The sequence below is a fragment of the Balaenoptera ricei genome, chromosome 6 (assembly GCF_028023285.1).
Source record: "Balaenoptera ricei isolate mBalRic1 chromosome 6, mBalRic1.hap2, whole genome shotgun sequence".
Classification (NCBI taxonomy): Eukaryota; Metazoa; Chordata; class Mammalia; order Artiodactyla; family Balaenopteridae; genus Balaenoptera; species Balaenoptera ricei.
This window is the reverse complement of record NC_082644.1, coordinates 40,178,565-40,239,512: the sequence shown is the minus strand read 5'-3', so window position 1 is coordinate 40,239,512 and position 60,948 is coordinate 40,178,565. Positions and strand designations below refer to the sequence as shown.

Sequence of the window (60,948 nt, the reverse complement as noted above, 5' to 3'; positions counted from 1 at the left end):
TTGAAACTACATTTAAACTTTTAAAACTTCAATAAATCAGCCTAGTATTTACTTTTTACGAAATAGGTTCAAAATTCCATTTGTTCAGTGAATTTTAAGCTTACTTCAGAGAATTTTCTCAAATTGCCAGCCTATGTTCAGACACCATTTACCAGATAAGAGTGGAAATGAAAAAGGCCCCTCCCTCCAAAGTTGTATCCCCAATTTACCAACGTCAGATAGTTTTTTTTTTTAGTACGTTGCTTCAAGGTCTGATTTTTAAAAGGCAAAAATAAAAACTTTCAGCCAAGAGTCTATTTACGTAACTAATTTTTTAAAGATTTTTTTTGATGTGGACCATTTTAAAGTCTTTATTGAACTTGTTACAATAATGCTTTTGCTTTTTGGTTCTCTGGCTGCAGGGCATGTGGGATCCCAGCTCCCCCTGACCAGGGATGGAACCCGCACCTCCTGCATTGGAATGGGGAGTCTTAACCACTGGACCCCCAGGGAAGTCCCTACACAACTAATTTTTGAATGACAAACGAAAACTTTGAAAGCCAGTGTTCTCTCCAGGGATACTTTCCTCCAACAGAAGTTAACAATTTGACTAAAATGTCATTACCAACAGTTTTTCTCTAGGGGAGGGGCACATTTCAGCATGAGTACACTATACTGATACTATGCAACCCAAACTTACCCATACTTAAAATACCCAAGAGGGAAACTAACACCCAAGTGGCAATTCAGACTAATTTCACCTTTGGGGAAACCTTATCACAGATAGCATTTTAAGTGATGCTGTGATATCACTGTCACTTATCAAGAGAACACCCCAGCTCCCTCCCTAAACTAAAAGGGGTATCACTGAAATGTTAAACACCTTTGCGTGCACTAGTCATACATAGTTCAGAAAATTCTGTTCACTTCACGTTCTTCTATCATACACAAGTCTCTTTTCTAAACTTAAACAAAACTGCATCCATGAATTCTCTTCCATGTAATTGCTGAGTTGTTCTCAGGCTTTCTGGACAGTTGGAAGTTAACAGGTAGCATTTTAAGGATTTACGAGCCAAGAACCAGAAAAAAATAGTTTACATTTATCTATAAACACTCTCACAACAAACTGGAACTATTTTAAAATTAAACTCAAAGCAGCTCACAGGTAATGTGAGAATACGAGGAATGACTCAGCTCTCATTATGGACTTCCCTTTAAAACTAAGAGCCCAACTACTGTAATTTTTAACTTAACACCCCTATCATATCTGATTTATAAATGCTAGAAAAACACTTCACACGAAAAATACATAATTTAAGATTATTGTATTTCCTTACAAGAGGAATGTTTTAACAAATTTTACAGGTGTCAATCAACCTTTGTTCGAATTGGGCACACATCAAATCTAGCATTTTGGGAGTTTTATTTGGAAGTGAACTTTTAACTATCAATACAAATGCCAAGATACTACACAAAACATCCACAGGAACTTTTTTCATCTTTTTTGAATTGTTCACAAACATTTCCTACATAATCCAACATACAACAGAGAAATGGTACATCTTTTTCTTTCAATTTGCATACAATGGAAAAACAAGAATATATATATATATATTTTACAAAGTTTAACTAATAGATACTACCAAGCTGACAGTTTAGTTTATAGGTGAGAAATTATCTAATAAAAAATAATCAATTTATTTAGCATCAGTCACTTCCATAACCAAGTATTATTCTGATTAATAAAACTTGCTGCCATTAAGCTTCTGGTATATACTTATACCAACTACTCCATCTGTTGTATTGCTCCCCACCTTGGTTCTTCACAATTACAAACAGAAAATCGTTGCAAAGTAGGGGCAAGCATTTGCAAAAACAAACAAAAATCCCCAGCTTATTATAAGCATGAATGTGTGGTGGAATTTCCTCCCAAGCAATGGACTTTCAAATCACTTAAGAAATCACCAGAACTGAATGTGTTAAGATATTTCGCCTAAGTCCAAGAAGAGATGCATTTATTTATATCCAACAGAGGACTGAAAATTAAACTTAGTGTTTAGTTTGGGGGCAGGTTGGGGGGAATTCAGCCATTTGAAAAATGACCGTCTTAAAAAAAAAAATGACCACCAAAAATAGGTTCACTAAATTTATTTTAAAAATCATAAAACGTTTCTTACAAAAGAGCATTACATTCTGCACACTGCTCTGAATAGATGCCAGGGACATATGGACTATTGTTACTTTTCCTCCCTGTCCCACCCCCCCAAATGTTACAGTGATCACAAAGTGTTCACAATAATTACATGGGGGGATTTTTTTTTTAAACCACCAACGATGAACAAAAATTAAAATTCACTCACTCTGCTGCTGTTTCAAAATTTCAATGTTAGTTTTTGCACACCCTCCCCCACCCCCCACCCCTGTTTGTAAGGAACTAAAACATTACATCTGGTGAACAGCAAAGATTTCACTACACCTCAAATGCAGAACACCTATGAAGCAGAGGAATGTTGGCTTTTTAAACAGAAGCAGATAAAAAAAAAAAGATGCAGGACTCCTTCAGTTCTTCACTAGTCTTAGAAAAACTTTCCAGAATACTGCTTCACACTATAAAAAAGAAAAAATATCTTGCATTAGAATCCTTCAACATCTGCATACTGCTTCACACTATAAAAGAAAAGAAAAAAAAGTACGAATTAGAATTTTTGTTCGTAACATCTTAATCAACATTAAGACAATTTCAATGCTAAATTAAAATGATAAACATGTCCATTACACAGAGATAAGAATTAAAACATTAGCAATTACAAATTAGAGCAATGTAAAACCCAAGAAAAAAGATTAACAGTAAATCAGACAGTGGAGCAGAATTAAGAAAATCAAAAGTTGTTAATATTTGGTAGAAAAGACAAAGAAATGTCAGTTAAGGTGTGAAATGCTGCATTTTACAGCACCAATCATTTGTCCTGTAGAGGCATGGCCTGTGCCATATGGCAGACTGTGATTTGTTGTCGATTTAGTTATCTAAAAACAACAAAATCACTAGTCTTCCACACAGAACTAGACCAACATCCATTGAATCTTCTATATTTTCTACAGGCTCTGTATAATTTATAACAAGTGGTTTTGGCAGCAGTTTTCACCAGAGAAATGAGAAGTTTGCTTGGTTAAGGCTTCTTCCAGCAAGATTAGTATTGAATGTCTTCTTTTTTTAGTAAGAAAGCAGAAGAAAATTAAAGCAAAGCTATTAGAATGTTTAGAAGTTAGGTCCCCAAAAGGTTGAGACACCATGGCTTCTAAAAAGAAAAATCAGTTGAGAAGAGAAGCTTTTTAAGGTTTTAGTATGTTTAGGCTAACATAAAGCTAAACAAACTGACCTGTTCTGCAGCAAGTACTGTGCATTCTGTATCTGGTCCTGTGTTCCTGTAATGGTAATGATCCGGTCTTCGGACCCTTCTAAAGGCTCATCAATTTTGATCGACGCTCCTGACTCATGACGGATTTGTTTAATCCGCTGACCACCTTTGCCAATAATAGATCCAGCCAGCTGAAAAGAATTTTAAAAACAAGTGTTTATTATATACTTTCAAAGTATTATCCTGTATGTTCAGTGACCATCAAGAGTATTTACTTTGTACAACTTATTGACTATGCTGTGCTAATTTAATGCCCCCCACTAGTCAAGGTTTGAATTACAATGTAGTTACATCACCCATTGACATTTCCTTTAATAAATCAACCAGGGGCTCAGAACCCTCCTAACTGCTTTTTAATGGTACTGAACATCTTTTGACAAGGCTTAAACTGGAGAATGACACCTCAGCTGAAGTCCTTGAAACACAATTTTAATCCTAAAATGGAATATTTTTGTTAAAACCTTTTATTAAAAGCCAGGGAACTTATAATGACTCATTAAATGTCCCTTATAATATTAAAGATACTTACATCTTTGGGAATAGTTACTTGTGTAGTAATAATAGGTCCACCAAGATCACCATATGAGCCACGACCCCCTGCGTAGGAATAATCTGATTTAAATAATGAGTATTAAGTTCATTTACAAAGCATGAAATAATATTTGATTTCACAAAGAAGAAAACTTACCATATCCAGAGCCACCCTAAAAACAGAACAGAAAAAAATAGAAAATTACTTCGCCTTCAAAACTTCAGGTATTTTAACATTAAATCCCCCAGAGTTTAGGAAACCAAAGTCCTCCCATATCTTCCCTAGTAAGTAAATTTCAAAGACAATCCTCAGGGGAAGAAACCATTCAGGTACACAGCATCCCAAGAAACAAAAATGTTATATGGGGGGAAATAAAACACTTATCGATGAGTAAACGAGAATCTTAAAATTATCAGTGACATGAATAATAAACACCCATGATACTCAACCTGTGGTTCATAAGCCATCTGCCACTCTGATGGGCTCCATGTATCTATGGCAGAGTCCCAGGTTTCATCAGCACTGAAACCAACCTGTGTTAGAGATAAAACTATTAACATGAACCTGCACTATATTTGTCTGAGCCATCATTTTTATATGACCAATTACTATTTCACATCTCTATATAAACTGGCAGTAATCATGTATTTTGGGGAAAAAAAAGATGCAACAAGTCTTAAATATCCCAGCAAACACCCGAAACAATGATTTAAGTGGCTATCTACAAAAGCCCGTTTGTAAGACAAAACTCCTGTTAATAATCTTGAACAAAATGTTAGCTATCTGAAGACCCCTTTTAGCACTCATAAATACACTGAAGAAATATCAAAGTTCTTACCATGCCATCATAACGGTCTCCAGGTCTTCCTCTTCTGTCATAGGCCATTAGATCTCTGCAAGCATAGTACTTGTTGTAATCTCAGCTGGTCACACTATCAAATAAAAACCTACCCCCTCTACCCATAAAGTGTAGCTTCTTGTACATTAATGTGTGGATGAAAGAAACTTACCCCCCTCTAGGTGGTGGTGGTGGAGGAAGAGGAAGATTCCGAGCTCTGCTACCACCCCGGCCACCTCGTCCAGGAGGAGGTGGAGGAGGTCCTCGACGAGGGCTCATATCATCATAATCTCTTCTGGATGGAGGCATGGGACGCCCACCCCGACCAGGAGGCATTCTGTCAAAACCACCTCTTCCCCGCATGGGAAATCCCACAGGACGTCCACGGCGGTCATCAAACATCATTGTAAAACCACCATAATCATAGGTTTCATCGTAAAAATTGGGATCATAAGGCTGAGCACGTCCTTTGATGGGAGACTGAAACAAAAACATAGCAACTTTATAGACTAAGGAAAAAGCCTTAGTTCACACCAACCATTCTTTTAACAAACAGAACATTTCAAGCCCTTTATATTTATCCTGGGAGGTACTCGAGATAGGGATAGGGATATATGCAAAGATAGGAAGGATTTAAAAAACGCATTTCTGGTGAGTTTCAAACAAAAAAAAAAATTGAGTTTTACTGCCTGCCAGGTAAGGATTAACAGCTTAATTTTACCCTTAGAGCTTAAGTAACAGACTACAAACTCCTTTCACATTTCACAATGGGGATTATGAAGAAGTGACCACCCCAAGGGCTGAGGGGATCAGTATCCTGGGTATGCAGTGTAGTACTATAGAGGAACCATAGGAACTTCTTTTGAAAAGACCAAAAGCTATTAAAAACCTCACCAACAATGTAAAGACAACTCTCCAGATTCTCCCAAAGTATTTCTAAGTTAAAGTGATAGCTAAAAGCAGGGTGACAGAAAATTGTTAGGTGAAGGAAAAGGAAAAGTAAAAGCCATTTATCTAAACATTCTCAAAGTACTTTTGAACAAGACATCTGTTTTACAAAATTAAACGCAAGTAAAATAAAGAGTTCTGAAGGTACCTCTGATATAAGATCAAGGATGATCTTTATGCACTCTACAACCCTATCAGGTTTTCCTCCAATAAGAACGACTCTGTCAGTGGATTGAGGACAACACTCCTGGAAAAGCTTGATTGTTGTCTGAGTGTTCTGTAATAGGTTTACAAAAAAAGCATTAATCAATCAGAAAAAAGGAAATACAGTACAAAAACATTTCCAGGTTTAGACATATTTAATTTGTATTTCAGTAAAATTTTCCCCCATATAAAAAGCTTGTTAGTAACACTAGGACTTTGCATGATAAATTTTTGGCAAAATAACTTGTCTAGCATGGCCAGGCCTTTCTGTTTTATTTTCATTAGCAAACTAGATAAACTTAAGGGAGGAAACTCAAAAAGGGGAATGAGAGAAGCCCACGGAACCAAGTCCACATAAAAAGCTATTTTCTAAAGCTATTTTCTAGTAATACGGCAGGAGAAAACAGAACTATCACTTTACCTCTCGAAGTTCTTTGATTTTAGCACCTTTGACCCCAATAATTCCTCCTGCCAGACTCTGATGAATCAACAGTCTCAACTCGCAGTCAAAGTCGCTTCCTTTATAGTGTTGGTACTGCGGAAGGAGAGTTATAAAATTTTAGTCCCAAATCAAGGATTCCCCAAGAATACACACTTATCTGCTATAAGCATACCAATATACTGTTGCAGTCAGCAACCTGAATTTATATTTCAATAACTTTACCAGTTATGTGCTTATTATCCTCAATAGCCAGGCCCAAAAAGGACATTCTGCACCACCTTAAAAAACTATTTTATTTTCAGGTCCTGCAACACCATACCCACACTGCAGCCATTTAGCATGTCGCTGTTACCACAAAATTATTATTAACATTCAAATAACACCATAATAAAAATGACTGCAAAGCACTTTGCAAATGTAGTTAATTCCCACTGCAGCATGGAGCAGGGTCAACAGTGAGTTGTAAGACCATTCATTTATCATGTTTTTAAGCCTTTTTTCTATAGAGACGGGAAAAGTACGCTATGTTGAAAATAAAATTGATCCTATGGGCCAGGCTCCATACTTCAGTGGGGTTCAATGGCACTATGACATACATTTAAGCATTCCACAGCATCAGATTCGAGCGGGAGCTGGCTGGTTGCAGTGGGTGATGGCAACTGCAGGCCCTGAAAGTAGAAAAATAAGAGTAATAGGTTAAGTGTCTAGTGTGATCAGGCTATTGTCGCATATATTGGTAAAGCTACTACAACATATTTCACATCTATATCGTTAAATAACAAGAAACTGCTTATCTACATTAAGAATCAACATACATTGCTTTTCTCTGTACACCTAATAAGTGATTACATAAAATTTAAAAATCCTTGAACTAGATCAAACACAGTCCTTTATGACACAGTCCCACAATCAATATTCTAACTCAAAACCTCCTCTAAAACTAAAGCCCATAAAATATACGCTAAACCTCATGACAGTGCATGGCCACAGGTAGTTCCTATCTACTCCAGTGGCTAGACTACATTTTCAAACAAGTAATGTCGGTTAATAACCCTGCACATTAAGTGGCAGAGTGTAACAACACATTGCTGCTACAAAACTGTTATACCCAATGTCTCTCCGCCTCCCAAATTTTGCCTCATTAAAACATCCTTTAAGCACCCCCCAACTGCCAAATACATTTTAAAAATGAGCCTACCTCTTCCAAGGTAGGGATGATTTTCTTCAGAATTTCTCCAATTGTTTCAATGTCAGCACTGATACTCAATATGCTGTCAAACATCACAAATATCAGATAGTACAAAAAAAGGTGGAAAAGAAAAATGAGTTTTGTGGTCATCACCAGTAGTCAAACAACTTTTACAGAGAAGAACATACAATTATTTAATCCTCCCCATTTAAAGTAGCCTATTTATACATTTTCACATGCATTTTGTTTTATGCCCAATACAAACATGGTAACATTATTAGGAGACTTGCAGAGAGACAGAGAATGGGCTCTTGGAAGGGCTCAGATTAAGTGGGCAATAAACTGACCAGAACTGAAGCAGAGTTGAATACTTATGTTCCCCGCCACCACTAAGTTAATTAAGGATACCCTCGCTGTTACATTGGTAAAACTGGCACACCTTCTCTTAGGCAAAGTGGGGGAATATGCAAGTGGTGAACATTATATTTGGAGTAAGGTTATGGATACCAGTTAGAAATTAGATCACTAATGGGCTCTGCAAGAAAACAAATACAAATGCGAGACAAAAACAAAGACAACACAAATGAGAAGTGAAGGAAAGTGAACCAGAGTTAGCATTTCATCAGAAAAAATTATGAACAGGCAATGTTGGGAAGCAAGGTGGGCCACAAAGACAGAGCGAGAGACTATTTCGGTAACAATTTGATTTACAATGCAGCAAATATGCAACACTTGAAGCTGTGCTCCTTCCATTGAAATAAAATTAGTGGATCGTTTGGGTGGGCAACTCACGGTAAAAGTTCAGTGACAAAAAGACTTAATGGGGAAAATAAGACAGAAACTTGAAAAACAATACACCGTCTAAAGGGGATACTATTTAATTATATAAAAGGCAGGTAATAAAATACATTTCTCTCTTTCTAATCAGGCAGTGAGGCATAAACTGTTGGGACATACCGCTCGGGGCCACTGCTGTCTGGGACTGAAACACTGGCATTGTACTGCATTGGTCATTGGCGTTCGTGGATGTTGGCATTGGGCATGGGCATTCAATCAGAAGTTGTCAAGTATGGTACCCGTTTGGCAACGAGCACATTTTTGGGCATAGCCAACCAGGGTTTTCACATGGGCGTTCAGGGGCGGATGGGCCAACGTCATGGTGGGCAACGCAGGGGTAAGTCGATCCAGTACATGGGCAACGGAGATATATGGCCAAAAAAACAAGGAGAGGGAAAAGGGGGAAAAGCAATAAATTTTAATTTAATACAAACTATACTCATACTCTCAATTAATGAAACAAGCTTAAGTTGTTCTGAAGACTAACACAATAATGGACTTCTCTATATCTGACTGTGGCTTAACATTTAAGGACCTTTAATGATGGTACTTTTTTTTTTTTTTTTAAAACAAACAATGTTTCAGTAGCAGGCTGGCTCATGAGGGTAGACACAAAACCTGTCATGACTCGAATTCTTGAGGAAATGGGGAAATTATTAACCCAGATAATTATACAGAACATCTGGATTAAAAGGAAAGAGGTTTATAAAAGACAAAACAAAAATTCCCACACCATCAAAAACCCTAACTCTTAAAAGACTGTTTGGTTTCCCGGAGATTTAAAAACGCACTCCTAGATCCTAACAGGCAAGTTTGTAAAATTTAAACAAATTTTCAAGTTCAGTTTACAGTAATCAAGAGGAACATACAAAGATCTGTGACCAAGAGAGAAATGAAAAAATACCAAATAAGTATTCAACACAGTTATTATTTGCCTCAACTTTAGCAAGGAAACATCAAGAGTGTGTACATGAGAAAAAAAATTTAGGAAATTTGGTGTACCCAAGTCCTATAAATAAATAAATAAATAAATCTGGTGATACCAACATTTAATGTGTCTAATCACAAGAGTCAACCCACTATAAAATATGAAGACTCAAACAAATCATTGGCATTGACAGCTTCCCAGTTGTAAGATTAAGTGCCTACTCTATTCTTTACCCGTATCTTAATCATGCAACCTTAATTTCTTTGTGCTCCATGTGCAAGCTGTTAAAGAACAGATGGGCAAATTGAAAAAAAAAAAGGAATAAAAATTTTGGAGTTTAATCAGCCACCTGCAATGGTTTTCAGTAATACTGTACTTGATTCATACACAGGAAATGGTACAATTAAGGAATTTTATATTGTTATTTCTAATTAAGATGTTATCTTGCTTGAAGTGAATAATTTGGTGTAAAGTTATTAGAAAGTGAGGTGGTTTAATATAGAACCCCCCCCAACTCAATATGGGCTTTGTTAAATCAGGAATGTCAAACCTTGAAAATCATCTATGTAACCAATTATTATAAAAGGCTTGAATCTAGACTATTAAATGATTTCTATGATGCAATTCTTTAATCCTACAAACACATAAACTGAAGTTTCCTGTGTAGTAGTTTAAACTCTTTAATACTTACGTCTGTACGGAGAGCCTTAATATTCTTGCCTCCTTTTCCAATCACTGCCCCAGCATTCTGGAGAAAATAAAAAGAAACTTATTTTGTCTTTTCCTAGAATTAATGTGTCTTCCTACGCTCTTAAGCTTTTAGCCAAAAACAAACACCACACATGTCTAACCTCTTTTTTGGTTATAGAGATGAAAATCTATTTGGGGATATCAAGACCATCAGGTTACCAAAAATTAAAGAGTCTATGTGCTTTGGGGACTAAACACCAAGGCAGAGCTTTGAAATACTGAGAATGCCAAAAATATACTGAGTCTAAAACTTAAGCAATAGCACTAACTTTACAATACCTTTCTGCAAGCCGATTAAATAATTTAAACGCTAGTAGATACTTTCACATTGTGAGGTGTATTATCAGTCGGGTAAGCTGCCAACCAGGATGTTTCCTAATGAACTCACAATGTAATCAGACACAATCTTTAATACGTTAATGCTTTAAGGATCATCCACACCCATCTCCTAGTTCAGCCCTGTAGTAGGCTCACTATGTTCAGGGTTTTCTTTTTAATTGCTGGCAAAATAACACAATTACCATAGCCTAAAAAGTCTGTTTAGGAAAAGCCACACAAATCTTTTATATTCTGCAGCCTGTAAGGTTTTGCAAGCTTCCCAGAAGGCTCAATCAGAACTTTTCTTAATTCCTACTTAAGAACCACTTTCAAAGTTTCAAGAATAAAATTTATACCTTGCTCTGAAGCAGAATGCGTAATTCAACCATCTCATCAGTGTTTCTAGATCTTTTAAAAGCTTGTTCCTCTTCCATATCTTCAGCAGGGCGCTTACCTAAAAATTAACAGTTCAGATTTCAGAAAGCACCAGCATCTTCAAGAAGTTATGTTTAATTACATTTCAGTTTTAACCTACAGATTAGAGAAACTTTAACTCCACTGTTTAAAGGGATTTGTTGCTAATCTTAAGTATGTTTTAAAAAGGCCAAAGGCACTGGTTCTTGGACTTTTAAGCATGAATTTAAGCACTCCATTCCAAATGGTTTTCCAAACAAGATATTGTGACAACACTTCAAAGGATAAGAAACTTCAAAATGCAAGAAAAAAATTAGTTTTACATTTACTGGCTTTCTTTTAATCACTTTACAGTTACCTATGCAAATGACAATTACTTCTGGTTCATAAATAAACGTTCAAATGTAACTGACAGGGATCTCAAATTAAACAAAGTAATAATGAAATTAACAGAACAAAAAAAATGAAATTGTTAAAATGTCTTCTCACCAAATTCGCCATTGGTTTCGGTGTTGGGAAAGGTTTCTTCTGGCTGTTCAGTTTCCATTTTCTTGTATTAAAGGGACACACCAATCTGTTGAAAAATAAAGAGGCTAGTACAATGGTTTATTGGAAAGTAAGCTGTGCATCTTGCTAAATGTTAAGAACAAGGGAAAGTAATGACTGTTTCTAGAACGTACCAGTTATTAAATATATCCTTGCAGGGCAGAACTGAAGTGTTCTGGGCGGGACCAACTGACACCCTAGTGCTGCAGTAGCCTATAAAAACCAACACAAATCAGTTTTGCTTTTTTGGTTATTACTGAATACTAATCAACACCAATTTGAACACAACGAACAAAAGACCTATTTCTAAAACTTGCTTCTTTGTTTTAGGGTCTTAAACTTCCAAACGATTGCCTTCAAACACAAAAACACAAACCAAAAGACCGTATCTGATGCTTTTGTAAAAGGAAAAACACATTTTTAGCCTTTGGATCAAGCCCCACCACAGCAATTAGTTATCTTATATGATAAATACAAAGAAAACTAGACACATGTAGGGCATATCAATAAACCCACGAGTCTCACTATTGTCCCCGAAAAATGTAAATTTATAAAAAGATACACAAAATTATTTTCACATTGGGATTTTAAACCGCTTTTGGGGTTCTTTCCATTGGTGACTTGAAAAACTACCTTCTGAAATCTTCAAAGTTTACAAATACAAAAGCGAATTCAAGCCATACCCAACCGTCAGGTCAATCTACTGGAGCGATAAACCTGCAAAGCTGATACAGGAGCACACCCAAACTGCCAATACTAGTATCCAACAGAACCCCTGAACACCAACACCATCACTAGTGAGGTATTTTACATTACATTAAAAGCGATATAACCTGATAATTATACCTCCAACAGCACACTAGCGACAGGACTGCAAACAGCCTTTTAGCTCGCCTCTCATGACTGGCAAAAAGCGGCGACCTGCGGCCCCCAGGAAGAGCTAAACAGCTTAGAGCTAAAAATCAAGGCCATATTTACGCCTTCCACTCTTCCAATGACCAACTGAAACGCTAACGTGGTTTAAAGACCGCAAACTCTATTTACGAAAATAAACAAGTATCTTTCAGGTCCTTTAGTCACCATTTCTCAGACCATGAAAATCGCTAAGTACATGCGTGTCCAGCCGAGCGCAAACATGCCGTTCTCTCTCCAACGCCCGGGATACCGGGATCGGCAACGGCCCAGCAACAGGAGTTGAAAAAGCTCCCGAGGCGAGAGCACCAGCGCCGCACCTCTCCTCACCCGGATCCGACAGGAAATGGCGGCCCGCGTAATGGCGACTACGTGCTACTAGGCGGAGCCGAGCGCGGACCCCCTCCCCCACCCACCACGCGGTCCCGAGACCTCGTCCCCCGCGCCCTCCCCCCACCGCGGGAGAGACAAAGCAACGGTGGCAACCCCGACCCTTCCTGCTCGCCCGCTCCCGCGTCGGGCCCAGGCCGGGAGCGCCCAAGTGCGCCGGGCCCCACACAAAGAGAGCGGCGGCGTTCTCTACCGCCCTCGGGGCCCGCCCGCCGACCCCCTCTCCTTCCCACAAAACCTAGTTCCCAACACTACAAAACTGCAGCTCATCCCACCGTCACAAGCCTCGCGACTTCCCGAAGCTTCCAGTACCGCAGCGCAGACTGCAGATATACGCTCAGGGAAATGGCGGAGGTGGGGGGAGGGGAAACCCGGCAACGTTCCCTCCCAGAACAGGCCAACCACCAAGCAGCCCCAACCGCCTCCCTCAAGTGGAGAAACTGGTCTCCGGCCCTCGCCCCCACGCGCCGTTCGCCCAGCCCCATTCCTCACCGGGCAAGGCTACCGTCCCTATGCCGCCGAGCCGCCTCAGCCGCTCACAGCTAGACAGAGAACGAGCGTAGGCCCCCCACCACCCTCCCCGCGCTCTCCTACCCCGCCGCCGGGCCCGATTGGCTGCCCTAGCTACAGCGGTGGCGCGAGGGCGAAGCGATTGGCCCAAGGCCGCGTCAATCAAGGCGTTGGAGGAGGCAACAGCCCCACCTCCCGCCGGCGCCTCCCTTCAGGCTGTAAGGCCGCTAAGGGCCCGAGAAAAACCAGACTTGGAAAAAGTCAGCGCAGCCTTTAGGGAGGCCAAACCCCTGCCCGAACCCATAATACTCAAGCCCCAATAACCCTAATTACCTATAGGCCGCAAATAACCGGGAAATAGGCAAGACGTCGAGGTTGGTGCACTAGAGAAACAGAGGATAATGGCGCCTGCAGTGCTTTCTCCTGGAGAGCCCTCCTCCTTTCTCGTTCACGCACTCACTAGCTGGGGGAGGGGGAAAACCTCTCGCGAGAACTAAAGGCTGTCCAGTTCACGTGCACAGGGAGGGGGCGGATGAAGAGGCGTCCTCTGGGCCCTGAGGAGTCTTCAGGGTTTGGAGGAGGGGCGTGAGTGCGCGGCAAAACGGGCGGGAAGGAGCAAAAAAGGATTAGGGCGCGCGCCGTGGCTGTTCCTGTTCTCACAGTCGCGAGGCCCAGGAACCAGTGTTGCACGAGGGGAAGGCGGGACGCCCAGGTCGGTGTTAGGCCCAGACGAATGCCCCCGTTTCCACAGCCCGCATTCGCGTCTCTTTTCTTCCCCCGTGCTCCCCTCTCGCCCGGGCTGCGGGGCGAGCTGTGTGTAACGGGCCGCAGCGCCCGTCAGGCGTGGCCTGGGCCGGGGGCGCAGCCGGAGGGTCGCGGCCCGCTGTCCGCTGGGCTCGGGGTTCCGGGAGATGTTGGCCGTCCCGCTGGGCTGTGGCGGGCGAGCCTCGGAGTCCGGGGGAGCTCAGTCCCTTTGCTTCCGGCGCTGAGCCTGTACTCCCGGGGTCTTTACAGGGCTCTGCGTTCTGACGAAACCTTTTGTTTTTCCTTTCTTTCTTTTTTGTTAATGGGACCTGAGGTACGAGTATTTTGTAGTGTCGGTGCTGCCGCTACGTGTGAAAAATTTCTGGAAGTATTGCTTTCATATCCTACAGTGAATGCAAATCGCAAAATGCGTTGTAGACATCCGCTTTGCGTTCGTTCACCTCTTTAAAGCGCCCACCGTGTGTCAAGGTATTCGGCAGTGATTAAAACAGACTAAAACCCTCGCCCTCAGATATGTTACCGTTCTAGCGTGTTCAGTTTATACTTGCTTTGTGTGCGGTTACTTCTAAGGCCCCTGTGTCAGGCTTTGATGGTTTCTTTTGTTAAGGCACTTAAGGTCACTCTGAATCGGTGACAAACCTGGGAAATTGCCAGTAAGTAGTACCCAGTATCCACATCCTGACTCTTAGCCCTCCAACTCTCACCCACAACCCCAAACTTGTGTTGAAGCATAAAAATGTTATAATTTACATGGGACGCTAAACCCACCGTTAGAATACACTTTTTTTTTTTGTAATGATGAATTTGTGCTGATTCATTCCGCTGTAACTTGATTTTCCTCTTGTATACTTTGCAAATTAGATGTAACCAGCATTTTTAAAAAATGTCTGATTTCCGTCATCTTTTTATCTTTTACTTGCTTAATCAGGAAGAGAACTCTTTAGGAGGAACTGAGAACTTCATGAAGCACCAACATTTACTGGCTGGGAGGATAGTTAACAAATACTGTTAGAGCATAGTGTTTGGGATTGTGGAGTTTTTAAAAGGCTCTTTGAGTTGTAATATAATTTTTTAATGGCCCCACCATGAAGAATATTATAGTCTTGTTGGGAGGTAAAACTTAACTTGCATTTGGTTTTACGATACATAGTTTGGATTTTTATTTAATGTTCAGCCAAGAAAATTGAGTGTATGAAGGGGCTGGGGATACTTGGATTATAGAGATTTAATCTGCCAGTCAGGATTTGCAGCATTTAATTGAATCTGTCATTTAAAACCTGGGACACTTCACTAACACAAATAGGTACATATAGGGGTACTGTACTAATGATGTTTTCTTTCAAGCTAGTATTTCTGTTGCAACCATTATTTTCTGCCTTGATAAACAGTGATGATTGATGGGCAGGAATGCAAAGTAAGCAGCTTTATCTTAACTTATTCCCAGTTTCATTGTCCTTCTGACTGGACCCTAACTGCTGAAAGGTCTTATTCCTCTTTTTTAGATGCCATTGTCAGATTTTTTTTTTTTTTTTTTTTGCTTTTTTCTTTTTCTACTTGTTTACTTCCTTACCTCTTTTAATTTGCTTTATAGGTTTACTCTTTAAATAACAAGAAGGTCTGTTTTTTCCACCATCGTCATTCAGGGCCTTGCTAGCTTGAGGAAAGTCTCTCTTTTCACCATCCTTTCATTCTCTATTGTTTTCAGCCAAACTATGTTACATCTGTGCTCATTCAAGGACTTACCAACTTGGTTGATACATTGTGGCTCCTGTCTTGAGTAAATAATTGTATGATTATTTGGACTCCTGATGAATTTAGAGCTAGTATTACTTAGCTGTGGGATTTACTTTTGATAAACTAATATAATTGAGATTGTACACTAGCGAGCTGGATGATTACTTAAAATTTTTTAACTACCATTTTCTGAGTTTGTGCCAGACCTTGTGCTTATCAAGCACCTTGTGTTTTAATGCTTATCACAGTTCTGCGAGTAAATTGTGGTTAAGACAAAGTTAAGGAACACGTCTAAGGTCACATAGCAGAAATGGGATTCAGACTCCTAAACCTATTCTCTGTCTTTTCCTTACATTAGGTTATAGAGGATTCACAAACAGCTCCACTAATTACTTCTTTCTGATTTCAGTCATTAAATATAAATTTTTTTCCCATAATTTTCAGAGTGCCTTCTCAAAATTCTGGGGTTACCTTAAAGTCATCCCCAAGGAGTTAAGACACAGACTCACCTGTATTTTTTAGATGAAGACAGTGGAAACATGGACTGGTTATAACTTGAGTATTTGTTAGTGCTTTTAAGTCTTAGCTATTGATTGAATGCCACATACAGTGTCCAAAAGGATGGCATCAGTACTTCTGCCTCTTTTTCTATTTTTTAAAAAATTGAAATATGTGAGGCTGACTGAAAATTAACTTATAAATCAAATTTGCCTAAGTCTTAGTGGCGAATGATAGAATTTTCTTACTCTATTCTCTTCTGCTCAGTTCCTGCAGTCAAGATCTAGAATGTAGATTAGTGTGGTCAGCCAAGTTTAGCAAGCGCAAGATGTAAATCAATTTTTAAAAAACATTTTTTTCATGATTATAAAATTAATGGAGATTAAGATGTATGTAGTTTTACATCTGGCCTTTTCTCCTAACAGAATAAAATATGAACATATTTTCATGTCATTAAATAGTACTTAAAAATGTTTTTTCAGAAGACTATTTCATGGATCCAATGTAATATATTTAATTTTTTTTTTTTTTTTTTTTTTTTTTTACTGTTGTTGAACATTTAGATTGTTTCTGTTTTTTTTCCACACTGTAAAAGCACAATGATAAACACTCTGGCACATAAAATCTTTGTCTTCATTTCTGATTATTTTCTTAAGATTAAGTTTTGAAGTCATACGGTGTGAACATTTCTTAATGTACAATTTCAACAACGTATACTTTTTCATATTTTTTTCTTGGACAGTGATGTTCTGGAGGATCAGGGGCTGTTCTTTATGTATGAGCAGATGAGAAGTTGTGCTGCTCTAGCTAACACCTCCCCTCTGAGTTGCTTCTACCTGCGGTGACTATGGTTACTCAGTTTCTCAAGAAAGGGAGGAACAAAAACCTTAGGAATTCTCTTGAAGGAGTAGATGCAAGTAATACAATTTACTAAATTATTAAGGGGCTCGGTTATTGAAACCCAGTCTAGACTTTATAATCCCACATGATAATACTTTTTCCATTTAATTAAAAAATTTAATAAGCTTTTCTTTTTTACCTGTAGGAAAAAAAAATCCTATTATATGTAGAAACATCTTCTTATTAAAATTGTTTTAACATGCAGTTGTGGGGAGTAAACCATGTTTCAGATAAATATGCCCTCCACTTTACTTACTTTGCTGTTAAATGAAGAATTCTATGTAGCAAATGTGCACTTAGTTATAACATTATTATAAAATTGTAGTATATCATGTAGCTCTGGAAGTGGAAATTTAAATCCTAGAAGGTAGTAGTTGGAGAAAATTATTAATTAGAACTGCCACGTGTTAATAGAACAATTTCACTGTGGTTCATTGAGCACTGTTTCTCAGAATTTGTCCCAACTATCATCTGAAAGGAGTTTTGTCACTTGCCGTATTCAACAACACAAACAAGGAAGTGCGTGTTTGAAATAACTACAAAATTAAAAAAATAAAATAAATGAATACATAAGCTTTAAAATGTCAGTTTGTAATATTTAAAAATTAAAAAAACTTTTATGTCATTTTAGTAGAGTTATAGCAAAAGGAAAAGTACTTAATGATAACACTGTTTTGAAGCTGTTACAAAGATAGATGCAGTAGGTGATGTTGTGTTTCTTTGATTTGACTTTGTAAAGGAAATAATTTAGAATATACTAGGTGAGCTTGTCGTTTAAATGAGATCTGAGAAAAGTCTGTTCATTGTAATAGTGTAGTGCTCTTATAGAATGGCCATTTATGAATGAGTTTTATAGTTTGTATGCAAGTGGGTATATGTAAATGAGGGACTGGTTTTACTTTCTCTTTTAAGTCAAACAGGGTCTACAAAATGATATAGAAATGGAGGTTAGCAGAATTTCGTTCTGCGTCTGCTACTATGTATGATCTGTATGTCTTAATCTTCATGCCTGTTTCATTCTCACCCAAATAGATGACAATCCCTACCCTTTCTATCATAAATGACTATTTTGAGGTTTAGATAATATTATAGATGTAAAAGTATGTATTTTGAAGAAGTTTAAAATCTTACAAATAAGAGGTTTTAATTTTTATTAAACCTTTTTCTTCAATTCTCTGTTTAAACAGCTGTACTGCTGAGATATAGAATTAACACCACTGAAATTCCTTTCTTTCATTTTCTATCCAGCCTTGACCTTTTCAGTTCACAATCAATCAGTCTTTCTTTTTTATTGGTTCCTTCCTCCTCCTAGAAGTACTAACAGTATTAACTCCTACTATTTAACAGGTTCAGGTAGAAAATAACACTTGTGTTAAATGGCTGCATATAATAATTTAGGGGTATATACTGTATACACCGAGTAATTTATAGTATAAAACATTCTGCAAACAACTTAATTAATTGTGGCATTTATACTTGATAATTCATTTAAATAATTATAACTCTACTGAAAGTACACTGTCTTGATTTCAGTTTACTTAATGACTGTCATCTCATTACTACAACACCTCTGCCAGTTAGACTAGGCCCATTTGCCAGTGCTGTGGTGTTTAAATTTTAGTGGAGGAAATAAGGTAACTTATAATTGAATGAGCACACCTAAGAGCCTTGGATCTTGCTTAATTTTTGAGGTTAAAAAAATGACAACAGATGCGATAAAGTAGCACTTGGGAATCTTAGGTTATACAAGTACAGATCTCTGTCTTGAGGATAAGATGTCACTCAACTGTGGCCTCATAGTATCATGCTTGGAGATTTTAACATGCCTTATTTTAATTAATTTCATGCTTCGATGTTATTTTGTTTTAGGGTCATCTTTTAAGCATGCAGCTGAACTTGGTTTTTTCAATTTGAGAGTATCTTTTAACAGGTGAGTTAATCTATGTTCATTATGATTGCTGATATATTTAGACTTATTTCTACCACCTTGTTTATTCTTTCTATTTATAGTGCTTGCCAGTTCCTTTTGTGCCTTATTTTGGATTGTTTTCTTTATTCTGTGTTTTCCTCAGCAAGTTTGAAAATTAGTTATTAAATATCTATCCTTTTGGTGTTTGTCTTCAGTATTTTTATTGAGGATATAATTTACATTCAGTAAAATTCATGTTCTTTTTTGTATATAGTTCTATGAGTTTTGACAAACATTAGTCACATCATCGCTGCCACCTGTTTCTATAGTGTTGCCTTTTCCATAATGCCATCTAAATGGACTTATACAGTGTTTGTCTGGCTTCTTTTACTTAGCTTGATGCATTTAACATTTGTCTTAGTCTATTTGGGCTATTGTGACAAAATAGCATAAACTGGGTGGTTGATAAACAACAGAGATTTATTTCTTTGGAGACTGGGAAGTCCAAGGTCAAGGTGATGGCAGATTTAGTGGGTGTCTGATGAGGACATGCTTCTTGGTTCTTAGATGACAGTCTTTTTACAGTGATCTCCCATGGCAGAAGGGGTAAGTAGCTGTGTGGAGACGTCTCTACTGTTTATTTTTTTGTTATTGGGTTGTAAGTTTTTTTTAAAATTAATATCTTTTCAGAATTCTGACTTTATTTTTATTTATTGATTTATTGATTTATTTTGGCCATGCTGCACGGCATGTGGGATCTTAGTTCCCCAACCAGGGATCGAACCCGTGCTCCCTGCAGTGGAAGCACAGAGTCTTAACCACTGGACTGCCAGGGAAGTCCCATGAGGGCTTCATTCTCATAATGTAAGCACTTCGCAAAGGCCCCACCTCCTAATACCATCACATTGGGCATTAGGATTTCAACATATGAATTTTCTGAGTGATATAATCTGTAGCAATATTCATCCATGTTATTGCATCTATTAGTTTATTCCTTTTTATTACTGAATAGTATTCCATTGTAATGATGTACAACAATTTGTTAATCCATTCACCAGTTGAAGGACATGTGGGTTGTTTCTAGTTTTTTGGTGATTATGAAAAAAGCTGCTATAAATGTTCACATAGAGATTTTTAATGAGTATACGTTTTCATTTTTCTTGAGTAAATACCTAGTAATGCTGGGTTGTATGGTGAGTTTAACTTTGTAAGAAAATGCTAAACTGTTTTTCTTCCTAAGAAACTGCTAAACTGTTTTTTAAAGTGGCTGTGTCATTTTGCTTTCCCACCAGCAATGTATAAGAATTCCAGTAGTGGGTATTGTCAGTTATTTTTTATTTTAGCTATGCTAATAGATGTGTAATATCACACTGTGATTTCAATTTTGCATTTCCCTAATGTCTTACTTGTTATCTGCATATCTTTTGGTGAAATGTCTATTCAAATCTTTTGTTCCTTTTAAAATTAGTTTGTTTTCCTATTGAATTTTAGAATTCTTTATATAGTCTGGATATAAGTCTTTTGTCAATTATGTGTTTCTCCCAGTCTGTGGCTTGTCGTTGTGTGTGTTTGGCTTGTCTTTATACTCTTAACAGTGTCTTCCATAGAGCAGAATTTTAAAATTTTGGTGAAGCTCAGTTTATTAATTTCTTTCTTTTATGGATTATGCTTCTGGTGTTGTATCTAAGAACACTGTTAAGAAACCAAGATCACAAAGATTTTTCTCCTAACTTTTCTTCCCCTTTAAAAAAAATTGAGGTATAATTGACATATAACCTTTTAGTTTCAGGTATACAACATAATAATTTGATATTTGTATACATTGCAAAATGATCACCACAGTAAATCCACTTAACATCCATCACCACGCTTAGTAACAAAAAAATTTTTTTTCTTGTGATGAGAACTTTTAAGATCTACTCTCTTAGCAACTTTTAGATATGCAATATAGTACTTTAACTACAGTGACCATGCTGTACATTACATTTCCATGACTTACTGATTTTATAACTGGAAGTTTGTACCTTGTGACCCCCTGCACCCATTTTGCCCACCCCCACCCCTTACCTCTTGCAGCTACCAGTCTGTTCTCTCTTATCTATGAGCTTGGTTTTTTTTTCTCCTAACTTTTCTTATAGATGTTTTATAGTTTTAGTTTTCACATTTAGGTCTGTGGTCCATTTAATTTTTATATATGATGTGAGGTATTGATGGAGGTTCATAGTTTTGCATATGGATGTCCAGTTGTTGTAGCATCATTTGTTCAAAAGACTATCCTGTTTCCTTTGAATTGCCTTTGCAACTTTGTAGAAAATCAATTGACTATATATGAATGGGTCTATTTTCTAGGCTGTCTTCCCATTGACCGATGTGTTAATCCTTTTGCCAATACTTCACTGTCTTGATTACTGTAGTTTATACTAAGTCTTGAACTCAGTGTGAGTCTCCAACTTTTTTTTTTTTTTTTTAATTTTTATTTATTTATAATTTTTTGGCTGTGTTGGGTCTTCGTTTCTGTGCGAGGGCCCTCTCCAGTTGCGGCAAGTGGGGGCCACTCTTCATCGCGGTGTGCGGGCCTCTCACCATCGCGGCCTCTCCTGTTGCGGAGCACGGGCTCCAGACGCGCAGGCTCAGCAGCTGTGGCTCACGGGCCTAGTTGCTCCGCGGCATGTGGGATCTTCCCAGACCAGGGCTCGAACCCGTGTCCCCTGCATTAGCAGGCAGATTCTCAACCACTGCGCCACCAGGGAAGCCCCAACTTTTTTTTTTTTTGAAATTACCTTGGCTATTCTAGTTTCTTTCCCTTTCCATGTAAATCTTAGAATCAGCTTGCCATTCTTTAAAAAAAAAAAAAAGAATGCTGGGATTTTGAATGGAATTGCATTGAACCTATGTATCTGTTTGGGGAGAACTGAAACTTGATCATAGAGTCTTCAACACAGCATGTCTGTTCATTTGTTTAGGTTGTCTTTGATTTCTTTCACCAGTAGTTTGTAGTTTTCAGCATATACATCCTGCACATATTTTGTTAGATTTAAGTTTTGAGGGCTACTGTAAATTGTACTCTTTGTTCATTGCTCATACAGTCAAGTCTCATTTTTCCTGGTAGTTATGTTCTGTATAAAGTCCCTGTGAACACTGAGTTAGGGAATACTGAACTATTGTTCCTAGAGAAAAGACAAGGTTAGGTTCCTGTGAGCCTCTGGTCATGACATTTCACCACTGATTAGTACATAACCTTGTTTTATTTGTGTTTCTGTTTAAAGACACTTTATTCACTATATGTTGTTAATTCATTAACTGAAGTTATGACCAGTGGCACTGTAACTAATGCCTGAATGAAGCTTAATCTAACACACAGATTTTACATATGACACATCACACACAGTTTTCTTATGGTTTGGAACACTAGACAGCGCTTCAGCAGTATGCTACGGGGCCGTTTTAAATAGTGAAATCATCAACAAAAAGCACAAAAGTGTGAAAATGTGGCACTAAATAGAGCACAAAAAAGACGCATCTCGCTAACTCATTTATCAGGTGATATAGCTTCTTTGTACATTCTTTGGCATTTTTTCATAAACATTCATGTCATCTGCAAATAGAGGTAATTTTATTTTTTCCTTTTTTTCCTCCTCTACTTCCCTCTTGATTTTTCTCTCTTTCTAAAAAATTATGGTAAAAAACATATAACATAAATTTACCCTCTTAACAGTTTTGAAGTGTACATTATGTATCTTCCTGATGTGGGATAGGGATGCCACAGTCTTAAATGTCTTAAAGAATCGTCTAATCAGTCTTGTTTTTAGAGTACCCTTTACTTCCAGGCATACTTAGTATTGCCTTTTGTGGGTTCCGGGTTTTTATATCAGCCATTCTTAATACCAGCTTAGAATTCAACTTTCTAGTGTCTGCTAAATCATGTACTAATCTGTTTGCTTTCCAGTTTCCAAAATTTGTTGCCATTGTTTCTTCTCCCATTTTCTTTGTTCTTAGAATTTTATGGCTTTTTAAAAATCTATTATCTGAGTTTTGCGGGGATTATAAGAATGTTTTTTCAATCTTTCATTTTTACCCTTAAACACATAATTTTTATATTTTTCTTATAAAATAGTAAACATAATCAGAATCTCTATTATCCTCCTTGACAAAACATAATACCTTAACTTCCCTCTGAATTCTTTTTGTATTTTCTACATTTTTGTTACCTCAAATTTTAGATCCAGCTTGTTGAATCTTAAGATTTAAAATAAAAAAGATTTTTTTTTTCTTTGTCCTTGATGTTTTACAGTTTACCATGCTATGTTTAGAGGTGGATTTTTACACGTGTTGCTTAGCAATATTGAGCTTTTACACCCTACAGAATCATATCTTTTTGAATTTTAGAAAAATTTCAACCATTATTCTTTATTTTTTTATTATGAAAAAATTTCACTTTTATTTATATATTTTTTTCTAGTTTTATTGAGAAATAATTGGCATATATCACCATATAAGTTTAAGGTGTATAGCATTTACATATACTGTGAAATGATTACCACAACAGATTAAGCTAACATCCATCATCTCATATAGATAAAGAGATAATTGGGCTTCCCCGGTGGTGCAGTGGTTAAGAATCCACCTGCCAATGCAGGGGACATGGGTTCGAGCCCTGGTCTGGGGAGATCCCACATGCCACAGAGCAACTAAGCCCGTGTGCCACAACTACTGAGCCTGCGCTCTAGAGCCCGCGAGCCACAACTACTGAGCCCACGTGCCACAACTACTGAAACCCACACACCCAGAGCCTGTGCTCCGAAACAAGAGAAGCCACCGGCGATGAGAAGCCCGCGCACTGCAAGGAAGAGTAGCCCCCGCTCACTGCAACTAGAGAAGGCCTGCAGGCAGCAACAAAGACCCAACGCAGCCAAAAAAAAAAAAAAAAGAAGAAAAAGAAAAAAAAAATTCTCCTTGTGATGAGAACTGTTAGGATCTACTCTCTTAACAACTTTCGTATATATCGTACAGCAGTGTTAACTACAGTCATCATGTTGTGCCTTACATCCCTGTTACTTGTTTATCTTATAATTGGAAATTTGTTCCTTTTGACCACCTTCAACCATTATCTTAAAAAAAAACAAAACTGTTTCCTTCACCTCTTCTATTTTCTTCTGAAACTGTGATTACTTCAGTGTAGGAGCCTATTTTCCCTACTTACCTTTTTTTCCCCTTCTTTGCTTAATTTCTTAAATCTTCATACTCTGTTCTATGTAATTTCCAAAGTGTAAGTTCTTTCTTCATTTGTTTTTAGCCTTTTGTTTATCCCATCTACTGAGTTTTAAATTTCTGAGGCTGTTTCCCATTTCCAAGATGTCCAATTGATACTTTTCATAAATGTCTGTTACTGTTTAATTATCTTCTCTTCTTCTTTAAGGATTAGTCCTACTTTTAAAGTGTATTTAGTATGCTCAGAGACATTTTAAAAATATTTAAGATTCTTCATTTAAAAACAGATTTCTCCAGGTATAAATTCTCCTGTTTGTTGTGTCTGCTGATGTGGCTTATGGTGGTGATTTTCCTTAAATATGTTATAATTTTGGTTTGAGAGCTTACGTTGGATAGAGGTTTTTCCCATGTGTGTTTTTCCCTTTTGTGTGTTTTTGGAGTTGCTTCAACCTGACCCTCTGGCTGGCATAGCTCTAAATCAGCTGTGTCATTAGAGACTTGGGTTTTTATGTGAATAGCCTAGTTCTGGACCCTGCTATATGTACTATACAAGTTATGTAGGCCCCATTTCCATTCTTAGGTTATCCCTGTTCCCTCCATAGGCCATAGGTAGGTATTGAGTGGAAGATTTTTTTGGCCCAGTTCTAGCAGGTAGTCTGTTCTGGTCTTCTGACCTATAATTGGCACACTGGACCCTTAAACTTAAAGCCTTGGAGCTTTAGCCTGAAGTCCCCTTTTCCTGGTGGCTTTATATCAGCACTAAAACTCTAGGTTTCTCCTCTGTTCCTGGCCCACAAGACTTTTTTTTTTTTTAAATTAATTAATTATTTTTTATTTTTGGCTGCGTTGGTTCTTCGTTGCTGTGTGTGGGCTTTTCTCTAATTGCAGCGAGCGGGGGCTACTCTTCACTGAGGTGCACAGGCTTCTCATTCCGGTGGCTTCTCTTGTTGTGGAGCACGGGCTCTAGGCACATGGGCTTCAGTAGTTGTGGCACACGGGCTCAGTAGTTGTGGCTCGCAGGCTCTAGAGCACAGGCTCAGCAGTTGTGGCCCACGGGGTTAGTTGCTCCGTGGCATGTGGGATCTTCCCGGACTAGGGCTCAAACCCGTGTCTCCTGCATTGGCAGGCAAAGTCTTAACCACAGTGCCACCAGGGAAGCCCTGGCCCACAAGATTTTACTCTTTGTTATTGAGTGTAGCTATGTATTTAAAGTTTTATCTAGTTTCTTGTATATCCTTCTAGAAGTCCTTTATGTATAAAGTAAAGAAGAATGTGCTTATTTTCCTTTCTTTTGTACACAAAAATTAGCACACTGTGTTTTGCTTTTTTTTAGCCAGAAGGTAGAAAATATTTCCATTTGATAAATCAGAGGGCTCACGTAGAGATTGTTGGTTTCTTTGTTAAAGAGACATGCTGATTTGACTCTGCATGGTTTATTTTTATCACTATGGGCAGGGACCTCTCCTACCTTTGGATTTTTACATTGTTTTTCACATGTAATTTAAAAATTATATGTCTGTACTCTAAATTATTTTCTTCAGTGTAAAAATTCATCAGTTTGGTAGTTATGACCTTCTTAATTCCTCCTTTAAAATGTTATTCTTGTATTCCTCACAATAACTGTAACTCTTCCTTTAAATTTTAACCATTTCTTAAATTAATAATGTGACCACTTGTTTAGGGTCACAGAGTTTGTAAGTGAAAGATAATTTGGCATCACATTTGCACGCTGAACCGCTAGATTATATACTGGCTCTCCTTTGTTTTTTTCTTTCTTTTTTTTTTTTTTTACACGGTAAGCGGGTTTTACTTTTAAATGATTATCGGTACACCAAATAACAACATGTAACAAATTCTTGATTTCTGTCTTCTAGTAATTTTTATTAAAAGATATTAAAAGCAGCCCAAACAATTATACTAGTATTCATTGTTCTAACCTTTAGCCAGAAAAGACTGTTTTAAGGCTGAATGCTGCTTAGTACAGGTTACAAATAACTATTTACTATTTTTTCATAGATAAATCCCCTGACCTTCACAAAGCTTTAGGGGGAAAAAATTAATCCCTTTTTTTCTTAAAAATTAAAAAAAAAACAAAACTACATCTACAAAAGAAGAAGTCAGTATTGATATATACATATATGTTGCTTTAGCTAAAAGATGTGGGAAACCAGACAGTATATGCCTATTAAATTTTCTAAGAAATGCAAGGTTGAAAAAATGAAATATTTGGATTAGCTTTAAGTTTTTACAAGGAAGCTAGATTTGCTATTTTCCAAAAAGTGAGAGAACCTACTATATAATATACAGAGATAATTTAATGCCTTTTCACAAGAATGTAACTTGAGCTTTGTTAAAATTTCATTTTCCATGAAGTCATCTAAAATGCCAGTCCGTGGAACAGAGCTTCTTCCCCTATGCATTTATGCAGTAGTTTTCATGGATCTCTGGCTAGATGTAGCAGACAAAGGCCAAGAGGTTATCTAGCACTTCATCCCTGTTTTGCCAGAGGTAGATCTGGAGAATGGTCATCACCTGGGTCTCTTTTTCCACCCCAGTGATGCCCCTGCCATGGAATCCCAGAGCTCCAGCTTCTCTGGCTTTGAACCTTTTCTCCCTCTGCAGTTGGTACTGTTCAATTTCACTTTCAGCTGCTTTGGTCTGCTTCAGCCTCAGGTTGCTTGCGGACCTTGGACGCCTTTTGGGTGGCCTGCTTCTGGCCTGCAACCATTGCTGGGGCCTAAGTGAGCAGCCTAAATGATTGGATTGCCACCTCGGGTCAGCTGATTTGTGCCTATGCTGGTGCTCTGCCCGCCATCTTCTCCTATCCTTTAATTTTCACAGTAGCCCTATGAAGTAAGTATATAGAGAAGGAAACAAGCTAAGATAGAGTGAGTTTCTCGTGGTAACTTGCTTTTGTTTATTTCATTCCAAACCTCATGTTTTTATTCTGTACTACCTCTACTCTACCCTGATTGATAATAGGAAACTTCAAACCATACCATCAAACTTTGCACTTATGAAAATAGGCCAGTGATTCTTTCTGCAGCTTCCTCATATAACCGTTACTGCTTCTTGTCTTAGCTCTCAGGGCCATTTCTGAGCAATAGAGGTTACAAGTACTCCACTGAACAACCAGTTCCAAATCCCGTCCTCAAATCCTGTGCTCCTGTTCCAAATGGTAAGTTAAAACTTTTATAAATTCGGACTCTTAGATATCGTCATCTGTAGAAGGAAAAAAATACTTTTGTGAAAAAATGTTAGTCTTTAGTGTTTGGCTACGTTTTTTTATCATACTGAGAAAATCAGAAGTATATTTACCTGATAGGACTGTTGAGAATTATTTACCCAAACAAATAAGATGCTTTACATCAGCTCAGAATCTATTGTTACTTGTTATAATTTTATGGAATACAATGGTATAAGTTTTAATAGTGTATGAATTATAGATATAGAAAGAACCTTAGTAAATATTGTTTCTTAGCTAAATTTTAAATTATTAGAATCTGATTATTATATTAACATAATAACTACTAACTACTACATGTATTTTGTAGGTCTGACATTATGCTTTACAAATGTTAATCATGTAATCCTCACAACAACTGTGTTAGATAGGAGGTGGTACTGACATTTTATAGATGAAAAAATTAGGCTAGAGAAGTTAAGAAATTTATACTAGGTCACAGAACTTATAATTTGAAGAGCTAGTCTTCAAACCTAGGTATATCTTGTCTCAAACCTTTTGCTTTTCTTATTTTACCATCTGATTACTTGTGGCATTTGAAGTTTTGCCATGTAGAAAGTCAAAGAATTATAAAGGTGCTGAAGAGAGAAAAATCTAAAAGTTTGATTACTCCTGTTTGTACATTGTAGAGAATTATAGAAACTGTATTTAGATACTGAATTACCATAATTTTTTTTGTTTGTTTTCAGGTAATAGATGCCTAATATTTCTTTTATATAAAAGAAATGAGTATAGCTAGTATTGCATTAAGAGTTGAAACCTGGCTTTTAGCTACATGGCATGTTAAAGTGCCTTTAATGTGGCTGGAAGCTTGTATTAACTGGATCCAAGAAGAAAATGATAATGTTAATTTGAGTCAGGCACAAATGAATAAACAAGTGTTTGAGCAATGGCTCCTTACTGATCTGAGAGATTTGGAGCATCGTCTTTTACCTGATGGCATTTTAGAAGTTCCAAAAGGAGAACTGAATGGATTTTTTGCTCTGCAGATTAATTCATTGGTTGATGTAAGTCAACCTGCGTATGCCCAGATACAAAAGTTGAGAGGAAAGAATACAACCAATGACCTAATTACAGCTGAAACACAAGTAACCCCAAAACCTTGGGAAGCAAAGCCTTCACGAATGTTGATGCTACAGCTAACTGATGGAATTGTACAAATACAGGGGATGGAATATCAGTCTATTCCAGCTCTTCATAGTGATCTTCCTCCAGGTACAAAAATTTTGATTTATGGAAACATTTCTTTCCGTCTTGGTGTTCTCTTATTGAAACCAGAAAATGTGAAGGTGTTGGGAGGAGAAGTAGATGCTCTTTTAGAGGAATATGCCCAAGAAAAAGTTCTTGCAAGATTAATTGGGGAACCTGATCCTATAGTTCCAGTCACACCAAATAATTCTAACCAAAGCATCCCCAGAATTACAGATGGTCTACAGCCTGCGTTAGGACCTTCTGATGAAGAACTCTTGGCAAGTCTTGATGAAAACGATGAGCTTGCAGCAAATAATAACACCTCTTTGGAAAGAAGTTGTTTCAGCACAGGTAGTTCTTCAAATACTTCAAATACCATCAGACAGTCAGATTTTGAACCAAGACTTGTTATTTCTCCAAGACCAAAGGAGAAACCACGAAACCAGTCTATGCTTTTTACTGATGAGGAATTAGATGACTTTTCATTGGAGGAGGCCTTGCTTTTAGAAGAAGCTGTCCAGAAAGAACAAACAGAGACCAAAGAATTACAGCCACTGACTTTGAACAGAACTACAGATGAAAGTATAGAGAGATTTTCACGTAGATCTAATACTCTGAATAATTTTTCTTTGATTTGCAAAAATGGAAATAATAATTGGAGTGAAAAAAATTTATCTGAGCAAATAACTAATGAAGACAAATCTTTTAGTTGTCCATCTGCTAGAGACCAAAACAGTAGTATTGTTTCAGTTAATCATAATGTACCCGTACCCCATAATTTTACAAATAAAGATAAGAACTCAGAGACATATAATAAAATAAAACAAACCAGCAGTTCAGAGGGACATTCCTTAAATAATAAAATATTAAATGGAGAGCTGGTCAATTATGTACCAAGAAGTTGTTCACACATTTCTAATAAAAATGAGCAACACTTACAGACTTGTTCTTCAAGATCATCAGAGAATAGCACTAATCTTTCTATCAGCATGGATTTATATTCTCCACCTTTTATCTATTTGTCTCTTCTAATGGCCAGCAAACCAAAGGAAGTTACAACAGTGAAAGTCAAAGCATTTATTGTAACCTTAACTGGAAATCTCTCAAGTTCTGGTGGCATTTGGAATATAACAGCAAAAATTTCTGATGGTACTGCATATCTAGATGTAGACTTTGTAGATGAAATACTTACTGGTCTGATAGGGTTTTCAGTGCTACAAATGAAACAGTTAAAAAAGGATCCTTGTAAATACCAAAAGTTCCTGGAAGGTTTGCAGAAATGTCAGAGAGATCTAATAGATTTGTGCTGTCTAATGACTATTTCATTCAATCCCTCCTTGTCTAAGGCAACGGTACTGGCATTACAAGATGTTAATGTGGAACACCTTGAGAACCTAAAGAGGCGAGTAAAGAAATAATTTATTAGCAAGCAATTTAAAAAAACAAGGAAATATTTAGAATTAAGTTTGTCCTTTTACTTTTGCAACTTTCTTTTTGTAAAAGGGGAAAAGGAAGTTTCATAACTGATTTCAGTCTAATTTTAAAATGTTTAATTATGTTTGTGTGTGTAAGCTTTTTTAATACATTTTTTTATAGTAACTGCTGAAGCAATTTGATGACCCACTGTTGTTGAGAAATTTTGTTTTCCACTTGTTATTTCACATAAGGTGACTGCTAAAGTACTGTATTGGTGTTTACTGATGAATCATACTGTTGAAAGTTAACAATTACAAATAGGTAGTTGAGTACTTCTAATATGTAGAGTACCCCAAAAGATTTGTTTATATTATTTTTCTTAGTAAAAAATGTAAATCCAGTGGATTAGAATGTCAGACTCTCAGATGCAAGTTGTTGTGCTGGTTTTTGTTTTGCTGATTGGAAATATTTGTCTGGTATATTTAAAGCAAATATTATCTTAACTAGATACCATTTCAGAGATTATATTGAATAGTTAAAAACCTTATTTTCAACGATAATCTATTATTATTAAGAAGATCCAGTAAGTATTTCATTTTTTTTTCTGGATTAAAATAAGGTATTTATGCATGTCTTTAGTTATCTCCTTTCTTTTTTTTTTTTTTTTAAATTTATTTTATTTTATTTATTTATTTTTGGCTGTGTTGGGTCTTTGTTGCTGCACGCGGGCTTTCTCTAGTTGCGGCAAGCGGGGGCTACTCTTCGTCGTGGTGCGCAGGCTTCTCATTGTGGTGGCTTCTCTTGTTGCGGAGCATGGGCTCTAGGTGCGTGGCTTCAGTAGTTGTGGCATGTAGGCTCAGTAGTTGTGGCTCGTGGGCTCCTGAGCGCAGGCTCAGTAGTTGTGGCGCATGGGCTTAGTTGCTCCGCGGCATGTGGGATCTTCCTGGCCCAGGGCTCGAACCCATGTCCCCTGCATTGGCAGGCAGATGCTTAACCACTGCACCACCAGGGAAGTCCCAGTTGTCTCCTTTCTGAATTAGGTGTACATGTAAGTTCTTCCTTTAGTTTTGTTGGAAGTGCTGTTCTTTTTTAAGGGAGATTGTTCCCCCTGGCCCCCCACCCCCCCCAGAAAAAAACCATAAGGAAGACTGTTTCCCACTTTTCCACCTTGCTGTTAAAAAGTCACATTTGAAAGGTAAAATTATTTTTATTATTCTTTTGTCTTTAAAAAAATCTAAAGTATCTTGAATTTTAAAACATTAAACAAATACTTAAATAATAAAATGAAGACATTGTGTTTTTAGTTAAAATAATGTAATAGGAAAATATCTGGAAGTAAGATAAATACATATATAAAAATATGATATGGATATAGTAGAAAAATATTCTAAGAGTCTTTTGTCATTATTGGTTGAAGGATGATAATGAGAGTTCAAGGCACAATTCAGATTTTGCTGCTATATCCTCTGATAATAACCGCTTCTATATACTTGCATAGCTCTGTTACTGCAAGAGATCTAAATGGATGGTGTTATCTTTCATTATCTTTCTTGTAAATGTTCTCCTGTACTCTATCTCTTTGAGTAGTGCTGGAAAGCTGGGATTAAACCTTATTTTCTCTTCATATTCCGTCACTAAAGACTGGGTATAGTACTTTACTATTATCAGTCCATCCTTCTAATTGGTGCTTTAATTCTGGCTCTAGTCTTCTCTGGCCTTAAGTATTCCAGTAGGTTTACTAATTGGCCTGTGCCTTATTTTGCCCTTAAGCCTTTTCCCGTAATTCTTCCTGAATGATCTTTCTTGAATAAATTTCTTGTTTTCTCTTTGTTACCCTTTAATATCAACCTCCTCCTATCCGCTTACCTACAGGGTGAAGTCCAAACTCTTCATGTATAGTATGTAAGGCCTTTTGCAATCTGCCTCTTGCATGCCTTTTCAGCCTCATCTTGCCTCCTTATTCTTCACCTACCTGGTCTGCCACTAAATTTTAGTCATAGTTGTTCTCCAGATGTGGGGAATATACCTCATGCATGGCTCATAGTAATACCCCTACCTCCTATATTCATTTGTATTTCCACTCAGCTTAAGCTTTGGATGCCCATTCAAGTGTTTCATGAATTCCCCTGCCCACTTTCATGCCCCTCTATACATTGTACAGACTAATATTATATGTTTTATTGTACTTATTTGCTTCCCTTACTTTACTGCTATATTTTGGGCAGAATAATTCTTTGTTGTAGAGAGCTGTCATGGGCTCCCTTTAGCAACATGCTGGCCTCTACCCATGTGATGTCAGTAGAATCCTTCCAGTTGTGACAACCAGAAAATATTCCCTGGGAGACAAAGCTGCCCTTGGTTGAGAACCATTGCTTTAGTGGAATATAAGCTGCTTGGGGGTATGGCTAAGTGATTTACCTTTGTAACTCCAGTAAGTATTTATTGTTATTACAAATGAATCAACATATCTGATCATCTGTGTTCCCTTGCTTAATATCTTTTAGTGATTTCTCATCATCTGTTCAATAGCATGGTACTTAAAGCCCTGAAACCTCTGCATACATGGCACCTCAAATATCTTCTTCAGTGAAAGAGTAAATTAGAAAAATCTGCCCAATAGCAAAGGGAGACTATAAGAAAACTTGGTTGACTTCGCCTAGATTCTAGTAGAGGGGTAAAAAGTTTTCCCTGAGAATTTGTAGCCATAGGTCTGCTCTTGTGCGAGGCTAAGCAGACACTCAAGTTACCTGCGTGATAATCTCCAACTGAGAATTCAAAAAAGAATGACGCTGTGGGAGGCTGGCAGAAGCAAATGGGAAGGGGAAAAAATGGGCATATTCAGATCATCTTTGTGTTCCTCTTAGGAGTGAATCTGCTTTCAGAGAGTACATGTTCTTTGCTCCTGCATTCTGTATATCTTACATGTTTTGGCCCCTGCCCTAGTCCACCACTGCTTGTGACTGGGTGGGTACATCTGCTCAGTTCTGGGGTTAGCAGGCACTACAAGAAATGCTCAGACACTCATGGACAACTGTGTAATATGCGCAAGAGGAAAACGAAAAAAGTTTGAAAATATCAATAGGGAATTGGGAATTTAAAAAAACTAAAAGACTATAATAGCTAAAAATAAAAAATCAGTGAATGAGTTTAACTCCAGATGAAACACAGCTGAGGATACAGTGAATTAAATTTGGTCAGAAGAAAAAAATTCAGATTAATGTATAGAGAGGCAAAAGCATGGAAAAGAACCGGAAAACAATATAACACCAAGAAGGGCTAGCATTAATGTAACTGTAGTCCCCAAAAGAGTGGAAATAGAGAACACTTAGAGTTAATGCTTAAGAAATTTATAAAGTTTATGGAAATCAAACTACAGGTTTCAGAAGTCCCACAAACCCCAAGCAAAATATATTCAGAGAAAATCATACCTGTGTAAATATTATCAATACCATTGACAGCTAAAAAAAGAAAAAAAATCTAGAGCAGTGAAAGAAGGCATATTTCAAAGGACCAAAAACATGACAACTGACTAAAGACAGTGGGAATCATGATGGTGTGCTCCTGAAACTTATATGCCAGTTTTACCTCAATTTAAAAATTTGGGGATCAGAAGACAATGGGATGGCATCTTCAAAGTGATGGAAAAAGTAAGTACCAACCTAGAGTTCTATACAAACCAAAAATGCCCTTAACAGTAAGGGTGCAATTGGTAAAATTAAGAAAATTTCACACACAAAAATAATTTTTTCCCTAACAAACTACACAAAAAGGTTGTCTTTTTTTTTTTTTTTAAAGATTTATTGATTGATTAATTGATTGCTATGTTGGGTCTTCGTTTCTGTGCGAGGGCTTTCTCTAATTGTGGCAAGCGGGGGCCACTCTTCATCGCTGTGCGCGGGCCTCTCACTATCGCGGCCTCTCTTGTTGCGGAGCACAGGCTCCAGACGCGCAGGCTCAGTAGTTGTGACTCACGGGCCTAGTTGCTCCGTGGCATGTGGGATCTTCCCAGACCAGGGCTCGAACCCGTGTCCCCTGCATTAGCAGGCAGATTCTCAACCACTGCGCCACCAGGGAAGCCCAAGGTTGTCTCTAAGCAGAAGGAAAAGGATAACCAGATGGAAGCTTGGAGACGCAGGAAGGAATGATGAACAACTGAAAGGGTAAATATATGGGTTAAATGAATAGTGATTTTGAAATGAAAATAATGTCTTGAGGGTTAAAAAAAACCAAAGGACTAAACTACATGAAAACAATGGCAGTTAAGTTGAGTGAGGGATAAAGAAAAGTATTTTAAGGTCCTTATGTCAGAGAAAACGTTAAAGCTGCTGTTTTATATTGGACTTGAATATTGAAAGTTGCATGTTATCATATTTAGAGTATAGACACTAAAAGATTTGAAAAGTAGTCTATCACTATATACTAATGGGAATAAAAAGAATAACAACAGCAAAAAAAATGTACTCAACCCAAAAGAAAGCAAGAAAGAGAAAAGAACAGAAAAAATGGTATATAGGAAAAACGGTGAGGTGGTAAATTTAAATCCAAATGGATCACCCAGAGATAAACCCACACACATATGGTCACCTTATCTTTGATAAAAGAGGAAAGAATATACAGTGGGGAAAAGACAGCCTCTTCAATAAGTGGTGCTGGGAAAACTGGACAGCTACATGTAAAAGAATGAAATTGGAACACTCCCTAACACCATACACAAAAATAAACTCAAAATGGATTAAAGACCTAAATATAAGGCCAGACACTATAAAACTCTTAGAGGAAAACATAGGCAGAACACTCTATGACATAAATCATAGCAAGATCCTTTCTGACCCACCTCCTAGAGAAATGGAAATAAAAACAAAAATAAACAGATGGGACCTAATGAAACTTAAAAGCTTTTGCACAGCAAAGGAAACCATAAAAAAGACGAAAAGACAACCCTCAGAATGGGAGAAAATATTTGCAAATGAATCAATGGACAAAGGATTAATCTCCAAAATATATAAGCAGCTCATGCAGCTCAATATTAAAGAAACAAACAACCCAATCCAAAAATGAGCAGAAGACCTAAATAGACATTTCTCCAAAGAAGACATACAGATGGCCAAGAAGCACATGAAAAGCTGCTCAACATCACTAATTATTAGAGAAATGCAAATCAAAACTACAATGAGGTATCACCTCACACCAGTTAGAATGGGCATCATCAGAAAATCTGCAAACAAATGCTGGAGAGGGTGTGGAGAAAAGGGAACCCTCTTGCACTGTTGGTGGGAATGTAAATTGATACAGCTACTATGGAGAGCAGTATGGAGGTTCCTTAAAAAACTAAAAATAGAACTACCATATGACCCAGCAATCCCTCTACGGGGCATATACCCTGGGAAAACCATAATTCAAAAGGAGTCATGTACCACAATGTTCATTGCAGCCCTGTTTACAATAGCCAGGACATGGAAGCAACCTAAGTGTTCATTGACAGACGAATGGTTAAAGAAGATGTAGCACATATATACAATGGAATATTACTCAGCCATAAAAAATGAAATTGAGTTATTTGTAGTGAGGTGGATGGACCTAGAGTCTGTCATACAGAGTGAAGAAAGTCAGAAAAACAAATACCATATGCTAACACATATACATGGAATCTTAAAAAAAAAAAAAGGTTCTGAAGAACCTAGGGGCATGACAGGAATAAAGACGCAGATGTAGAGAATGGACTTGACATGGGGAGTGGGAAGGGTAAGCTGGGACAAAGTGAGAGAGTAACGTTGATGTATATACACTACCAAATGTAAAATAGATAGTGGGAAGCAGCTGCATAGCACAGGGGGATCAGCTCGATGCTTTGTGACCACCTAGAGGGGTGGGAAAGGGAGGGTGGGAGGGAGATGCAAGAGGGAGGGGATATGGGGATATATGTATACATGTAGCTGATTCACTTTGTTATACAGCAGAAACAACATTGTAAAGTGATTATACTCAAAGATGTTAAAAAAAAATCCAAATGGATCAGAAATTCCATTAAATGTAAATAAGCTAATTCTTCCAATAAAAGACAAACATTGTCAGTTAACAACACAATCCAATTGACAGGCATACTTTGTGCTTTGCTTTACTGTGCTTTGCTTTATTGTGATTTTTATAAATTGAAGGTTTGTGGTAACCCTGTGTCAAGCAAGTCTTTTGGCACCATTTTCCCAACAGTGTTATTTTTAAATTAAGGTATGTACATTTTTTTAGACATAATGCTAGTGCACACTTAATAGTCTACAGTATAGTGTAAACATAACTTTTATATGCACTGGGAAAGCAAAAAAATTTGTGTGATTCACTTTATTGTGATAATCGCTTTATTGTGGAGGTCTGGAACTGAACCCACAATATCTCTGAGGTATGCTTGTTTATACAAGAGAGACAAAATGTAATGATACAGAAAAATTTATATAAAAAATATATAAACACTAACCAAAAGAAAGCTGCTATATTATATTAATATCAAACAATTTTAGGCAAAAGACTTACTAGTAGTAAAGAGACTTACTACTAGTAAAGACTTACTAGTAGTTGATAATGATAAAAGAACTAAGTCATTAGGAAGATTTTGCAATTCTAAATTTATAGAATTCAATATATTGCTTCTAAGTTTATCAGAGGACTACAAGGAGAAATAGAGAAATCTACAATCATAGAGGAAGATCACACACTCAGTAATCAAAAGTTAGTAGGGATGTAGAAAGTACAATTGACCTAATAACCATGTGTAGGTTATCGTACTCAACAAATGGATAATACAGTTTTTCATGGACATGTGGGACATTTACAAAAACTGTCCATTTTCCATACCAGGAAGCAAATCTAAACAAGATTTAAAGAATTGTAACCAGAGTATATTCTCTGACCATAATTAAAATGAGATACAAAAAAAAAACAAAACGGGGTTTAGAAAATCTCATATACTTAGAAACTACAAAACATACTCCAAAGTAACCTTGGGTTAAGAAAGAATCCACAATGAAAATTAGAAAGTATTTCATTTAAAAAATAAAGAATCAATTCATGAGGTGTAGGTAAAGCTGTGCTTAGAGGGGACTTTATGTCTTTAATTTAGTAGAAAAGATGGCTAAAAGTCGATGAGTGGAGCATTTATCCCAGTAAGTTATAAAAACTGCAAATTAAGCACAAAGGGGGAAGAAGAAGAGCTTAATTTATTGAAATAGGGATCAAACATAATAAAACTAAAGCTCAGAGTTGCTTCTTTGAGATTAAAGTGAAGGGAAAAGTGTGAAGACAAAAATATCAAATGAAATGGAGACATCACTTATTGTTTCTATATATATTAAAAATCTAAGAAGATATTATGAATAACTTAATGCTGAGGCATTAAACAATTTAGATGAAGTGGTCAAATACCTGAAAAGCTACAGATAGAAGAAGAAAGAGAAAAATCTAAATCGCTCTATATTTGTTAAAGTAGTTGAATTTATTTTTGACAAGGGGAAATAATAGTCTTTTCAATTAATGGTGTTGGTACAACTGCATAGCCACATGCAAAAGAATGAAGTTGAACCTATAGCTCACATCATATACAAAAATTAACTCAGAGTGGATTGAATACCCAAATGTAAGAGCTGTAACTATAAAACTCTTTGGAAGAAAGCATACTTGTAAGTTTTTGTGACCTTGGATGGGGCAATGGTTTCTTATACATGGCAACCAAAGAAGAAACAGATAAATTGGACTTCATAAAAATTAAAAAAAAATTGTGCTTCCAAAGGCTATCAAGAAAATGAAAAAACAACCCTCAGACTGGGAGAATATATTTGTAAGTTATATATCTGATAAGAGATTAGTATCTAAAATCCTACAACTCAACAATAAAAAGGCAAATAACCCAATTTAAAAATGGGCAAAGTGTTTGAATAGATATTTCTTCAAAGAAGATCTATGAATGGCCAATAAGTACATAAAATGCTCAAGATCATGAGTCACTAGGGAAATGCAAATGAACACCACAGTGAGGTACTATATACTCACTAGGATAGCTATAATCAAAAAGGCAATGATAGTTTCGACAAGGATGTGGAGAAATTGGAACCTTCATATGTTGATGGGGCTGTAAAATGGTACAGCCTCTTTGGAAAACAGTCTGACATTTCCTAAATATAGAGTTACCATATGACTTAGCAATTCCATTCTTACCCAAGAAAATTGAAAGTGTATGTTCACACAGAAACATATATGAATATTCATAGCTGCATTACTCATAATAACCAAAAAGTGGAAACAACCCAAATGTTCATCAACTGATGAAACAAAATGCATACATATGTAAAATGGAATACTATTCATCCATAAAAAGGAATGAATTATTGATAAATGGAACAACATGGATGAATCTTGAAAAGCATTATTCTAAGTGTAAAAAGTAACACAAAAGACCACACAGTGTATGATCCCACTTATATGAAATATCCATAATATTTAAACCCATAGAGACAGAAAGTGATTCTTGGTTGCCCAGAGCAGGAGGGAGGATAATCAGTGAATGACTGCTAATGGATATGGGCTTTTTTGGGGGATGACTTACACGCTCTGAAATTAGATGGTTGTGATGGTTGCACAACTTTATTAATATACTAAGAACCACAGTCAATTGTACACTTTAAAAGGGTGATCTACTATTTGAAAGCTCACAAATCCAGACCTAGATGGCATCCCCAGTGAGTTCTTCCAAATATTAAAAATTAACACCACTCTACATAAATTCTTCCAGAGATTAGGCAGCAAGAGGATATTTCCCAATTCTTTTTACTAGGCTGACATAACTTTGAACGTGCATAGGAGATTGAAAAAAAGAATTACAGATTAATCCTCTCTTGAATATAATTTCAAAATATAAATTCATCCTAAATATAATATTAGCAATTAAACCTAAAAATATAAAAAGAATACATCATGACAAAGTGGGGTTATTTCAGGAATGCAAGGATATTTTAACCAGTCAATGTAATTCACATTAAGAGATAAAAACTATAAGGCCATTCCAGTAGATGCAGAAGAAGCATTTGATAAAATTTATGTATTCATAATAAAAGCAAACTACTAAGAGGTAGTTTTCTTATTCTAATGAAGGCTATCTACATAAAACCTATCGTAGACATCATACTTGGGATTGGGATTAAGACCAGGATATCTGCTATTACTACCTCTGTTCAACTCTGTTCTGGAGGTCCTAGCCAGAGTAATAAGGCTAGAAAAAAGAAAACCAAACAAGTGTTGGAGAGAAAGAAATAAACTTCTTTATTTCTTTGCCAATGACTTGTGTATGTAGGAAATCCAAAATCTATAAACTATTAGTAGTGCGTTGTACTTGGCAATGTTACTGTATATAGGACAATAGAAAAAAAACACTTGATTATATTTTCATGTATCAGGAACAAATATAAAATGAAAAGAGAAACTGCAATTTACTAGCATAAGCATCAGATACTTTGCAGCGAATGTAATGAAAGATGTATAAGACTTCTACACTAAAACCCACAAAATATTAAAGATTTAAGTAAATTCAGTTCATAGATTAGAATACTCAATATTTTAAAGATGTCAGTGCTCCCCAAATTGATCTATGGATTCAATGCAATATCACATTTTCAGTAGAACATGTTAGTGTAAACCGAGCTGATTCTAAAATTTATATGAAAATGCAAACTTAAGCTGTGTCACCCCCAAATACTTCAGCAAGTATTTCCTATAAACGCTTACAATATGTGTAATCAGAATAGGAAACACACAAATTTATATGATGTAAAGGGATGTTGAAATTAATGTACAAATGGAGGCAAAACTGGTCTTTCCACAGAGAGGACAGGAACTTAGCTGATCCTCTGTCAGATAAGACAACTTGCATGTCTATAGACAATTGTTTTGCATTGCTATCAGGTATCTACAATTTACAGAGTTGTAAAATAGCTCCCTTAGGATCAGAATTAGATAACTTGGAGGAGAGTTATCTACACAAGATGTAGTTTTCTATTGTAGCACACATTTCCCCCTACATCTTTAATTTGACTTTAATCCTTCTTGGGTTGGTGGAAAGCTCAACCACAGATAATAGTTGGGTTCCATTACTCAGATTCATGTGAAGTTTCCAGAGGGCTTTAGAAGCAGCTGAACATTAGATGAGGCCCCACTGGTCCCTAGTCCATGATGTTTACAGCTGATATTTATGGTATAAGCCCAAATGACTCCTTTTGTGCCATGTGGGGTACATTCAACTTTGCCAAGGACAGAACCTCCAGAATAGCCTAGAGAATATAAATATACATGCAGGGGGACTTCCCTGGTGGTTCAGTGGTTAAGAATCCACCTGCCAAAGCAGGGACACGGGTTTGATCCCTGGTCTGGGAAGATCCCACATACCGTGGAGCAACTAAGCCTGTGCACCACAACTACTGAAGCCTGCGTGCCTAGAGACCGTGCTCCACAACAAGAGAAGCCACGGCAATGAGAAGCCCACGCAGCAACGAACACGCAACACAGTCAAAAAAAAAAAAAAAAATATATATATATATATATATGTATATATATATATATGGGGGAAGATGAGGGATAATGTAAGGGTTTTTTGGTCTCATCAGAATTTGCAAAGATTTACTTCTCTTCAGCTTCCCCATATATTGGCCATAAGGCTGTGTGACTCTTTCTTTAGGTTCTTGAGCCCCGGTGCTAAGCCCAACTTTCCTAGGTACACCAATAGCCATTCCCCTTTGAGACCTGTCACCTATTAGGGCACTGACAGGCTGGGGTGGGGTGGGGTGGGGAATGGGTTTTATTATTGGAGGTCCCACACTCTGCCATCTGCTTTCCAGTTTTGGAGGATTCTCCCTTTCGAAATTCCTCATTTTTCTCCTCTTTACCTCCCTCTAACCTAATTCCCTGGGTGATCCCAGGCACACTTTTTTTTTTTTTAATTGAAGTATAGTTGATTGTATATGTATATATATTATATATACATAACATGTTTTGTATATATAATATATATATACGGTCCCCTGGCCATCTGTATGTCTTTGGGAAAATGTCTATTCAGATCCTCTGCCCATTTTTAAATTGGATTTTTTTTGTTGTTGTTATTGAGCTATATGAGTTCTTTATATATTTGGATATGCTTATTGGATATATGATTTGCAAATATCTTCTCCCATTCACTAGGTTGTCTTTTTGTTTTGTTGATGGTTTCCTTCTCAGTGCAAAAGCTTTTTAGTTTAATGTCGGCCCATTTGTTTATTTTTGCTTTAGTTGCCATTGCCTTTGGAGTCAGATCCAAAAAAAATATTGCCAAGAGTGATGTCAAGGAGCTTATTGTCAATATTTTTTTCCCAGAGTTTTATGGTTTCTGGTCTTAACATTCAAGTTTTTAATCCATTTTGAGTTAATTTTTTTGTATGGTGTACAATAATGGTCTAGTTTCATTCTTTTTCATGTGGCTTTCCAGTTTTCTCAACACCATATATTGAAGAGATTGTCCTTTCTCCATTTTATATTCTTGGCTCCTTTGTTGTAAATTAATTGACTATATATATGGGTTTATTTCTGGGCTCTCTATTCTGTTTCATTGATCTGTTTTTATGCCAATACTGTTTTGATTATTACAGCTTTGTAGTATAGCTTGAAATCAGGGAGCATGATGCCTCCAGCTTTGTTCTTTCTCCAGATTGCTTTGGCTATATGGGGGCTTCTGTAATTCCATACAGATTTTAGGATTGTTCTATTTCTGTGAAAAATGTCATTGGAATTTTGATAGGGATTGCACTGAATCTATAGATTGCTTTGGGTAAAATGGACATTTTAACAATATTAATTCTTCCAAACCATGTGCATGGAATATCTTTCCATTAATTTGTGTCTTCTTCAATTTCTTTGATCAATGTCTTATAGTTTGCATTCTGCAGGTCTTTCACCTCCTTTGTTGTGAAAGTTAACCAAAACAAAACAAAATATGCAGTATTCATGGTTAAGAACATGCTTTCTACTGTCTACCACTTCCCGCATTATTATTATTTTTTGCCCCCAAAATAATCACCTGTCTGATGGCTATTTTGCTTCCTGGTTCTTGGCAGGAGAGTGAGTGCTTTCCATATACAGGCTTTAATTAATTCCCCTGCTTTCAGACCCAGCTCCTGTTGTCCATCCTAGTCAGAATTTCCTGGCTCTTAAGCATTTTGGGTTTCTTCAGGTAATATTGGTGCACTCCTCCATTACATTCTTTTCCACTCATATTCTAAGTAGTGGTTCCTCCTGCCCTGCTTTATTAGTCATTGGTCTTTCATCCTCTTTCTGTTTCCCAAAAATTTGTTAAAATAATGTGTTTTCTAATGGCTTTCCTTCCTTTCTCTTAAATGTTGTGGGTTTATACCCTGAAAATAACTTTCAGGGTTATTTAAATAAGGTTTTCAGAGGGATTAACAAAAAGCATTTGGCTCGTCATCATCTTGAAGTGGAACAAATTATTTAATTCTCAGAACAACCTTATACAATTCTATTTTACAGATTTGGAAACATTGGCACAAGAAGGTTAAATAGATTTTTCTAACACAAATAAGCTATTTGATGATGTAGTGGGAATTAAATCCCAGAAGCTCTACTCCGGAACTTCATATTCTTGTTTTCTCTCTAAATTCACTACTAAGAAATTCTAAGAGATTTAGAAATACCCTAGGAGACAGCAGACATATTATATCTTGGACTATTTCATTTTCAAAAACCCAGAATACACCTGGTTAAGTATGTGATTCCTAATTATGTTTGGCAGATGATACATTCTAAAATGTATCAACTTATGTTTGTTCTGTATTATTCCACTTTGCATCTCCTTAATCAGTCATTAGTTGCTTCATATTATTTGATTTATTTAGAACTGTTTCGTCTGTTGAAAAAAAATTTTTTTAATCAGAGAAGTGCAGTGGAAAAGAATAGATATCATTTGGAGAAATGAACAATAACAGAAAAGGGGCAGTGGGGTGGCTTAAAGTGGCATACATAAAACATAAGTTTGTTCCTATATCTTTTTCCCTGAAGGCTTATTCTTAAGGGACGTCTATAAAACAGAAATGTACCAGATGGCCATGTTGAGATCTGGTTAACACTTGCCAGCAAATACTGCTTTATAAACTCTAGAAGAGACCTGTATATTTAAACATAGTAATCTGTATATCGAATGCCAGAAACCTGGTTTTAAATATTCAGTTTATATCCTGGCACTGATCACTGAGTTGACTCCTTGATTTTCTATTCAGTTTTGCCATTGAGAATGAGCAAGTCTTGTTTCTCAGAACCTCAGTTTCCTCATGTATACAGTGAAGAGGCTGGACCAGATGTTTCCAAAGATCTTATCCTCCCACAGAATTCTGATTCTATTATTCAGCTCTACTTATTTTGTTTTTGGTGGTTCTTAATATACCTTTTGATCAATACTTTATTGATGTATAATTTACATATGGTTGAATACACAAATTTAAAATAGATTGCTTGATGACAGAAAAACCCCAGATTTACTGAGCTATAATTAATATATTATGAAATTCAGCTGTTTAATGTGTACAATTCAATGGTTTCTAGTCTGTTTACAGATTTTTCAATCATTACCATAATTTAAGTTTAGAAAAATTTCATTGCCCCCCCAAAAAACCTCATACACATTAGCAGTCATTGCCCATTCTCCTTGTCCCTCTTCCCCCTCAGGCCTTGGCAATTACTAGTCTACTTTCCATCTTTTTATATTTGTCTATTCTGGACCTTTCATATAAATGGAATCTTACAATATGCAGTCTTTTGTGACTGGCTTCTTTCATTTTGCATAATGTTTTTGAGGTTCATTCATGTTGTAGCAAGTGTCAGTACTTCATTCCTTTTTGTTGCTAAATACTGTTCCATTTTATGTATATTACCACATTTTGTTTATCCATTCATTAGATGATGGACATTTAAGCTGTTTCCACTTTTTTGCTACAGTGAATCATGCCACTGTGAACATTTGTGTGGACATATATCTCTTGGGTAGAGACCTAGGAGAATTACTAAGTCATATGGTAGCTTTATGTTCAACATTTTGAGGCACTGCCAAACTATTTTCCAAAGTGGTGGTAATATTTTACATTTCTGCCAGCAATGTATGAGGGTTTCTGCTTCATTACATCTTTGCTAACATTTACTAGTCTCTTTTATTATAACAATTCTATTATGTGTGAAGTGGCATCTCATTGTTCAATGACTTTTTATACATCTACACCTTTGTGACCCCCACCCAGATAAAGATATGTGACATTTTCATTGCCCTGAAAGTTTTTTTGTGCCTTTTCTCAGTAAACACCAGTTGCTTGCCCCTAGGTAACCACTCTTCTGACTTCTACCACCATAAATTAGTTTTGCCTGTTCTTTTTTTTTTTAAATTATATTTATTTGGCTGTATTGGGTCTTAGTTGCGGCACATGGGATCTTTTTGTTGTGGCATGCAGGATCTATCGTTGTGGCGCATGGGCTCTTCCTTGTGGCACATGGGCTTCTCTAGTTGTAGTGTGGGCTTCTCTCTAGTTGTGGCTCAGGCTCAGTAGTTGCGGTGCATGGGCTTAGTTGCCCCGAGGCATGTGAGATCTTAGTTCCCTGACCAGGGATTGAACCTTCATCCCCTGCATTGATAGGGGGATTCTTAACCACTGGACCACCAGGGAAGTCCCAGTTTTGCCTGTTCTTGAGCATTATATAAATGGAATCAGACAGTATGTTTTATTTATACATCAAAGTACATGAATGTTATAGCAGTGTTATTCATAATAACCAATAGTGGAAGCCACTCAAATCTCTATTAACTGATGAATGGATAGACAACATACAGTATATCTATAAAATGGAATACTATTTGTCAACAAAAAGGAAAGAAATACTGATGCACTCTTTAGTGTGTGGCTTCTTTTACTCAGTGTAATGATTTTGAGATTTTGTTGTTGTGTGTATCAGTAATTCATTCCTTTTTATTGCTGAGCAGTATTCCATTTCAAGTAGCATAAAATCTCAGATCCTTCACAGTTCTTTTTTTTTTAAATTTTATTTATTTTTATACAGCAGTTTCTTATTATCAATTTTATACATATTAGTGTATATATGTCAATCCCAATCTCCCAATTCATCCCACCCCCACCCCTCACTTCCCCCCCTTGGTGTCCATACGTTTGTTCTCTAAATCTGTGTCTCTATTTCTGCCTTGCAAACCAGTTTATCTGTACAATTCTTCTAGATTCCACGTATATGTGTTAATATACGATATTTGTTTTTCTCTTTCTGACTTACTTCACTCTGTATGACAGTCTCTAGGTCCATCCAAGTCTCTACAAATGACCCAATTTTGTTCCTTTTTATGGCAGAGTAATATTCCATTGCATATATATGCCACATCTTCTTTATCCATTTGTCTTTCGATGGGCATTTAGGTTGCTTCCTTGACCTGCGTATTGTAAATAGTGCTGCAATGAACATTGGGGTGTATGTGTCTTTTTGAATTATGGTTTTCTCTGGGTATATGCTCAGTAGTGGTATTGCTGGGTCATATGGTAATTCTATTTTTAGTTTTTTAAGGAACCTCCATACTGTTCTCCATAGTGGCTGTATCAATTTACATTCCCACCAACAGTGCAAGAGGATTCCCTTTTCTCCACACCCTCTCCAGAATTTATTGTTTGTAGATTTTTTGATGATGGCCATTCTGACTGGTGTGAGGTGATACCTCATTGTAGTTTTGATTTGCATTTCTTTAATAATTAGAGATGTTGAGCAGCTTTTCATGTGTCTCTTGGCCATCTGTATGTCTTCTTTGGAGAAATGTCTATTTAGGTCTTCTGCCCATTTTTGGATTGGGTTGTTTGTTTTTTTAATATTGAGCTGCATGAGCTGTTTATATATTTTGGAGATTAATCCTTTGCTGATTTGTTTGCAAAGATATTCTCCCATTATGAGAGTTGTTTTTTTGTCTTGTTTATGGTTTCCTTTGCTGTGCAAAAATTTTTAAGTTTCATTAGGTCCCATTTGTTTTTGTTTTTCTTTCTGTTTCTCTAGGAGGTGGGTCAAAAAAGATCTTGCTGTGATTTATGTCATAGAGTGTTCTTCCTATGTTTTCCTCTAAGAGTTTTATAGTGTCCAGTCTTACACTTAGGTCTCTAATCCATTTTAGTCTATTTTTGTGTATGGTGTTAGGGAGTGTTCTAATTTCATTCTTTTACATGTAGCTGTCCAGTTTTCCCAGCACCACTTATTTAAGAGACTATCTTTTCTCCATTGTATATCCTTGCCTCCTTTGTCGTAGATTAGTTGACTGTAGGTGTGTGGGTTTATCTCTGGGCTTTCTATCCTGTACCATTGATCTATACTTCTGTTTTTGTGCCAGTACCATACTGTATTGATTACTGTAGCTTTGTAGTATAGTCTGAAGTCAGGGAGTCTGATTCCTCCAGCTCCGTTTTTTTCCCTCAAGATTGTTTTGGCTATTTGGGGTCTTTGTGTCTCCATACAAATTTTAAGATTTTTTGTTCTAGTTCTGTAAAAAATGCCATTGGTAATTTGATAGGGATTGCATTGAATCTGTAGATGGCTTTGGGCAGTATAGTCATTTTCACAATGTTGATTCTTCCAATCCAAGAATACAGTATATCTTTACATCTGTTTGTGTTATCTTTGATTTCTTTCATCAGTGTCATAGTTTTCTGAGAACAGGTCTTTTACCTCCTTAGGTAGGTTTATTCCTAAGTATTTTATTCTTTTTGTTGCAATGGTGACTGGGATTGTTTCCTTAATTTCTCTTTCTGATCTTTCGTTGTTAGTGTATAGGAATGCAAGAGATTTCGGTGCATTAATTTTGTATCCTGCAACTTTACCAAATTCATTGATTAGCTCTAGTAGTTTTCTGGTGGCATCTTTAGGATTATCTATGTATAGTATCATGTCATCTGTAAACAGTGACAGTTTTACTTCTTCTTTTCCAATTTGTATTCCTTTTATTTCTTTTTCTTCTCTGATTGCCATGGCTGGGACTTCAAAACTATGTTGAATAATAGTGGCAAGAGTGGACATCCTTGTCTGGTTCCTGATCTCAGAGGCAATGGTTTCAGTTTTTCACCATTGAGAATGATATTTGCTGTGGGCTTTTTGTATATGGCCTTTATTATGTTGAGGTAGCTTCCCTCTATGCCCACTTTCTGGAGAGTTTTTATCATAAATGGGTGTTGAATTTTGTCAAAAGCTTTTTCTGCATCTATTGAGATGATCATATGGTTTTTATTCTTCAATTTGTTAATATGGTGTATCACATTGATTGATTTGCCTATATTGAAGAATCCTTGCATCCCTGGGATAAATCCCACTTGATCATGGTGTATGATCCTTTTAATGTGTTGGTGGATTCTGTTTGCTAGTATTTTATTGAGGATTTTTACATCTATATTCATCAGTGGTATTGGTCTGTAATTTTCTTTTTTTGTAGTATCTTTGTCTGGTTTTGGTATCAGGGTGATTTTGGCCTTGTACAATGAGTTTGGGAGTGTTCCTTCCTCTGGAATTTTTTGGAAAAGTTTGAGAAGGATGGGTTTTAGGTCTTCTCTAAATGTTTGGTAGAATTCATGTGTGAAGCCATCTGGTCCTGGACTTTTGTTTGTTGGAAGATTTTTAATCACAGCTTCAATTTCGTTACTTGTGATTGGTCTGTTCATATTTTCTATTTCTTCCTGGTTCAGTCTTGGAAGGGTATACCTTTCTAAGAATTTGTCCATTTCTTCCAGGTTGTCCATTTTATTGGCATAGAGTTGCTTGTGGTAGTCTCTTATGATGCTTTGTATTTCTGTGGTGTCCGTTGTAACTTCTCCTGTTTCATTTCTAATTTTATTGATTTGAGTCCTCTCCCTCTTTCTCTTGATGAGTCTGGCTAAAGGTTATCAATTTTGTTTATCTTCTCAAAGAACCAGCTTTTAGTTTTATTGATCTTTCCTATTGTTTTTTTTCTATTTCATTTATTTCTGCTCTTATCTTTATTTCTTTCCTTCTACTAACTTCGGGTTTTCTTTGTTCTTCTTTCTCTAGTTCCTTTAGGTGTAAGGTTAGGTTATTTGAGATTTTTCTTATTTCTTGAGGTAGGATTGTATTGCTTTAAACTTCCCTCTTAGAACTGCTCTTGCTACACCCTATAGGTTTTGGATCATCATGTTTTCGTTGTCATTTGTCTCTAGGTATTTTCTGATTTCCTCTTTGATTTCTTCAGTGCTCTCTTGGTTATTTAGGAACGTATTGTTTATCCTCCATGTGTTTGCGTTTTTTACGTTTTATTCCCTGTAATTTATTTCTAATCTCATAGCGCTGTGGCCAGAAAAGATGCTTGAAATGATTTCAGTTTTCTTAAATTTACCAAGGCTTGATTTGTGACCCAAGATGTGATCTATCCTGGAGAATTTGCCATGTGCACTTGAGAAGAAAGTGTAATCTGCTGTTTTCAGATGGAATGTCCTATAAATATGAATTAAATCTATCTGGTCTATTATGTCATTTAAAGCTTGTGTTTCCTTATTAATTTTCTGTCTGGATGATCTGTCCATTGGTGTGAGTGAGGTGCTAAAGTCCCCCACTATTATTGCATTACTGTTGATTTCCTCTTTAATAGCTGTTAGCATTTGCCTTATGTATTGAGGTTCTCCTATGTTGGGTGCATAAATATTTATAATTGATATATCTTCTTCTTGGTTTGATCACTTGATCATTATGTAGTGTCCTTCCTTGTCTCTTGTAACATTCTTTATTTTAAAGCCTATTTTATCTGATATGAGTATTGCTACTCCAGCTTTCTTTTGATTTCCATTTGTATGGAATATCTTTTTCCATCCCCTCACTTTCAGTCTGTATGTGTCCCTAGGTCTGAAGTGGGTCTCTTGTAGACAGCATATATATGGGTCTTGTTTTTGTATCCATTTAGTGAGCCTGTGTCTTTTGGTGGGAGCATTTAATCCATTCACATTTAAGGTAAATGAATGTTCCTATGACCATTTTCTTAATTGTTTTGGGCTTGTTTTTGTAGGTCCTTTTCTTTTTTATATATATATATATATATTTGGCTGTGTTGGGTCTTCGTTGCTGCATGTGCGTTTTTTTTTCTCTAGTTGTGGGGAACGGGGGCTACTCTTCATTGCGGTGCATGGGCTTCTCATTGTGGTGGCTTCTCTTGTTGTGGAGCATGGGCTCTAGGTGCATGGGCTTCAGTAGTTGTGGCATGCGGGCTCAGTAGTTGTGGCTCACGGGCTCTAGAGCACAGGCTCAGTAGTTGTGGGACATGGGCTTAGTTGCTCTGCAGCATGTGGGATCTTCCCAGACCAGGGCTCGATCCCATGTCCCCTGCATTGGCAGGCAGATTCTTAACCACTGCGCCACCAGGGAAGCCCTGTAGATCCTTTTCTTGTCTTGTGTTTCCCACTTAGAGAAGTTCCTTTAGCCTTTGTTGTAGAGCTAGTTTTGTGGTGCTGAATTCTCTTAGCTGTTGCTTGTCTGTAAAGCTTTTGATTTCTCCGTGGAATCTGAATGAAATCCTTCCTGGGAAGCGTAATCTTGGTTGTCTTCATTTGTTTTCATTCTTTTTTCTTTATTCTGTTCTGTGGCAGTGAATTCCACCATTCTGTCTTCCAGGTCACTTATCCGTTCTTCTGCCTCAGTTATTCTGCTATTGATTCCTTCTAGTGTATTTTTCATTTCAGTTTTTGTATTGTTCATCTCTCTTTGTTCTTTATTTCTTCTAGGTCTTTGTTAAACATTTCTTGCATCTTCGTGATCTTTGCCTCCATTCTTTTTCTGAGGTCCTGTATCATCTTCACTATCATTATTCTGAATTCTTTTTCTGGAAGGTTCCCTATCTCCACTTCATTTAGTTGTTTTTCTGGAGTTTTATCTTGTTCCTTCATCTGTTACATAGTCCTCTGCCTTTTTATTTTGTTTATCTTTCTGTGAATGTGGTTTTCGTTCCACAGGTTGCAGGACTGTAGTTCTTGCTTCTGCTCCCTTCACAGTTCTTGACAAAATGACATTCAATAAACATATACACTTGCTTACAAAATCTCTTAGCAACCTAGGAATATGAGGAATTTACTCAAGGTGATGAAAAGGATGTATCAAAGGAAGTTTAGCATGTGTCATACTTAATAGTAATACTTGAAAAGCAGTCTCAATTATATTAGAAATGGGCCTTAGTTTGGAGTGTATTAATTGCTGTAAGAGACCAACTCCAAAGTTTCAGTGGCTTAACAAAATACATTTCTTGCTTATGTAGCAGTACAATGTGGTGTTCCTCATCAGCAGATGTCTATTCTAGAGCTCATTCAGAGACCCAGGCTTCTTCCATATTGTGGCTCTGCTATCCTTTAAGAGTTCAGAGTTCTCTGCATCCAGCCAGCAGGCTAAGAAAAGGTGGTGAAGGCATGCCTGTTTCTTAACTGACTTTGCCTAGAAGTAACAGATATCATTTCTGGTCACAGCTGCAACTATAGCCCAGGGACTTTTGAATCTAAATTGTAAACTAAGTTTAAATTTAAATCTGAGTGCATTTAATACTAGCTCAATCAATGGCTTCTTTCTGAAACTATGTCTTGTAGAATAGAAATCTGCATCAAGCACATTTTGAAGAAGAAAATAGAATACTTCAGTTTATGACTTGGAGGGCAAAGCCAAATACTGAGCAACACAGTTTAATATTATAGTGATAAGATTTCCCATATTATGATAGAACTATTAAAATGGTGACTACACCTTTTAAAAAATCTCACAGTTTTTAGACAAGTCTAAAACCTTGAATGTAATTTAGTTTGAGTTGTTGTATTTAACCTCACTATATATTTCTTCTCTATTCTTAGTGATTATCTATATCCATGGTTCCCAAACTGTTTGCTGAGGTGCTCCAGGCATTCCAGTGAACTTACAGGAACTTACATTTTCAAGAGACACAGTGTAATCTGTTGAACACCACACAAAGTATTGCTATTAGGTTTTGAACCTAACTAATAATAAATGGGAGGGCTTCCCTGGTGGCGCAGTGGTTGAGAATCTGCCTGCCAATGCAGGGGACACGGGTTCAAGCCCTGGTCTGGGAAGATCCCACATGCCACGGAGCGACTAGGCCCGTGCGCCACAATTACTGAGCCTGCGCGTCTGGAGCCTGTGCTCCGCAACAAGAGAGGCCGCGATAGAGAGAGGCCCACACACCGCAATGAAGAGTGGCCCCCGCTTGCTGCAACTAGAGAAAGCCCTTGCACAGAAATGAAGACCCAACACAGCCAAAAATAAATAAGTAAATAAATAAAAATAATAAATGGGAACAGTTGGTTATTTCTTTTAACTTAAGGTGATTAGTGATGTTGAACATCTTTTCATGTGCCTATTGGCTATTTGCATATCTTCTTTGGAGAAACGTCTGTTGAAGTCCTTTGCCCATTTTGAAATTGGGTTTTGTTGTTGAGTTGTTGGAATTCTTTTTTTTTTTTTTAATTTTATTTATTTATTTATTTACTTATGGCTGAGTTGGGTCTTCGTTTCTGTGCGAGGGCTTTCTCTAGTTGTGGCAAGCGGGGGCCACTCTTCATCGCGGTGCGCGGGCCTCTCACCATCGCGGCCTCTCCCGTTGCGGAGCATAGGCTCCAGACGTGCAGGCTCAGCAATTGTGGCTCACGGGCCTAGTTGCTCCGCGGCATGTGGGATCTTCCCAGACCAGGGCTCGAACCCGTGTCCCCTGCATTAGCAGGCAGACTCTCAACCACTGCGCCACCCGGGAAGCCCCTGGAATTCTTTATATATTCTGACTATTAGTCTGTTATCAAATACATGATTTACAAATATTTTCTTTCATTGTGTAGGTTGCTTTTTCACTTTGTTTACTGTGTTCCTTGATGCACAGAAGTTTTATATTTTGATGTAGTCTAATTTATTTTTTCTTTTGTTGCATGTGCTTTTGGTATCGTATCCAAGATATCATTCTTGAACTCCAAATCAATGTCATGAAGCTTTTCACCTGTGTTTTCTTCTAAGAGTTTCATATTTAGTTCTTTGATCTATTTTGAGTTAATTTTTACATATGGTGTGTGTGGTGTATAAAGGTTCAACTTCATTCTTTTGCATGTGAATATTCAATTTTCCCAGCACTATTTGTTTCAGTGGTGTTGAATGGTGTTGGCACTCCTGTCAAAACTCATTTGGCCATAAATGCAAGGCTTTTTTTTTTTCTGGACTCTCTGTTTTATTCCATTGTTCTACGTGTGTATCTTTATGCCAGTACCACACCATTTTGGTTACTGACTTTGTAATAAGTTTTGAAATCAGGAAGTGTGAAATCTCTGACTTTGCTATTCTTTTTCAAGGTTGTTTTGGCTATTTGGGGGTCCCTTGAGATTCCATGTGAATTTTAGGGTGGATTTCTGTCTTTCTGTGAAAACAGAATTAAAATATTGATAGGATAACTTCTGGAATATTATAAATGTTACCTGCAATTGTTATTGTTATTACTATTAAGTTTAAAACCAATCTGGTGACCTGAAATTCCTGTATACAGAGTTTAGGAAAAAATTATATATATATTTTGAAGAATTAAGCTCCTGTAAACTTTTTAAAAACTTAACTTTATTGAAGTATTATGTATGTACAATAAGCTGCATTCTTTTAAAGGGTACAGTTTGATGAATTCTATATACACCTTTAAAACAACATAATCAAGATACAGAACATTTCCATCATCACCCTCCCCCCAAAATTTTCTCATGTCTCTTTGTAGTCTATTCCTCCTGCTTCTGGCCTCAGGCAATCACTGATCTTTTTTTTTGTCACTATAAATTAGTTTGCATTCTTGTGTATTTTATGTAAATAACATGATATAATGTGTGCTCTTTTGTGTCTGGCTTCTTTTACTCAGTATAATGGATGTGAGGTTTATCTGTGTTGTGTATACAGGCATATCAGTGTTTCATTCATTTTGGTGCTGAGTAGTATTCCATTGTATGGATGTACTACATTTTGTTTATTCATTCACCTGTTGATGGATATTTGAATTGTCTTCAGTTTGGGGCTATTGTTAATAAAGCTATTTTGAACATTTGTCACATGTCTTTGTGTAAATATACACTTTCATTTCTCTTAGGTACACACCTAGGAGTAGAATGACAGGGTCATATTGCAGGTGTATGCTTAATTTTATAAGAAACTCTTGAACAGTTTTCCAAAGTGGTAGTATTGTTTTACATTCCCATGAGCAGTGTATTAGAGTTCTCGTATGACCTTTTAAACAAATGTTTACATAGGTAGTTCATTTTTGTTGTAGAAGTATTTAAAAATATGTGAGTAAACAAAATAAATCACTCAAAATGCCACCACAAGACATAATGAGTTAACATACTGGAGTATATTCTTCTTGTTTTTTTCATACCTATGCTAATTTTTTATGGTTTAATAGACTTTTTAAAAAATGGAGATATAATTGATATATAACATTAGTTACAGATATATAACAATGATTTGATATTTTATACACTGCAAAATGGTGACTACAATAAGTCTAGTCACCATCCATACCTACACTATTTTTAATGAAGTTGTACTATATACACTACTCTGTATTTTGCTTTTTTCACTAAACATGGACTAGATTTCTATTTCAATAAGTATAGAGTTATACCATCATTTAAAATAGCCATATAGTATTCCATTGCTTCAATGCACAATACACTGAAACTAGCCATTTGGCTATTGTTGGACCTTTAGGTTGTTGCCACTTCTCCTTTTTATAAATAATTTTAAGGTGGACATTGCTGTATAAATATAATTATATATTTCTCTAATTATTTCTTTATGATAAACTCCAAGAACTGCTGGCTCTAAAAATATACAAATTTTAAAGATGTTTAATATTCATTGCCAAATTGCATTCTAGCTCTGTTTTTGTTGTTTTCCACTATCTTTGTGTTCTTGGATATGTTACTTAACCCTTTTTGAGCATCATTTTCCTCATCCATAAAACAGAGATAATGTGAAAATATATTGTTTTAAAGTAGTTAGCACAGTGCCTAACGCATGGTGAGTACTCAGTGATAGCTACTTTACCCTTTTTTTTTTTAGTTTTTCCAGTTCATCTTCCTACCTGGAGTGTTGAAGAGTTTGTGGTTTCTCAACATCTCAAATACTTATAAGCTATTATCATTAAAAATTCATTGCCAATCTGATCATTTGTATTTCTTCTTTTGTGAATTGTCTTCCTTAATTATGGTCTTAAGTATTTCTTAAACTTTGGAATGAACAATAGGGCACCAACGTTTTAGAACAGTATCTAACAATTAGGAGTGAAAGACAGGTGATTATCCCATGAGTAAATTCAATAAATTTGGTGTCTTATTTGTGAATTCATGCTGTTGGTATTCATTGTGGCTTTGAGATTCAGGGCAGCAGACTCAGAGTGTGTTTAAAAGATTCAATATAAATCAACTTTAAATATGTATTTGCCATTATTACTTTTCCATGTTTGCCTGTTTTTTTTTGTCAATTTTATGGGACCTCAATGCTAATGAAATGAAACAGAGCTGCATAAGCCCAAGTTATTTAATCTGTTTTTTTCTCCATGTTCTTTTTATGGAAAAGAAGCAGAGAGCTAAGATGTTTTTGTTAGGTTACATTTCCGGGAAATACAGATTGACAGATTGTCCCTGGTAATTTTACATTATGAACATCACTAAATGTTATCAAGCTATTTACTCAAGAGTTTAAAAATTTTTAACTTTTAACTCTGAGTGGAGGTAGGGGAGGAAGGAGTAGAAGGTGGAAGGAGAATGGAAGAGAAGTGTCTCAAGTGTTTCTGTTTTGGCTTTGTCCTTGGAACTCACAAATGTTCAGAAGGGAGAACAAATTCCCGACTCCTGCCTTTCTGTGATGGAGTGGAAGTGTAGCTAAGGGGCAACAGGAAGGTACCGCCTGACCAGCTTCTCCCTCCCAAATCATCATATATATGTCCCAAACAAAACAAGATGAAATCTTTCCCTCCCCTCCAACATTCTAGAGATTTAAGAAATTAATTTATTAAAATGCCTTTACTTCTTAATGTGAATTATATTGATTGGACATACAATTTTCAACTCCTTTTATGGTTGTTCACTGACTGATAACCCATAAATAATAATGGAACTGTCGACTGAAAAAAAAAAGCGTAACTTAAAGTTGAGAGTTATGCTTTATTCAGAGGACAGTCTTAGGACTTCAGGCCTGGGAGTCAGTGTCTCAAATAACTCTGAGAGACTGCTCCAAAGAGGCAAGGGTGGGGAGCCAGAGTATATAGGAGTTTTTGCAACAAAAGATCAAGTAGTTGGAATATCAAAAGATTACTGTTAATAAAAGAAAACCAGATATCTCAAGGAATTTATTGCTTTTCTATATATGGGAAGATGCAAGCATGTGGGCTCACTGAAATCATTCCTCTGCTATCATGCACCTCAGCTATCTGGAGCCAGTATCCTGTGTTTTCTCATCCTGAGTTTCCTCAGGCTGCACCGATGGAGGTCGCTGCAGCAGCTGACTGCTAGATGGGGTTGGCAGTGGGCAGCCTGTTTGTCTCCATCCTGAGTTCCCTCAGGGCTCACCGTCTGGGGGGCTGTAATGTGATGGCTTGATGGCTGCAACATCCTTTGTTTACTGATATGGCAGGCAGTATTTTAGTTCTCAGAGCAAATGTTCACCTGGAAGAGGACAGGTCTGATCCAGTGTCCCAGGGAGGGCTTTGGGCTTCCAAGTGGTGGTGTTAGGGAATGTGTCCTTGGCAATTGTCTAATTTCTTTGAGCCCCAGTTTTCCCATTGGTAGAGTGAGAGTGATGATTTATAGCCTACGGTCTTGTGAGGCTTAAATGAGACAAAGTATGCAAACATCTTGCACAGTTAATAATCACTATTACCACTAGCACCGATAATCACTAGCACCAAATTTTGGTGTATTCTCCCATAGAAGTAATAAATCTAAATTAGGATTGCAGGCCACTTGCATGTCTCTTACAATTTTTCCATATGTATGTTTGGCTAGCTCATCTTGCTAGTGAACATAAGTTCGTGTGCCTGATGCACAGTGAGGCCAAACTAACTGAAACATTGGAGTTTGGAGCAGGGAAAGCTTTATTGCAGGGTCATGGAAGGAGACGGGTGGCTCATGCCCAAAAAACCCTGTACTCCCTGAAAGGGTTCAGCAAAGTATTTTTGAAGGCCAGGTGAGGGAGTGGCGTTGCAGGGTATGTGATCAGCTACTGCCCAATTCTCTGATTGGTTGATGGTGAGGTAACAGGATGGTGTCACAGGGGTTAACATTATCGATCCTCAGGCTCCAGGAGGCCTGGGGGCTATGTGCTCATGGTCATCAAGTGGTTAACAACTTCCATGTGGTGGGGGCTTTCACATCTGTAAAACAACTCAGGAAATGTGCACCAGATACTGTTATCTAGGTACTTCAGAGAGGAGCTAAAGCAGAGGATATGGGGCAATGGCTTGCCACTGGGAAGGCCCAGTAGGGTCCTGCTTAGTTACAATCTTCTTAGAGGGTAGAAGATGAATTTTAACAGATTGAAGTTTAAAGTTGAAACCCATAGAACCATGTATGCTATTGAGTTATATTTCTTTTTCTATGAGTTCTACATCCCCAAACTTGAGCCACTCAAAAGAGAATATTCCTGGGGCCAGGTTCAAATGGAATCTCTAATTCCCTTTATCGAAGCCTCAAACTTTGTCACTAGACTCTCTAGTGTCTAGTGGTGTGCTAGTAATTGTTTAACAACTGGGTTTTATATAATATATATACATAATATATATAAATACAGTACATATATGTTTATTATGAATTTTACTGATATGAAGGATGTGTAGCACACAATTTACAAATTATAATAAAGTATAAAATACTCTTCTTTGTAAATTCCATATAGCCAATTTATTCTCACAGGATGCTGATTTTTGCCAAATTCTTGTATCTGTAGCCAACCCATGATTGCAAATCAATAATGATTTTGCAATTGCATGACAATTTTTGTGCTATTTATAATGTAATAGTTACAGATATGACCTCTTTTAAAGTTTAGTCTGTTATTAACATTTTATCTGACACTTTCTAAAGTCTAGATAGACAAGAAAACAATAAATAAAGACCTGATTTGTAACATTTACCAATTTTAATGGTGTAAATATTCCTACCATGGCCAATTTCAAGCTACCAACATGATGGTAGTGAATGGAAAGGGATATATAGTAGCCCATATTCTTTTATTTATTACATATTATTTTCACCAAGCAGATAAAATAGATGTAAATAACTTCAAAAGCATAGATAATAAAATAAATAATTAGGAATTGAAGAGTTTTGCGTGATTATTATCTTTATTTTTTTTTTTTTTTTTTTTATCTTTATTTTTAATATAACTTATTTAGGGACTTCAGGGGACGTGGGTTCGATCCCTGGTCGGGGAACTAAGATCCCACATGCCACAGGCAACTAAGCCCATGTGCGGCAACTACTGAGCAGGTGCTCTCTAGAGCCTGTGCACCACAACTAGAGAGCCTACGCGCTGCAACTTGAGAAGCCCGTGCACCACAACGAAGACCCTGTGCACTGCAACAAAAAGATCCTGCAACCAAATAAATAAATAAATAAATAAATAAATAAATAAAGTTAAAAAAGGATGTGACCCTTATAAAAATATAACTTATTTAACTATAAATTTATAGACATTAATTTTTTTAACATCTTTATTGGAGTATATAATTGCTTTACAATGGTGTGTTAGTTTCTGCTGTATGACAAAGTGAATCAGCTATACATATACTTATATCCCCATATCTCCTCCCTCTTGCATCTCCCTCCCACCCCCCAATCCCACCCCTCTAGGTGGTCACAAAGCACCGAGCTGGTCTCCCTGTGCTATGCAGCTGCTTCCCACTAACTATCTATTTTACATTTGGTAGTGCATATATGTCCATGCCACTCTCTCACTTTGTCCCAGATTACCCTTCCCACTCCCCATGTCCTCATGTCCATTCTCTACATCTGCGTTTTTATTCCTGTCCTGCCCCTAGGTTCTTCAGAACCAATTTTTTTTTTTTTTTTAGATTCCATATATATATGTGTTAGCATATGGTATTTGTTTTTCTCTTTCTGACTTACTTCACTCTGTATGACAGACTCTAGGTCCAATCCACCTCACTACAAATAACTCAATTTCGTGTCTTTTTATGGCTGAGTAATATTCCATTGTATATATGTGCCACATCTTCTTTATCCATTCATCTGTCAATGGACATTTAGGTTACTTCCATGTCCTGGCTATTGTATATAGAGCTGCAATGAACATCTTGGTACATGACTCTCTTTGAATTATGGTTTTTTCAGGGTATATGCCCAGTAGTGGGATTGCTGGGTCGTATGGTAGTTCTACTTTTAGTTTTTTAAGGAACCTCCATACTGTTCTCCATAGTGGCTGTATCAATTTATATTCCCACCAACAGTGCAAGAGGGTTCCCTTTTCTCCACACCCTCTCCAGCATTTACCGTCTGTAGATTTTTTGATGATGGCCATTCTGACTGGTGTGAGGTGATACCTCATTGTAGTTTTGTAAATTTTATTTATTTATTTATTTATTTATGCTGCGTTTGGTCTTCGTTTCTGCGCGAGGGCTTTCTCCAGTTACGGCAAGCGGGGGCCACTCTTCATCGCGGTGAGCGGGCCCCCCACTGTCGCGGCCTCTCTTGTTGCGGAGCACAGGCTCCAGACGCGCAGGCTCAGCAGTTGTGGCTCACGGGCCCAGCTGCCCCGCGGCATGCGGGATCCCCCCAGACCAGGGCTCGAACCCGTGTCCCCCGCATCGGCAGGCAGACTCTCAACCACTGTGCCACCAGGGAAGCCCCTCATTGTAGTTTTGATTTGCATTTCTCTGATGATTAGTGATGTTGAGCATCCTTTCATGTGTTTGTTGGCAGTCTGTATATCTTCTTTGGAGAAATGTCTATTTAGGTCTTCTGCCCATTTTTGGATTGGGTTGTTTGCTTTTTGATATTGAGCTGCATGAGTTGCTTGTAAATTTTGGAAATTAATCCTTTGTCAGTTGCTTCATTTGCAAATATTTTCTCCCATTCTGAGGGTTGTCTTTTCATCTTGTTTATGGTTTCCTTTACTGTGCAAAAGCTTTGAAGTTTCATTAGGTCCCATTTGTTGATTTTTGTTTTTATTTCCATTTCTCTAGGAGGTGGGTCAAAAAGGATCTTGCTGTGATTTATGTCATAGAGTGTTCTGCCTATGTTTTCCTCTAAGAGTTTTATAGTGTCTGGCCTTACATTTAGCTCTTTAATCTATTTTGAGTTTATTTTTGTGTATGGGGTTAGGGAGTGTTCCAATTTCATTCTTTTACATGTAGCTGTCCAATTTTCCCAGCACCACTTATTGAAGAGGCTCTCTTTTCTCCATTGTATATGCTTGCCTCCTTTATAAAAAATAAGGTGACCATATGTGTGTGGGTTTATCTCTGGGCTTTCTATCCTGTACCATTGATCTATATTTCTGTTTTTGTGCCAGTACCATACTGTCTTGATTACTGTAGCTTTGTAGTATAGTCTGAAGTCCGGGAGCCTGATTCTTCCAGCTCCGTTTTTCTTTCTCACGATTGCTTTGGCTATTCGGGGTCTTTTGTGTTTCCATACAAATTGTGAAATTTTTTGTTCTAGTTCTGTGAAAAATGCCATTGGTAGTTTGATAAGTATTGCATTGAATCTGTAGATTGCTTTGGGTAGTAGAGTCATTTTCACAATGTTGATTCTTCCAATTCAAGAACATGGTATATCTCTCCATCTGTTGGTATCATCTTTAATTTCTTTCATCAGTGTCTTATAGTTTTCTACATACAGGTCTTTTGTCTCCTTAGGTAGGTTTATTCCTACGTATTTTATTCTTTTTGTTGCAGTGGTAAATGGGAGTGTTTCCTTAATTTCTCCTTCAGATTTTTCATCATTAGTGTATAAGAATGCACATGATTTCTGTGCATTAATTTTGTATCCTGCTACTTTACCAGATTCATTGATTAGCTCTAGTAGTTTCCTGGTAGCATCTTTAGTATTCTCTATGTACAGTGTCATGTCATCTGCAAACAGTGACAGTTTTACTTCTTCTTTTCCAATTTGGATTCCTCTTGTTTCTTTTTCTTCTCTGATTGCTGTAGTTAAAACTTCCAAAACTATGTTGAATAATAGTGGTGAGAGTGGACAACCTTGTCTTGTCCCTGATCTCAGAGGAAATGGTTTCAGTTTTTCACCATTGACAATGATGTTGGCTGTGGGTTTGTCATATATGGCCTTTATTATGTTGAAGTAAGTTCACTCTATGCCTACTTTCTGGAGGGTTTTTATCATAAATTGGTTTTGAATTTTGTCAAAAGCTTTTTCTGCATCTATTGAGATGATCATATGGTTTTTATTCTTCAATTTGTTAATATGGTGTATCACATTGATTGATTTGCATATATTGAAGAATCCTTGCATTCCTGGGATAAGCCCCAATTGATCATGGTGTATGATCCTTTTAATGTGCTATTGGATTCTGTTTGCTAATATTTTGTTGAGGATTTTTGCATCCATGTGCATCAGTGATGTTGGTCTGTAGTTTTCTTTCTTTGTGACATCTTTGTCTGGTTTTGGTATCAGGGTGATGGTGGCCTCATAGAATGAGTTTGGGAGTGTTCCTCCCTCTGCTATATTTTGGAAGAGTTTGAGAAGGATAGGTGTTATCTCTTCTCTAAATGTTTGATAGAATTAACCTGTGAAGCCATCTGGTCCTGGGCTTTTGTTTGTTGGAAGATTTTTAATCACAGTCTCA

At 36.9% G+C, this 60,948-nt stretch overlaps 2 protein-coding genes across 9 annotated transcripts; one reads left to right on the top strand and one right to left on the bottom strand.

Annotated features, from left to right (window-relative positions):
• Window positions 1-2,112: 2,112 nt before the first annotated feature.
• On the bottom strand, window positions 2,113-13,615 carry HNRNPK (heterogeneous nuclear ribonucleoprotein K). 6 transcript variants are annotated; one of them, XM_059924523.1, is made up of 17 exons: window positions 13,487-13,615; window positions 11,476-11,554; window positions 11,285-11,369; window positions 10,738-10,835; window positions 10,005-10,061; window positions 8,506-8,549; window positions 7,558-7,630; window positions 6,956-7,027; window positions 6,339-6,452; window positions 5,862-5,990; window positions 4,938-5,245; window positions 4,766-4,820; window positions 4,377-4,460; window positions 4,084-4,099; window positions 3,925-4,007; window positions 3,357-3,526; window positions 2,113-2,646 (listed from the first exon to the last, which is right to left on the bottom strand). In XM_059924523.1, the coding sequence occupies exons 3-17, from the start codon at window positions 11,340-11,342 to the stop codon at window positions 2,613-2,615; spliced, it is 1,395 nt and encodes a 464-aa protein (XP_059780506.1). In that variant the 5' UTR covers window positions 11,343-11,369; window positions 11,476-11,554; window positions 13,487-13,615; the 3' UTR covers window positions 2,113-2,612. The 6 variants fall into 6 exon arrangements, with proteins under 6 accessions (XP_059780506.1, XP_059780512.1, XP_059780508.1 ...); XM_059924529.1 differs by having other exon boundaries at window positions 2,113-2,586; XM_059924525.1 differs by lacking the exon at window positions 13,487-13,615 and adding an exon at window positions 13,136-13,228.
• Window positions 13,616-13,665: 50 nt separating this feature from the next.
• On the top strand, window positions 13,666-31,302 carry RMI1 (RecQ mediated genome instability 1). 3 transcript variants are annotated; one of them, XM_059924522.1, is made up of 4 exons: window positions 13,666-13,865; window positions 18,920-18,980; window positions 27,249-27,345; window positions 28,401-31,302. In XM_059924522.1, the coding sequence occupies exons 3-4, from the start codon at window positions 27,343-27,345 to the stop codon at window positions 30,018-30,020; spliced, it is 1,623 nt and encodes a 540-aa protein (XP_059780505.1). In that variant the 5' UTR covers window positions 13,666-13,865; window positions 18,920-18,980; window positions 27,249-27,342; the 3' UTR covers window positions 30,021-31,302. The 3 variants fall into 3 exon arrangements, with proteins under 3 accessions (XP_059780505.1, XP_059780503.1, XP_059780504.1); XM_059924520.1 differs by having other exon boundaries at window positions 28,101-31,302; XM_059924521.1 differs by lacking the exons at window positions 13,666-13,865; window positions 18,920-18,980 and adding an exon at window positions 26,866-27,020 and having other exon boundaries at window positions 28,101-31,302.
• Window positions 31,303-60,948: the final 29,646 nt, after the last annotated feature.

Excerpts from the sequence above, each read along its gene's own strand:
- RMI1 (XM_059924520.1), top strand. The coding sequence starts at position 28,137 with ATGAGTATAGCTAGTATTGCATTAAGAGTTGAAACCTGGCTTTTAGCT.
- HNRNPK (XM_059924523.1), bottom strand. The coding sequence starts at position 11,342 with ATGGAAACTGAACAGCCAGAAGAAACCTTTCCCAACACCGAAACCAAT. Across the intron at positions 10,836-11,284 it reads CGAAACCAATGGCGAATTTG|GTAAGCGCCCTGCTGAAGAT; the intron begins GTGAGAAGACAT and ends GTTAATTTTTAG. Across the intron at positions 6,453-6,955 it reads ATGCTGTGGAATGCTTAAAT|TACCAACACTATAAAGGAAG; the intron begins GTATGTCATAGT and ends CTCCTTCCGCAG.